Below are 72,089 nucleotides of genomic sequence, written 5' to 3' on the forward strand. Positions count from 1 at the left end.
CTATATAAAATATTTACCTTTGCTACTTGGTTGATATTTTTTTTATTAAAAACTAGAAAGCTTTAAGCTTTATCTTTGAATCATTTGAATACAATCCTTTGCTTTTGAGTAATTTGAAGACGTTTATGTTTGCATCATTCACGATTGTTAACACAACTCACTAAACACACTTAGAAAACAATAAGACCTGATTAACATGATAAAATGGCACTTTCTCCGTGATAACTAGATCTGAGTTGAGGGGTAAAGTCGCCATTGAATCAAAGGTTGAAAGTCGAGGGAGTGAAATTATCATTCAGAAATTTTATGTCTTTCAGATTGTGTAATCTGTTGCGTTATAGTATGAGTTTCGAGCCACAAAGACTTGTGAGATTGAGAAACTCAAAGCCTCGGGTTATTATGAGTGTCTGTCAGAAAAACGTCACTCTAGAAACTAGCCAGACGCAAAACATAAAGAAGGTTCACCCGAAAATAGCCCCTTAATAAACTTTGCTACAGTTAAAAATAAATTTAACCATGTAAAATAAATTTAGTGGTTTTTTAATTTTTTTTTGTTTTTCCAATTTTCCTAGGGAGTGAACAAAAAGTTAACTGCAGTGATCCCTCTCTTCCTTTCTCCCCAAGCCCTAAAAAGGTAAAAAGGTAAATTTTACTTCAAGAAAACACACGTTCTTCACTCCCCTTAACCCATTTCAAACGAATCCCTAAACCCTAACGTACTTCCCCCAAGACCCTCTCTTGACAATGCCCTAATTAAAACCCTAATCAAGATCCCAATATGGATCAATCGATCACCCAACAAACCCAAACCCAACAATCACAACCAAAACCAGAATCATTCAAACAATTTTCCTCTTCAATCTCAAAACTTTCCGGGTCTTCAAGAGGCATCCCCTGCAATAAAGATTTTCATTTCTACTTCAACTTTCAAGAATTCAACAACCCAATTCAGGAAATCGCTAAAAGATCCCAATCAGTTCTTGAAACAATTGGGTCATCAGCAGAGCAGTTATGGGGCAGTAAACAGATCAACTTTCTTGATGACGATGATGATGAAGCTTATGATTGGTTAGTTAGTTTTAACGACGAGTTGTTTGAAAGGTTTGATGCGTCTGTTGATGAGTTTAAGAGGGTTAGAAGTAAAGAAGAGGAATCTGGTGTTAGGGTTATGAGTTCAGTTGTTGATGATGATGGGTTTCAGTTGGTTAAAGGCAGGAAAAAGAAAGGGGTTGAGAAAGATTTTTTAGTTAGTGGTAGTGGTGATAATAATTTGGGTAATTCTTCATCATCTGTGAAGGTTGCTTCTAATGCAATGGGGACAACAAAGGCTAAAGTTTCGTTTCATATAGCGTCGATTCCTAGACCACAGGATGAGTATAAGATACTGGTTAACAATAGTAATCAGCCATTTGAGCATGTTTGGTTGCAGAGAAGTGAGGATGGGTCCACATTGATACACCCATTGGTGAGTTTTACTAATATTAAAATTTTTCTATTTCTGCTTAATTTATGATGAACATTAGTAGAATTTAGTGTTCTGGTTATCCAATCACTTATACTGCATTATTGTGTAACAAATATATTTATGTTAATATAGGAACTTGATTTTAGTTTTAAAAGTAACTCCATGGAAGAAAGAATATTTGAAACATATTATTGTTTGCTTTTTAGTTGTCACGTATGACCTTGAGTAGACGCATAGTGGTCGTGCTTGGGGGTTTTATGCTTATAAAGAGTCTCACTCAAATTAGCTGTTTAATTTTTTTCATTTCTTGGGTCTTGAAGATGTTATGTAAGAAACGAAAAAAAATGTTATGGCGGGTCTATAATTTTCGTATTGATTTTTAGGCTTCCAAGTGATTACATGAAAGAAAGATCGGTAGGAACACATCGTATCTAATATTAACAATTAAGCTGTTATGGCTGAGCATGAAACGAATATTAGTGAATCTTTATGGTCTTGTATTCTGTTTTCTGACAAAAATAGTTAGGCCTTATTAAGTTAACTGTATAAGCCATCTAATGTTTTACTTTACAGGTTTCATTGATTTTCTGCAAAAATATATTGTATCTAGTTCTGGTTCAACTTTGAATATAGGTAATCCATGTGAGTTGATGAAAGAATGAATGATAGAATACATCAGTACGTAGAAATGTAGTTGATTTGTTTGGTCTTGAACGTTTTATTTGTGGGTCTTATTGATATCACGTGAGGTACGAAGATGCTACCGTTTTAGTATTTTCTTTTGTGGGTCTTATTGATATCACGTGAGATACGTAGATGCTATTGTCGGTTCTGTTAGTCAACGAAGGGATAAATATAGATGGGCCCCTCAAAATAATAAGGTTTACTTATGTATTTGCAGGAGAAACTTTCAGTCACGGATTTCATTGATAAGACGGTAAGTGATGTAGAGCCTGTGAAACCACCTCCCGTTGAAAGTACTTCTTTTAAGCTCGTACAAGATGTTAAAGATTTGAAGGAATTAGCTGCTAAATTGCGTGATGCCAATGAATTTGCGGTAATCTTTTATATTACATTATTTTATTTGAAATGCACCTAGTAGTAATATTGGTCGGTACTCACTATTATGATTTTGGTGTTGTTTAGGTTGATTTAGAACACAATCATTATCGATCTTTTCAAGGTTTGACTTGCTTGATGCAAATATCTACCAGAACGGAAGATTTTATCGTAGATACGTTGAAACTACGGGTTCAAATTGGCCCGTATCTGCGAGAGGTTTTCAAAGATCCTACCAAAAGAAAGGTAATCTCTTTTGCCTGAAGGAAAAGTTCCGAACCTAATCTTTTAACATTTTAAACCATTTTGACACTACAACATTTCAGGTTATGCATGGAGCTGATCGGGATATTATATGGCTGCAACGTGACTTTGGTATATATGTCTGCAATATGTTTGATACTGGACAGGTCATCTTTAATTCATTTTGAGTATGCTTTATTCATTTTATATTTAGTGTATGATTTTGAAAATAATTATTTTTGTTTTTATTTTATTGAGTTTAATTTGAGCGTAAATTTGAAATCGTATAGGCCTCAAAGGTGTTAAAGTTGGAGAGAAACTCCCTAGAGTATCTATTGAAACACTTTTGTGACGTTGCTGCAAATAAAGAGTACGTCTCTTTTGCACACATGACACAACACATAACATGTAATTTACATTTTGTTTTTTTTATTAACAGATACCAAAATGCGGACTGGCGATTGCGACCGTTGACTAGTGAAATGCTGAGGTAGTTGTTGCTTGTTACAAATTTACTCTGGTTTTTTTTTTCCTTTTTATTACATGTTTCTTCATGCTTATGTGTGCCTTTTACTTTTATCTTCGATAGATATGCTAGAGAAGACACACATTATCTTCTGTACATATACGATCTTATGAAAAGAAAGTTGCTTTCATCATCAACAGATCCAAACTGCCCCGAAGCATCTCTTGTTGAGGTAATAAATTAATCCTTCTTTTTTTTTTCTGTATAATATTTGAAAAATATTTTTGTCTTCTAATTTCAGTTAAAACTGTTGGTTTCAGGTATACCAACGCAGTTATGATCTATGTATGCAGCTCTATCAGAAAGAGATTCTGACTGAGAACTCATATCTAAATATATATGGGTAAATTCTGTTTGTGTTTGTGATTTTGATACGTTCAGAGATTCCAATTTTGAAATTGTTTTACGACGTCACTTATTTTTGCTGATTCAGGTTGTATGATGCTGATCTCAACGGCCAGCAACTTGCGATTGTTGCAGTAAGTCACTTCCTTTTATTTTCTCTGTTAAAGATATAATAAATAATAGAGTTAAATGCCATTTTAGTCCCTGTGGTTTGGGCCATTTTGCCAGTTTAGTCCAAAGGTTTCATTTTTAACCTGTGGGTCCAAAAAGGTTTCACAGTTGCCATTTTAGTCCACTGGGTTAACTTCATCCATTTTTTCTGTTAACGAGAAGGCCAATTCGGTCATTTTATATGGCTGAATTGCCCTTTTAGTTAACAGAATTACATACAAAATGACCAAATTGGCCTTCTCGTTAACAGAAAAAATGGATGAAGTTAACCACGTGGACTAAAATGGCAACTGTGAAACCTTTTTGGACCCACAGGTTAAAAATGAAACCTTTGGACTAAACTGGCAAAATGGCCCAAACCACAGGGACTAAAATGGCATTTAATTCTAAATAATATATTCGAGGGCTTTTTCTTGTGGAATACAGGGACTTTGTGAGTGGAGAGATGTTATTGCTCGATCAGAAGATGAAAGTACCGGTTATATATTGCCAAACAAAGTTCTTATTGAAATTGGTAATGCGGTAGCTCTTTCATATTTTCATTCCTCTTTTTTTATTTTATTTTGATATTAACTCGTTATTTTTATCTGTTTTATTTCTAAAGCAAAGCAAATGCCGGTGACAACTGGAAAATTGCGACACTTATTGAAATCGAGACACCCATATATTGAGCGAAATCTTGGTTCAATCGTTGGCATCATTAAGCATTCCATGCAGAATGGCACTGCATTTGAACCTGTTGCCAAGAAACTGAAGGAGGAACACATTGAAATGGTGAAGTTTCTTGCTTTTTTTTTTCCTAAATTTGGCATTATTTGTTTTTGATCTTTTCAAGGAATTTAAGAAACCCTTATAAATAAAACCCATGATTTGTTTTGATGTTAACTTGTGCAGATGGCTGCAAGAAATGCTAAAAATGCTAATGGTGAAGAAGCAACAGAAGTTACCGGAGATGGAAGTGTTAGTAATGTCGCGGAAGACGAGACTGTTAAAAAGGAAGTTGGAAACGTTATTGCTGGAGCGAACCAAAACCGTGAATTGGATGGCTCTTCTGTATGTCACTCACTTGCATTTTTTCCATTTTTAGGTGGCAAAATGTTATTTATATAAATAGTGTTAAAGATGTTTACAAAACTAATTTTTACCTAAGAATTATCTAACTATAAGTAAATGGGTTTTTAAATTGCCACATCAACATGATATTTTTAGTAAGACAATGTTCTTTAATATGCAGGTATCCAGAGTAAGCATTGAGGTACAGAAGAAGCCAAGTCGTGCGTTCGGAGCCATGTTTGGAAATGCAGCAGGAAAGAGAAAGTCTAGTCTTGAATCAAAGGTGAAGAATGAAAATATGTGTAATTTTCTTATTGTTAGAAGGGTATTTTAGTCATTTTGCTTCTAGTTAAAACCATTTGGTAAATTTACACATGTTAACAGGCAACCGAGGCGATTAAGGTTGAACAGATCAAATCTTCTGTGTCCCTTCCGTTCCGTTCTTTCACAGATAAAACTGAGGCTTCACATCCTGCTGTGAAAGAATGCCCTAAACCTCAAGAAATTGAAATTCCGGTTCTTCCCGCGGCAACAATCTCTGAACCGGAGGATGACGTTATATTGCTGCAATCTGATTGCGAGGTTGAGGAAGAGGAAAAACCAGCAAATGCTGAGAATAGTGAGCAGAAAACAGAAGATGAAAACAATGTGAAATTGTTGGATTTTGATTCTTGTTCCGATGAAGAACAAGATGGAAACGAGGGGACCATGTCGCTTTCAGATCTTTCATTGAGCTTCCAGAAATGCGTACAGACTGCTGATGAGAAGAAAACGTTAAACCGAGTGGAAGGTGATTCGGCAGGGCTGGTGAAGGTGACACCGTTTGACTATGCAGCAGCTCGGAAAGAAGCGAGGTTTGGGGAAGACGGGTCTGGTGGGGAAGATGAGGGTAAACAGGGTAAGCGTGAAAGGAAAAAAGCAGGTGGTGGTCGTAAGAAGGAGGCTGGTGGTGGTGAAAGGAGTGGAGATTTCCAGTTGGGTAGGCGGCGGCAAGCTTTTCCTGCTACTGGTAACCGGAGTTCTACTTTCCGGTGAAAGTTTTGATTGATGATAGAGGTTGTGTTGGTTGAAATTTGTTTAGGAATTGTTTTAAGAACTTCTATTAAAGGATACTTGATTGTTTGAAGAAAAACATCCAAAATGATTTTATAGAGGATAAAGGGGATTTTTTTTTTAAATATTTTAATATTTCTTAGTCTATCATCAAATTTCATTGTTTCTATGTTACTGTTTTGCATATGTATTTGTGATATATGATCCAATGATACATAACCTCTTTTTAATTTATTATTTTTTCTTCAAACGCTTAGATTGGTATTTTCTTTGCATTCTCCAGACTAAATATTTTCTTTTAAAAAATACACAATCCTGAACACACCTCTATTTTAGTTGCCACCTCTTACTTCTTTATGGATCTTTATTTAGTTACTAGTATTAAGCCCATACGTTGTAGCGGTTGTCGTAAAACTGTGTTAAGTAGTAGCAATACCATTGTCAGTGATCACCAATACCGAAAAAGCTTGTAAAAACAAAATAAATAAAAACGGGAAAAAATAGCGCCGAGCCAAAAGTAGACGTAAAATCTTTGAATCACACACGCTCGTTGCTGAGAAATTAAACCAAAACATAAAACATAGAAAAAAATAACTAAGTCCATCTAGGACCCATGTGTTGGACGAACTTGTCAAATGCATAAAAATAAATGTGACCCGACGAGCCAGTCAAACGGGAAAAAAATATACGAAAAAATGTTGAACCCCACACGCACGGTGCGGTGCGTTAACTCACAAAATTTAGAACGAAACGAAAAATTTGGGAAAAATGAAAGGTATGGTGGACCAAAATTGAAAATAAAAAAGAATTGTGATTAAATTGCAAAAGATGAAAAACTTTGGGCTAAAAGTAAAAATACAAAGAGTCTAAATTGCAAAATTAAAGTTATTTATTAATTTTAGATAAAGATAAGAATACAAATAACTTATATCTATTTAATGGTTATTAATTAATATTAATATTAAAAGACATTTATTAAACAAATATAAATAAAATTTATGAGGTTGAAAGAGAGAATGCCATGTGGCATTATTTGTAGTCTTTTATTATAAGAGATTTAATAATATTTCATTTATAACTTAGTTTAAATTTTCTTTTAAGAACTTTTGTTAGTTTACTTTTATAAAAAAAAAACTAAAAAGATGTACCAAACCGATACCGACCAAATATATTGGTACTGGTACTTGTATTTAACTTTATGGTTTTCGGTTTCGACAGGAGTATTTAACTTTATGGTTTTCGGTTTCAACAGGAGTCAGTTTAAGTGTTTTTCGTACTTTTGCACTACCGGTACCCGATAACTTCGACTAGCCGAAGTCAATGAAAACTAAATATTTATTTTTGTAGTTTGCATTTATGTTTACTAAATACCTTTTTGTTTAGGTAATTGCTTTAAATTTGCTAACATTTTTTGTATTTAGAAAATTAAAAAGATGGTTATTGAAAACCGAGTTATATTCACAAAAAGTTACTTCTTTTTAGAATCGCAAACTCCTTGGTTTAAACGATAAATCAATATTGTTACTGGTATGCATTTCTTTGGTTTTTGTGTTTTGTATGAGTCGGTTTGATACTTTTATACCACCGGTTAATGTGCACATAGCTGGAAGAACTTTCTATTAGGCTACACGGTATGCAGACGGGATGAAGACGGGGGACGGAGCTCGACGGGGGTGGGCAGGATGGGGTGACGGAACGTCGAAGAAGGGGGCCCACCTGGAGGATCGTCCTGAACGTCGAAGAATGGACGTTGAAGACGGGGACGGGGAGGAGGACGCAGGGGGCGGCATGGTGTTGGCTCCAGCGACGGACCGGGACGGAGGGGGACGACCCCCACCCCGTCCATCCTTAGTAGTAAACCAGATTGCAAATACACATGTACAAAAACCCCTATCGCATCAACCGGACTCTAATTAAAATAATTAAGAATCAATTGTTTATATAAAATAATTTTTGAATGCATAACTTATTATGTCAAAGATCAACTCAACCACAAAGTGTGTAGAACCAAAGTGTTACTATTTGAAAGAAAAAGCTCAAAGTGTAATATTATCATCTACCTGCACCCCCTATGAGGAATCAGTTAGCTTCTTCTACTCTTTAACTATGGCTGCCGATGGCGGAGGGACTCTGTCGGAGCTGTATCAGAGATCGCGGCGGTTGTTGTTGAAGACCAGAGATGATCTCGAGAGACTCGAGCGGCTCGCCGCTGCCGTTGATTCGCCGGAACTATCTGTTGCCGTCCGAAGAGATATCTCTCAAATCCAAACCCTATGTTCCGAGATGGACGCTCTTTGGCGATCTGTTGCATCAAAACCTCAACGAGATCTATGGAAGAGGTTCGTGTTTTAGGATTGCTCGTTTTTAACGCTTTTATATACTCGCGATCTGAGTTTTTGTGACTTTTTGTGGTTTTTGATCGAGTTGAATCTTATTGTTGAAAGTCATCATGCTTCGTTCCTGATTGAGGGTTTTTTTTTTTTTTTTTTTTTTTTTTTGCCAAAATTTAAGTTCATTAGTTAGGTTTGGAGATGCTAGTGATGAAAATTCACACTCAAAACGTAGAGAAAGTTTAAATTAAGATCTCTGAAATGAAAATTTCACTGTAATGTATGGAAGAGGTTCGGTTTTTAGTATTCCGAGCTTTCAACGCTTTTATATTCTAGCTATCTGAGTTTTTGTGACTTTTGTTTGCTTTGATCGAGTTGAATCTTATTGTAGAAAGTTATGATGCTTCATTCCTGATTTAGTGCCTTACTGTTTTTGTGCCACAGTTTAAGTTCATTTGTTTGGTTAAGTGATACTAGTGATGAAAATTCACAGTTGGAAACGTCGAGAAAGTATTAATTAAGAGCTCTGAAATGAAAACTTGCATTGTAATAGAGAAGACTTTTGAAATACAGATTGATGACAACTGTCATTCGATCTTAAATGTAAGAAAGTAAAGTGAGAGGATCATGAATTCGATCTTAATTTAGGTTTTGAGGAAACATTGATACGAATATATGTTGGTGAAATGAAATCTACAGAAAAGTGGAGCAAGTAGCGGAAGAGGCTGATTCATTGAGAGAAAGTTTGGATAGGTATATGCAGCGGCAGCAGAGAAGGATGCAGGAAGCACAAGAGAGGGCGGAATTGCTTGGTAGATCTGTACGTGACTTGTTTCGGTCAATTTATTGTGTTACATTCTTAACAATGTTTACATCACGAAATGATTTCATAGAATACTGAGCATTTGTAATTGCAATAATGCGTTTGTTTGAAACTTTGGTTCAGAATGGTGAATCGTCTCATATTTTGCGAATTTTTGATGAGGAAGCACAAGCAATGCAGTCTGCCCGTAATTCTTCTAGAATGTTGGAAGAGGCGACTGCAACTGGAACAGCCATTCTTGCTAAATACTCTGAACAAAGGGAGCGCTTAAAGGTTTTTCTAGTTTAATATATTCTGTATTTGCACTTTAATGCATATACATATACTTTTCTTTCCCTCCCGTCAGTTTTAGCTTTGTGTAAACGCAAGCGTAGCACCACATACATTCTTCCTGAAACAATGGTCAACTGCATGCATTATAACATCCCAGTCATTTTAGAAGGATTCTGCTGTACATATTGTGTGACATCATAGGCAGGTCTCACATTGTTAGTTCACAATAGAGATACTGCGTAATACGGAATCCCTGACCTCATACTATCAGCACGTTTTGGTCACACTGGCTTTCACAGTTAACACTTAACTCTATTGTGAACACTTAAGTGTGCTTGGGTGGGCTAATTGCAGGATGGGTGACCTTGTGGGAAGTTGCCGCTCGGGTAACGTATGAGGGGCTGGATGTTACATAATGTGACAAAGAGAACAACAAATTTTTATATCCTGGTCAAGTTTTTACTTTGTAATTACATGGAATATAAGAAATCAAAAATCATAAATCGGAATTGAACGCTTGTGCAGGGTGCTCAACGGAAGGCATTGGATGTACTCAACACACTGGGACTATCAAATTCTGTATTGAGGATAATTGAGAGGCGAAATCGAGTTGATCAATGGATTAAATACGCAGGCATGATTCTCACATTGATCATAGTCATTGCTTTCTTGAGGTGGGCCCGATGATCTTTCTTAATATTACTATAAATAGTCTTTTGTTGTGTCTCACCCTTATCCGAGAAAGATTTTTGGTTGTTAAGAGAAATGTCTCGTAAGAATTGGACTAGCTTTATCCTTTTCAAAGAATTTCTGCTTAGTGTATGCCCTTTACTCTTTAGTCTCATGATTTAAATGACAGGGTAAAAAGGTTTTGTTTATGTAAATAGAAAAATGATCGGTATGTTCATTTTTGGATTTGATCTTTAATTTTTCAAGAAATTACAGATTTGGTTCTATCCGTGTGCTACATTGTGTAACGCTTTTGGTATCTAGCAATAACACGCGTTAAAAATACGTGTTAAGTTGATGCGAAGGTTCTATAGATGAGGAATGTTGTGTTTGGGATCTTTGATTTTCATGTCCGGGTTTGTATATATTTGAGTATGTCTTCAAGAACACCCAGTAACGCCTGCACATATAATATGTGTATGGGCTCTCGGGGCCAAGTGAAAGTGCTTTAATTTTAACGTTAGTTTTTAGTAACTTTCGTGAGAATAACGTGAGAAAGTGATGGATGGTAACCAGCTGGGGTAGCCCAGTTGGCCACCGACACCCACCTCTTACCAAGAGGTACCGGGTTCGAACCTTGGGGCGAACAAAGTACCCTCAAAGGGTCGGCTCGGCAAGGGTATTTACTGCCAGGCTCAGGCTTGTCGGGTGGCGGCCTGGGAGGGGTTATCCCCTCCGCGGTCAGGGGTACCGTGCATTACCCTTTTTTTTTTTGAAAGTGATGGATGGTTAATCATGCATCATGCAGTGGCGTTGATGGCCAAAAGACAAGGGGGTACATGCACTAATCGACTTTTGTCCCAATTGCTAAGTGTTATGTGCTTTATGTCCAACGCTTGATGCAAAACTACTATCGAGTTGGGGTCTCACTGGAAGCAACCTCTCTATTCTTACGGGTAGAGGTAAGGTTGTCTACATCTTACCCTTCTCAGACCCTACCTTAGTTTTGCTATTGTTGAGATTTACTGATATGATGATGATGATGATTCAAGAACACCCAATGGGGATGTTTGTAGAGCATTTGAGTATATCCTCACATTTAGGCATTTAAATTTGGATACACATGGGCGAAACTTTTAAGGGGCGGGAGAACGCGGCCGACCCCCCGAACTTTTCGCTCAGTAGTGGAGAGTATGTAGTTTTTGTATAGAATTTTTTTGGTATATACGTTTTCGATCCCCCAATTTTATAGAAATTTTTAGGTCCGGTGACTCCGGTCGGAAATCTCTAAGCTTCATCACTGTGGATACATGAACAAGAAAACCGTTTTAAGTTGATCAAATTTGGATGACTTGTTCATGGTTGGCCTTGACTTTAAAGGCACTTCATTTACAAAGTTGACTAAAATTAAGGATCATCATTTTGTACGTTACAAGAATTGTCCGAAAACTTGTTTAAAAAAAGCAAAATAATAATTCCAACAATAAAATTTTTAACATCATCTATATCTTATAGTTAAATAATATACGATATGTTATCGTCAAGAATCTAAATAAGAACATGTGGTGATAAATTGTTTACGTCGTACTATAAACATGTCAAATGAATATATTATAAAAAATATGATTACAAATAAAAGTTACACGTATGGAAGAACCACTTAATTGTATATTCATGATGACGACGCATGACCTTTAGGCCATTGAGAAAGCGTGATCTAGACCAAGAATCTTCCCTGGTAAATAATCTACTTCAAAACTTTGCATTTTGTCCCTTGGTTTCGTAAAGTTCTCATTTTAGTCATATGTTTTATTCGATTTAATAAAAAGAAATATTTTTCTTAGTATCATTATAATTAAACGAACAATTATATTAATGAAATAATGATTTTCCAAGACAATCTTAGGTAGTAGACTAAGGGCGCATAAGCCTTTGCACTTTTGTATAGTGACTTTATGACACGATACAAAAATATAATATCAACGTAACATGTTAAATCTTAAATTGATTAAAAAAGAAATGAGCGTCATGTTTTGTAGTTTAACACAGTTGTTATAGACATTTGTGCTTTTTCAATACAAATTTGTAATTAATATAAAAAAGTTAAACTTCAATATTTCAGATTAAATGGAAATTATCCGTGTCAACAAGTGATTTTGTTCATTGTTTTAGAATTCGTATCAACTTTTCGGAGGTTAACACTTCTGTAAATTCACAAGTGACTAACTGTTGAAAAACTAATATAAATCACTTTTTATAGCTTTTCAATTTTTCCGTCTAACTAGAATAGTCGATTTAGTCTCATAACACCATGATCCGATATCTAACTTTTTCATCGTCAACACTTACGACTATCTCATCCTCATCAAATACACCGTACATCAATTCATAACAAACATAAGAAGATGAAAATGTTATCAGCTGCTTATCAAATCTTTCTTTGACACCATTACTTTATTCATTGCAAACAAATAATCGTAACCAATATAAACAAGTTGTATCCATGCGAGGAAGATGAGTTAACCATAATCACACAAATAGCACATGCACGGACACAGTTCATCTTAAAAAACACCGCATGGTCGATTTTATCAGCTTACGCCACCTATAAATAGATAAAGTGAAGCTCGCTTAACCTTGTTCTTGCTAAGTGAATCCGCACATATATGTATGCGTGTGCGCATGTCTTTCTTTACTTTTTATTGCAAGTTATTCTATAATATATATATCTCTAATACATAACTATGGGTTCTAAATTGAGAATTTCTAAACAACACAAGACTTAGTTATAAAATCCAAAACTATGGGTGCAAAACTAAAAATTGACAACCCTAATAATTATATTTGTGAAATGGACAATAAAATAAGTATTAAATTTAACCTAACGTCATCAACAATAATAAACACAAAACAATAAAAAAAATCCAGGGCCGCCCACCAGGGGCCCCATTTACCCAATAACAACAGTGCTTTGAAACCAGAGCACTAAAGCAGACAAACTCACCCCCTGTTTGATTCCATATCGGGATCGTTCAATTCTGCCAGCTAGCTAAGGAATCTATCTTGAATCTAAGATAGACTTAGATACTACTTCGATGCTGGCAGTTGCCAAAATCTAGTAAGAAAACCCAGATAGATTCCGTTGATAATTGGGTTGTTTGTTAGATCAGATGGGTTTTGCTGGGGAGTCAGATGGAGCAAATTCAGGGTTTAGATGTCTGGTGAGAAGGAAAAGGGTTGATTCTATTCATTCCAAGTCTTCAGATACAGGGGGGCATCATCAATTGGCTAAGGAGTTATCGGTTCTTCATCTCATTGCCATAGGTAATTTGAAGTCAAACATAGGATTTTGCTACTTTATCATTCTTCAGCTTTTGAATTGTTATTGTTTTTGTTGTTTAGTGTAATACCACAGTAGGCAAATCCCACATGGTCCGTGCATAGAAGACATGTTTTGTTTTCTTAAGGAATACGAGACCTTAAATATAACCAATACGTTTCGGGAATATTGGTTGTGGATAAGAAAGAGTAGGGCTCTATAGTTTAGCGGGGTTGAGTGGAAGTAGTACTAGGGTGGGTGACCTTATAGTCTCCTCCGCTCGGGTAACCAAAAACAAACAAATTTGTGAGCTTCTGGTGGGCAAAGCGGACAATATTGGTTGGTCTGATAGGCTGGAATGGCTTTGCACCATTTAATTGGATGGTGGTCTTCCATGATGATCTTTTATAAGGATGGTGTTGTTTTTATAATAAAGATGAATTTGTAGTCTTCTCTTTGATTCTGATTGTATATATGATTATGGCACTGTCATCAAAAGAAACTAGATAACATATTTTTATAATTTTAACTTAAGCTAAATGAGCAAATGCCAACAAATGAACACTTGAGAGTGAATGAATGGTTGAGGATAAGCATCCTAGGTTTTAAATGTTAAATACTGAGTAATTTTGGGAAACATGTAATGAATTAGGTGTCGGTTCAACAATTGGAGCTGGGGTCTACATTCTTGTGGGCACTGTAGCGCGAGAACATTCTGGTCCTGCTCTAGCCTTTTCTTTCCTAATAGCTGGAATAGCAGCTGCTCTTTCTGCCTTTTGTTATGCTGAGCTGGCAAGTCGTTGTCCTTCAGCTGGAAGCGCGTATCACTATTCCTACATCTGTGTTGGCGAAGGGTATGTTCTTTACTGTAATAGTTCTTAACACGTTAAATCAGTTCCAATACTTGCTCATATTGTAAAACTTTATGATGCTGATGTAGTGATATTTTTATTTTGTAATTCTTCAGTCTTGCTTGGATAATCGGTTGGGCTTTAATTTTGGAATATACAATTGGTGGATCTGCAGTTGCCCGTGGCATTTCTCCTAATCTGGTGTGTGCATTTGACATTATACAAAGCTAATGAGTAGTGAGTTATGTGCAACGAGAATGCTAATATCCCTTTTTGATTGCTATTATTCTGATACCAAATATTGTGCTCTTCCTTCAGGCGTTGCTCTTTGGAGGGCCAGATAGCCTTCCAGCCTTTTTGGCTCGACATTATGTTCCTGGGCTTGGTATAGTGGTCGACCCGTGTGCAGCCATGTTGGTGTTTGTTGTTACAGGGCTGTTATGTGCCGGAATCAAGGAGGTAGAACTAGTCATTATATTGTTGTGTTTAATTATTTATTCGTTCTTTTTTAAACAAGTTCTTAAGATTGTTAGTTTTATGTGGCAGAGCACTTTTGTGCAATCGATTGTGACAACTGCAAACATATGTGCCATGATTTTTGTGATCATAGCCGGTGGATATCTAGGGTTTAAGAGTGGATGGGTTGGCTATAAACTCTCTTCTGGGTAATTCGCATCAAATATTTACACTTAAATGTTCATCAATATAATCATTTTTCTTATTATTATTTATTTATTTATTGTGTGATAGATACTTCCCATTTGGAGTAGATGGGATGCTTGCAGGTGCTTCTACTGTCTTTTTCTCATACATCGGGTTTGATTCAGTTGCCAGTACAGCAGAAGAGGTACCAAATGTTGTCAAATATCTAAAATACTATTCATTATTGAAAATTAGTGAATTTTACAGGTGAAAAATCCTCAAAGAGATTTACCTTTAGGAATCGGGTCTGCATTATCCATTTGCTGTACGTTATATATGTTGGTCTCTGCTGTTATCGTTGGTTTAGTACCTTATTATGAAATGGATCCTGACACCCCTATCTCTTCTGCATTTGCAAGCCATGGTATTCAATGGGCCGCGTAAGTAAATAAATCTATTTCATTCAATGATCATTCTCGTCTCTTATTTATTTTCTACAAATCTTTTGTTTATCCCATAAAGATTAACGTCATTTGATTACTTCACAGGTATGTTATAACTATAGGAGCTGTAACTGCTCTCTGCTCGACATTGATGGGTTCAATTTTGCCTCAGCCACGAATCCTGATGGCAATGGCTAGAGACGGTTTGCTCCCATCGTTCTTTTCAGAAGTAAATACGCGTACCCAAGTTCCCGTTAAGAGCACAATTCTTACGGGTTTGGTTGCTGCCACCCTGGCGTTTTGCATGGATGTTGAGCAGTTGGCAGGGATGGTACGTGCCGTCTATTATTTTCGCTTATCTTTTCACCGTTAATAATTTCTAATATGTATAAATGTTGCTTCTTTGTGTTGCAGGTTAGTGTAGGTACCCTTCTTGCATTCACAATGGTGGCAATTTCAGTCCTGATACTTCGGTATGTCCCACCAGATGAGGTCCCACTTCCATCTTCACTTCAGGCAGCCATAGATTCGGTTTCGTTACGTTACAGCAATATTATTAGAACCGACGAAACTGACGTTGAGGTCAGCTATGGTCGAACCGGTGTTTCTGGGGAGAAAAATAACATTCGACCCCAAAAGGGAGAGATATCAGCTGAATATCCTCTAATTGCTAAAGTAGCAGCCGAAGGTTTATAATCCAGATTTCTTTGCATTCATATATACTATCTTCTATATAATTTGAAGACTAATGGGCTTTTGTGAAATTTGCAGCTTTATTTAATGAAAAAAAGAGAAGAAAAATAGCAGGGTGGACAATAATGTTTACTTGCGTTGGAGCGTTGACTCTTACATATTCAGCCTCAAATCTTGGTATTCCTAGTTATCTTCGGTTGACCGTATGTGGAATTGGTGGACTCCTGTTGTTATTCGGTTTAAGTGTGCTCACTTTTATCGAGCAGGATGATGCAAGGCACAACTTTGGGCACACAGGCGGTAATATATCCGTTATTGATCATTTTCTTGTTGGAGATATAAGATATTCATTGTTTTCATCTAATTGACTTTACATGGAAGATTCTAAAACATACTAATTGTTGTGTTCAGGTTTCATATGCCCATTTGTTCCTCTCCTGCCCATACTTTCAATTCTTATCAATATGTATTTGCTTCTGAATCTCGGGTGAGTATTGTCGTTGAGCATGCATCAAGTCAACTGTCAACGTTTGACTTTTGAAAATATTCTAAACCATTTTAGTGAAAAAGGTTAAAAAGATTGTGTATGAAAACTGTAGGGCGGATACTTGGATGCGAGTATCAATATGGCTGTTGATCGGAGTATTTGTGTATGTGATCTATGGGCGGACCCACAGCTCGTTACAACATGCGGTTTATGTGCCTGCATCACATGTCGATGAAATTTACCAAAGCAGTGTAGAATAATTGCCTTCAGATTAAGAGGATAAGAGATCAAACTTAGGTTGTTTGACATGCAACGGTGTTGGCTACCTTGTGGTTTAAGCAATGTGTATTTATTCGATGTAAATATATTTATGTGTGCTTATCAATATTGTTAAGGTTTGTGGAATCCTGACGTATCGACTGCTATTTATTGTATTATCAGGGTCTCTGGACGGAGTCACGTAAAGAAATATATGATATCGTATTTAAATGTTTCATTGTTGATGTATTTCTAACAAAGACAACTAAAAGTCAAAATTCAGAAGCAAATACTGTTAGGTTTGAAACACACAACTTCATACAGCATCTTAACCAAATGTTGCAATCAGGAAGCCTTTGTAAATGCTCATGAACTTGGCCACAAATGCTGCAAATAACATGTCAGAAAAACAAATATATCAACCACCTTGCTTTACTGACTTAACGGTACAAAAAAAACTCTTGAAATCTCCCTTAGTCTTGATGAAAACCGCAAGATTTCATTTTTTTTGGCTAAAGGTTGACTAATGATTGACTTCAATACATTTATTTTAAATACTTGAGAAAGAGAACTACTTTAAAATATGTAAATGCATCAATCGTTGCAATTTGAGTCCGATGCATGAAGTATTATTTTTTTCTTGGTATCGATGGTGGGTCTAAAAGCTCTACATTTTTATTATGTCACATATTATCATGAAAATGTACCTTCAATGTGAAAAATAGCTTTCTGTCCAAGACGCATCCTATGTTCCTGAGAAAGAAAATAAAATAAGAAATCGACATTAGATCAATTCTTTAATTCTAACTTTTACGGATAGAAAAACCACATATATAAAAATAATGAAAGAAAAATAAGTAATTTATCATAGAACTTCCAAGAACAGGGTATTACAGTCTTATGAGTCTTTGATGAGACATTATCATGAACTTACATAATATGCAGCCCAATGACAGACCTCATGCTTCAATTCAGAATCCAGTTTCTTGAGCAATTCAAAAAGCAACCTCTGAATTAAAAAAAAAATCAGCTTCAATTAACACTTGCTCAAAAAAAAGAGCAACTATGTGACATGAGATTATAACCTTTAATATGATTTCAGGAGGGATACAATTGACAAGTAACTCATACAACTTTCCTCGAACTTGGAACAACCTATATCCATAAGATACATGAAAATAAGTGAATGGTACATGCATATAATTATAAAATGACAACATATATATACTGTAGAAAGTTCATAAGGAAAATCACGAATCACGATTGATATATAAACCTTTTAGGGCTCTGTTCTTTCATAATGTCGGATGCTATCTCAGTTACATATTCTTCCCAGTCCATTGGGGGGATTACTTGATTATTGGTAAAAGGGTACCTGTGTTAAAAGAATTTCATGTTAACATTGCTTTCAAATACAGGAAAGAAGGAATATTTCAAACTGATCTCAACTGTTGGACTCGACAAGTCTCAAATGACAGTATTGCCCTCCTTAAGCTCCGAGCTGATTTTTCTGCTATACGAGCAGCAAATCCAGGAGGAAGTTGTAGCCCCTCTTTCTTGCCAATGAATTCCAGAACCTTCACAATCTGAAATACAAATTCAAGCATGTTAAGTAAATTTCAAACTAATGCAAATTCACACTCTAGTTTTTCTTATTACATTTGTTATAATTAAATATTTTATATGCATACACTCGATTATAAATCCCTTCGAACTCAAATTTAAATACTGACCTCATCTTCTTTTGGTGCATTTACTCTGATATTAAGACAACGAGACCGCACTGCTTCCGTAACCTTTGACGAGCTGTCACAACACAAAATCAGACGGCACGAGGCACTGTATTTCTCCATCGTTCTTCTTAATGAATGTTGTGCCTCTCTTGAAAGTTTATCAACCTCATTAAGCACCAATACTAACAAGACAACAAGAAACAAAAAGAACAAACTAAGGCCTGTTACCGGCACAAATCGATTAAAGTAGATTTTAAAAAAACCAACCTTTGAAACCCTTCTTTCCTTTGGTGTCAATCGGTCTATTTTTTGCCATTTCTTTGATAATTTCTTGAACAACGTACCGATCTTGAAACCCGGCATCACTAGGGTTCAGCTCCACATGGTGGGTGCTTGATAATGTTGTAAGTTCCAAATCAATAGTTCTACTTCCAGCCTGCAAAAAACAGAACCATATTGTATTTCATAAGTCACAACATGTATAACATTTAAACACATGAAGTAAAATCTAGTATCAAATAATGAATATCGGTATTTCTAGCATCAGAAGTAGTTCAAATACATGTTTTTCATGCAAGAAACATGTTTCAATCTTATATTTAAGAATTAAGAAATTTTGAATAATTAACAGATTAAGTATAAGAATTAATTAAAAAAGGGGACACTTACATCAACTTTCCAGTTTTTGTTCTCTACTTTCACCTGCAGATTAATCAAATTCAGAAAGATAATATAGAATCATTGTGAATATAAAGAAAGAAGGAAATTGGAGATAAAAAGAAAGACCTCAGCACCGGCCCCAAACATCTGCCTGAGAAGGGCCATAATTAGGGTTTTCTTGCCGGAACCTGGTGGCCCATAGAACAATAAATGTGGGCAATCTTGCTCGGTGACCTTGTGCATACATGATGAAAATTGTTAATAAAAAACCCCTAACTTTGTGATGTAAAAAAATTGAAATTTGAGAAAATAATACAAGTAGTAGAGAAGAGAGTACCAATTTCTTGAGATTTAGAGCGATATCTTGATGAACAAGAACCTTGTCTAGGGTTTTTGGTCTGTACTTGTCTACCCAAAGCATGATTCAAGACGGTGGGTGTGAATTGAATTGGTATGGTGAACAGAACTGGCGGGAAGGGATCCCAAGAAGCGAGCATCTACTGCATTGGGGATGTTCTTGGAGTCGTTTTAGACTATGGGGTATGGTGGGGTTTGGGTTGGGTATTTGATGACACGTGGAACTTGAATATTCTCAACCCAAAGCCAAGTTTTCAAGGGGTATGGTTGGGGTTTGGGTTGGGCGTGGCCGGGCGGGTGGCATAGCCACATCAACAACTTTTTTTAATATATATTTATATTTATAACTACATAAAAAATAAACATTCATATTTAAAAATATATATATATATATATATATATATATAAACATACATAATAATTATCAAAATAAAAAACAGTCATCCTTCGTCGTCTTCGTCGGTTTCGAACCCAGGAATCGTTGAAACATGTTCCACCAAATCAGCTCGAAGGTTCTGATGTATATCCCTTGACTTTATTAAAAATTCATTTGCCGCTTTATCTTCGTCTGTTACATTACCTGGTTGGGTGTCATCGTCATCATAGTAGGTAACGACCGCTCTACCTTCATCCTCCAAAATCATGTTTTGAAGAATGATACATGTGTACATCACGTTTCCAATCTGATCCTTGTCCCATAGTCGACAAGGCATTGGCAATATTCGCCACCTTTTCTTCAAAACACCGAATTCATCATCATCTTGTAAAACCCACAACCCACCTTCAAGGTGTTCATGGAGTTTTCTGAATTTGGTCATGATTTCACATGTAATTGGTTGAGTCTAACCTCTAAACACCAAATAGATTCTAAACTAACCAAATAACACTCATGCAACATCAATTTTCCAGATTTCACAACATCATGAGAAATTCAAGCAAAGAATTAACACAAGTTTTTACATGCCTTGGAATCCTCTCGTGATGAGGATCACTAATCTATGTTTAGATTTCGTTTTTGATCAGATTTGAGCTTTCAATTTGATGTTTTTATGAGTTTAGGGTTTTGGAATGGGGGTGTCGCCCCCTTCTGCTTTCTGATCGACCAACACTCCAAATTTTGGAGTGTTTGGTTACTAATTGTGATTTAGTTTTAACTTTTGACAATTCCAGCCCCTCAACTTTGTTCTACACATTATTTAGTAGGCTTTAACCTTTCATGAGTTATTTCTAGTCTATCAACTAACTAGGTTAAAAGTTTCTAGTTAGTAAACTCCCGTTTATTAATAATTTATAATTTTAACATAAAGTTTTATATTTTCGGGGTGTTACATGCCGTTCACGAGCGATGTACCTCCTCCTCCGTTTAGGTTGTTGAGTCTCTTCCTCATCGTCTTCGTCTTCCACGATAGCTTTCACCACCGCCACGATCGTTTATAGAAATATTTCCGCACCATCGTCAGATGATGATGACGATTCACTATAACTTGAAGAACTCATGGTAATATTGTGTTTTATGTGTTTGATATTGTGTGAGAAAAATGTTAAATGTTGTAAGTATATACAAAGGAAATTTTTTTTTTTAAACTAGCCCCCAATGGCTAGCCCAACGGCTAGCCAACGGCTACTTTGAATGGGCCACTCAGCAATCGCCATGTCACATTGCTCCCCCGCCCGGCTTGAAACCCAAGCCCCAAGGGCTACGCCCCAGACCCAAGCCCACCCAGGGTGGTGCCTTGGGCGTTTTCCCCCAACCCACGCCCAAACCCCCGCCCCATACCCCACGGCCTTAACTAACGGGCGAGTTAAGTGTCATTTTCGTGATGATGCTTTAAGTACAGGTCAAATAGGAATGGCGATGGGCCGGGTATTGGTAATCTCAGATCCGTACCCGGTTGTAATTCTTTCTCCCATATCCGGCCCGTTACCCGTTGTGTATTTGTCGAATAATTACCCGTCAAGTATTGGGTATACCCGTTAATTTCATAAAAAATACATGTTGGGACAAATATTCAATTTTTACTTTGATGTTTATATAATTTACTATTTGACGCGTTGAATTTTATCCATTTCTATATGGTGGGTTGTACTCTAGTGTTGAGGTTGAGGAGTTGTACGTTGATGGAATAAAAAAACAGGTTGTGAGTGATGATCATTTCCACTAAAAAAGGTTGTGAGTGATTGAATAATGGTTGATGACATTGCGGAACTTAATTGGATGTTGTGAGTGATGGAATTTTTGCAAGTAATAACCACCCCTACCCCCTAACAAATGAAAATATGATTAATTGGTTACTTAAAAAATCAAACCATCAGTTATTAAAAATTGCATAAAGCACATCTAGGTATGAACACAACGCAGGAAAATGAAGGTTGGGGTTACTATTCACAAGCTTTGTTTTTTAATATATAGATATATATAACTAGTTTTTGCCCCATCCGTGTTGCGGGGCAATAAGCCGAATATTTATCTCTCGTAACATGTATGTATGTACAGAGGGCAAAATCGGAATTATATTTTGAACAGGAAGAGAAATCATGATTTTAAATTGAGAGCAAAATCATAATTTTGAGCTAGGGGAAAACATAATTTTATTTTGAACTGTGGGCAAAAACGTATTTTTGAGCTAAGGGCAGAATTGTAATTTTGAGCTAGAGGGAAAAACAACATTTTATTTTTAATTGGGGGCAAAAACGTAATTTTAAACGGAGGCCGAAACCGTTATTTTAAACTGGGAACAAAATTAAAAAAGAGTTTTTGAACCGAAGGCAAAAGCGTATTTTCAGCTAGGGCAAAATTATAATTTTATTTTAAGCTAGGGGCAAAAACGTAATTTTAAACGAATGACGAAAACGTAATTTTAAACTGGGAATAAAATTAAATAAAAAATGAGTTGGTCCAATAGGGAAGTGACATGCAGCTCATTTGCCTTTGAACTTAATGGTCCAGACCTCTTACTGCTTCAGCACTTAATGGTTCAGACCTCTTGTTTTTCCCTCTAGCTCAAAATTACAATTCTGCCCTTAGCTCAAAAACGTATTTTTGAGCTAAGGGCAGAATTGTAATTTTGAGCTAGAGGGAAAACAACATTTTATTTTTAATTGGGGGCAAAAACGTAATTTTAAACGGAGGCCGAACCCGTTATTTTAAACTGGGAGCAAAATTAAAAAAAAGTTTTTGAACCGAGGGCAAAAGCGTATTTTCAGCTAGGCAAAAGTATAATTTTATTTTGAGCTGGGGGCAAAAACGTAATTTTAAACGAATGACGAAAACATAATTTTAAACTGGGAATAAAATTAAATAAAAAATGAGTTGGTCCAATAGGGAAGTGACATCAAGCTAATAATTTTGAGCTAGGGGGGAAACATAATTTTATTTTGAACTGGAGTCAAAAACGTAATTTTGAGCTGAGGGCGTAATCGTAATTTTGAGCTAGAGTGAAAAACAACATTTTATTTTGAACTGGGGGCAAAAACGTAATTTTAAACGGAGGGCGAAACCGTAATTTTAAACTGGGAACAAAATTAAAAAGGATTTTTTGAATGGAGGGCAAAAGCGTAATTTTGAGCTGAGGACAAAATTATACTTTTATTTTGAGCTGGGGGCAAAAACGTATTTTTAAACGAAGGACGAAAACGTAATTTTAAGCTAGGAATAAAATTAAGTTAAAAATAGTTTGGTCCAATAGGGGAGTGCCAGGCAACGCACTATTACCCCCAAGCTTCTAAATGTATATGTATAAAATTTGGTTTTTGGAGCAAAATATTATTGGTATTGTAAATTGTGCATCTTTCCACTCTTTCAATGAAAAGGTATTATCCCATAACCTATATCAACAATTAATTTTCTATCCTCCTTGTGAAGATTGGTCGAATAAAATGTTAAAGATCAAATATGTTATTATTCAACTTTAAAAAGTATTATTATTTTTATTGTAGTTGTGACATAGAAGAAAAAAAGGATGAAGAAGAAAGCACATTAAACGAAGGGGAAGCTGACAGTAGAAGACAAACTTCATCAATACGAGTCAAAAACATCATGATTTGATTATTTTATCATCCACAGAAGAAGACAAACTTCATCAATTCACTCGAACAATCGACTAGCATAACTTGATTACATGAATATCCTAACATGGTATTCATGATAGCTAACAGTAGAAATGAACATGCATACCTTTGCTGCGATCGACCTTTCTTCAATATGGGATGATGAGGATCGTAGGTTATTTAAGTAATTTAAACCCTAAAAGCTTATAGTTTTTTTAAACGCTACTATAACCCGCGTTTGAAAAAGAGCTTATCAACTAATCTAAAAGTCTTAAGCCTGTTTCAACCAAACAAGGCTTTTATTGGGCCTGGAGCTTTTTCTTAAAAGCTTGAAGCTTAAAGCTCCTAAAAGCTTCTAAAAGCTTGTTGCCAAACATACCCTATATGTCATATTCAGACCACATATACCAAACAAAATCAAAACGATTACTTAATTAAGTAATTGTATCAAGACCACCTAATTACATAAACATCTACATAATAAAGGGTGTTATCTTCCATATCTAATATACATGCATTACTATGAAGTTATCTGTTCACTAAGCACCTGCCAAATACATATCTACATATGACTATAGAGAAGGTAATAAGTAGATGTACTAAGTTTATATATATGGAAATCTATAATATGATACTTTCGGGTATTATTTGGGTAAATGGGCCGGGTATCGAGCGGGTATCACTAAATCCCATACCCGTACCCAATTTTTTCCTTTTTTTAAGCCCGTACCTGGCCCATACCCATTGGGCTTCGGGTATACCCGACCCGTATGTTTCGGGTATACCCGTCGGGCTTGAGCTTTTTTGCCATCCCTAATTTCAAATTTGTATCATTTTCGTCTCTGACGTTCTTGAAACATACCAATTCCGTTCAAAAGCTAAGATTAAATCGAATAATTTGACAACCCACAAGGACGAAAATGGCAGTTACTCATATTTTTTTTTATAATGAAACTAGCATGTTTTAAGAATGTCAGAGACGGAAATGACACAAATTTGAAATTTGGTCTGAACTGGCATGATTGGACAAACTACATGACGAAAAATCGCAATTAACTCTTAATGAGCCCTGCCCGTGGACCCACTCAACAAATTAAACATATATTGTTTTAACGCTTTATTTGTGCATTTTGTAATTCAAAATGAGTAGATTTACTTGGTTTCAAAACTTTTTAACACTCAAACATAATACTTTAACGAACCATGAATTTCGAGTACAAAAGTGAACATAGAATGCGAGACCAGTAAGTGTCAAGTCCCAGTCGATAATCAAACCGAATAGAAAAGTTGAAGAAAAGAATTTAGATCGAATAACTCTCAATCTTATTAATCAGAAAATAACTCAAAACTGATTACAGGCTTTCAAACCATAACTCGGTTTCTCTCTAGTCTCTTCTCTCTTGTCTCTTAATAATGTCTAACCCTACCTTGGTTTATATAGGCTAACCCTAACTTGGTGACCAAGACATTACCAAATATAATCCTAACTTGGTGACCAAGACATTACTCGGTTTCTCTCTAGTCTCTTCTCTCTTGTCTATGTCTTGGTCACCAAGTTAGGATTATATTTGGTAATGTCTTGGTCACCAAGTTAGGGTTAGCCTATATAAACCAAGGTAGGGTTAGACATTATTAAGAGACAAGAGAGAAGAGACTAGAGAGAAACCGAGTTATGGTTTGAAAGCCTGTAATCAGTTTTGAGTTATTTTCTGATTAATAAGATTGAGAGTTATTCGATCTAAATTTTTTTCTTCAACTTTTCTATTCGATTTGATTATCGACTGGGACTTGACACTTACTGGTCTCGCATTCTATGTTCACTTTTGTACTCGAAATTCATGGTTCGTTAAAGTATTATGTTTGAGTGTTAAAAAGTTTTGAAACCAAGGCTTGGTGATGGAACGGAACAAGCAGGGATGTTTATCACGATGCATTACATCATTCGGGACGTGTTCGGGTCGAGTGATAGCTTGAATGTGAAAGAAACGCGAAACCATGAAGTCTAGGGGTATGTTGGTCAATTATTTATAGTTGAAATGCATGCAAAATGAAAGACCGAAAACATCCAGCCAAGCTGGAACGTAACCTACGGTGGACCTTGGGTAGCATATGGTTGAAGAGAAAAAAAGAAACAGAAAGTTGAAACCGTAACCTACGGTAATAACCGTAGGCTACGGTTGGAATTACTCTCAATCTTATTAATCAGAAAATAACTCAAAACTGATTACAGGCTTTCAAACCATAACTCGGTTTCTCTCTAGTCTCTTCTCTCTTGTCTCTTAATAATGTCTAACCCTACCTTGGTTTATATAGGCTAACCCTAACTTGGTGACCAAGACATTACCAAATATAATCCTAACTTGGTGACCAAGACATTACCAAATATAATTATAATGTAATTAGGAAACTTAACCAATTATGACCAACTTGTCAACATTGATCCCTTAAGTTCACCGACTTGTGACTTGAACTCCTTTGTCACCCTTTTGCCATCACCGGCTTGTGATGAGTCGGGAATTACCGCCAACAATCACCCCCTTAATTTCCGACTCGAAATAGGTAGGCTCCAACATGTCTTCTTTGTCTTGATTCTCATAGAACACATCATGATCTTTAGCTGTGTTTTTCGGCTCCTTCCTAGCTCGAACATTCTTGCGACCTTGTACTCGACTAGTCCTTCCACGACTCGTCCTTTGATCATAAGAACTCGCATCACCATTGACTCGGCTGCGACCTTGAGCAAACATCCGCTTTCTTGGATCATTAAATGTACCTCCTTGGGTTTGAATCTCTTGCTTAACCTTTTCTTTGAATTCTTGAACATTTTTCTTTGGACTTTGAATTTTGGGTTTCTTCATTAAACTTGGATCTTTGAGAAGATTCTGACTCGTACTTGCTGTATCATCTTTCAGTTCAACTCTCTGTAGATCCCTACCCGCAAAATTCTTTATTCCAATCATGTTAGCTTGTGTACCGGGACTTGCTATCTTGAGGTTGATCTTGTACAAACGGTTCTTGGTCCTTGTCACCTTCATCATAAGCTTTCCTGTATCATCATGAATGGTTAGCAAATCACGTTTCATGTGAATGTCGCATCCACCTTCCGTTGCTTGACCAAGACTTATGATATTGCTTTGCAAACTCGGTATGTAGTAAACATCGGTTAACAGACGCTTCTCCCCCGTTTTCCCTTCAAGTAATACCGATCCCTTTCCCCGTATATCAATACAAGATCCATCTCCAAACTTCACCTTTCCCGTAACTCGTTCATTAAGTTCAAAGAAATAAGCTCGATTACCCGTCATGTGATTCGATGCTCCGTTGTCGAGATACCAAGTGTCTTTCTCCATTGGCTCAGTCTCGAAACGCTTTGGATTCACCCATTCTTCATTTAGAAAAACCGTTTCTTGATCACATCTCATCATGAATAATGATGGATCAAAATCATCGTTTTTAGCTAAGTTAGCTTCATCTTGTTTCTTCATACGATCCGGACATCCTGACGCGAAGTGACCAAATTTATCACAACGGTAACACTGAACCTGTGATCTATCTTTCCTTCCTTTTTGACGATCATTGGTTCTTCTTTGACCCGTTTGCTTTGACCCATGATCTTGACCATCTCGGCTTTGACTTCCATCTTGGTCCTCATCATCCCGGTCTTGACGTCTGCCTCGATAACTTGAACCACCTCGCCCACGCCCCCGTGTATTTTCATAGGATTTGGATTTCGAGGATGACTCGCCATTGGCAAACATTAGATTACCTTGATTTTCTGCTAAAGACTCGATACCCTTAATCTTGTCTTCGAACGTCTTCAGTCTACCGATCGCTTCCTGAAACGTCATGGCCTTCAAATCTGCAAATTGTTCAATTGAAGCTACAACTGGAACATACTTTGATGGAACAGAGCCTAATAACTTTCTGGTAAGCTTTCTGTTTTCATAGGTGGTTCCCAAACTGGCCGCCTTGGTAACCAACTGACTTATCCTGCCCGCGAAAGAATCAACTGTCTCTGTTTCTTTCATCTTCAAGGATTCGAACTCATGTTCCAGTTGCTCAAGCTTTTCCTCTCGAACCCGTTCAACCCCAACATAACGTGTCTTCAATGATTCCCATATTTCCTTTGCAGTCTGAAACTGAGCTACCTGAAACACGAGCTCTTCGGGTATTGCCTGAAGTAGAAGTGCAACTGCCATGTCATCCTTCTTGGCATCTACCTCCTTTTCGCCTGGTTCTAAAGCTTGCTGTATTCCATGAACCTTGAATACTGCCTTGATACGAATCGCCTAGATGTTGTAATTTGTTTCGGTTAACATTGGACACTGTAAAGTTGTGGTACTTTGATCCTTAATCACAACCGGTGGTGGTCTGTTCCCGTCCGTCATTGATTTCTGAACAACTTTTCAGAAACGAATGCGTTTTGCTCACAGAAACCCGGTCACGAATACCTCTCGAAAAACCCGGATAAAAAAATCTTGAATTAAACCCACTTGTTCAATTCAAATCAACAGTGAACCTAAACTTGTTCAACTGAAATTAACACAACTTTGTATTCTCTCTTTATTGAGTTTCGATACAACCCAAATAAAATCACAAACTTATATTTTGTTTATTCTTGTTCTTAGTTCACCAGCAACAAAATAAAATTAAACTCCTTTTTTCTTCTTCTTGAATATCTTGTTAGATCCCAAAAAGAATTAAGGTACTTTTTTGACTTATTGTTTATTATTATAAAGAGACTGTTACAAAAGACACTAACCCGTAAAACGATTTTCGCCAGTGAATTTCGTGACCAATTTCCGGACCAATGATACACCAAAAGAAATTAAATCAAACTTGTAACACAAGAACCAATCTGTATTATTCCTTGTTCAATCATGAAAGAACCGGCAACGATAACGCGAATGGCTACGGTGATAACGATTGAACCCGGCTTAGTTCAATCCGAAAACACAACGGCAACGGCGATGTCTTCTTCCGGTGACGACGTCTTCTTCCGACGACAACGACTTCGATTATGGTTCTTGAACTCGGCTCTAATACCAATTCAAGTCCCAATCGAATAATCAAACACAAGAACAAGAACGAATGGAATAACTCTCCAAGAACTTTTATTATAACCAAGAAAATATAACTCAAAAAACTTGATTACAATAACTTATAAAACCATAACTCGGTTTATTTTCTCTTGACTCTTATCTTAATAATGTCTAACCCTACCTTGGTTTATATAGGCTAACCCTAACTTGGTGACCAAGACATTACCAAATATAATCCTAACTTGGTGACCAAGACATTACCAAATATAATTATAATGTAATTAGGAAACTTAACCAATTATGACCAACTTGTCAACATTGATCCCTCAAGTTCACCGACTTGTGACTTGAACTCCTTTGTCACCCTTTTGCCATCACCGGCTTGTGATGAGTCGGGAATTACCGCCAACAAAGTGAAAATCCCATTAACATTTTTCTAACATAAGATATACTTGCTAGACAATTTACCTGCAATCTAGAAACTATTATCTCATCTTTGTCTGACAACTTTTGTGCTTATATCTTATCTAATATTATTTTGCCTAATATTATATTTCCCAACACTCGGTATTTTAGATAAAAATAACTTGTAAGGGTGGACGGAGCGATTTTCCCAACATCGGGGACTCACGGGCAGGTGAGGGAACACCGCCCTATGTGTTGCGAGGGTGTGCCATAACTTTCTTGAGCGCAATGTTTTCAGAACCGGACTGGAGGTCGACCCGGTCGCCTTACGGGGACCGGTCCGACCGGATTTAAGACCCGGATTAAATGTTAAGATATATATTTATAATATTATTTTAATTTAGAATTAATAACATTTAGTTAATGTAAATGTATAATATTAATTTTAGTTTTATTTTAATAAAGTAAAATGTCAAGTTCAAATGAAGACCTATTTTTACTTTTTCAGACTTGTTCACCAAACCCTATTCAAACAATAGTTCTTTCTCTTTCTCCTTCATTTACACAACGAACCAACAGCTGCAACTCCAATTTTATTCTCTCAAATTTCATTTTCTTCTCTCAAGCTTCATTGGAACAACTACATCCCACATCTCATTTTTATCCACCGACAAGGACGAACGGCGCATACCAGTCGCTGGAGTTAAAGACCGTCGCCGCACCACCTCACTGGTCGGAATACTCTACAGTCTACACATTCTACTTTCTTTTCTTTTAACCTTATATACTACTGAAGTGATTTATTCCATTATTTTATTTAAAAAAATAACCTGATCGGCCCGACCCTACGCGACCCGCCGGCCCGACCGCCGGCCCGATCTCCGGCCTGATGTTGGAACGGTTTTATGGCCTGAACTGGCCCGGATGAAGCCCCGGATCCCGGCCGGACTGGTCCGACTGGCCGACCCGGTCCGGTTTTCAAAACATTGCTTGAGCGGTTGGCTTTCCCTAAGATCTCCCTTTCACATTTCAACAAAATTAACGATTTTTGAACAATCCGGTTTCCATCTCGGTTCGGTAAAAATATGGAGACGGGTGAAATCGAGCGATAAAGAAAACAATAACAAACAAGAAAGATATATGAATAATGGGTCGAAAAATAGAATATTTCATTGATTGGACAAGAACAAATACAAGATAATCATCCACCCCGGGTGAGCTCCCCCGGGCTGGTAGCTACAAATGCACGCCTTACAAGTGAAGTCTAGTATTCTATTTATAGTCCCTGAGCCTTGTCCTCCAAGCAAGTCGCCCCTTGCTTGGAGAACCACTAAAGTCGCTAAAACGCACGACTAAAATCACCACGCTATACAAACAATAATGCCGCTGAACTAATGACGTCGTAATTGATAACATCATTCTCCATATCCATTTTGACCCAACAAATAACTGTCCATCTTTAATTTAACCAATCAAAACTTGAAAACAAAGCAAAATCTATTTTTGTTACAATTGTTAGACCATGGGGTATGGTGGGGCGGGAGTTTGGGGCATGGGTTGACACGTAGAGTTCGAGCCTCCCCGCTGGTGAGTGACGTGTCCGTGGGGTATGGCGGGGCGTAGCTAGCCCGGCATGGCTTGGCCAGATGTATTAAAATAAAAAAAAAATCTAAACATGGCCCGCTATGCCCTAGCCAACAAGCCAATAAGAGCCGGTCACATGGGATCGCTAGCATACCCCACGCCCGGCCTTAAACTCGTGCCCAAGGGGCCACGCCCAAACCCAAGCCCACCCGGGGTGGTGACTTGGGCGTTTCTCTCCAACCCACGCCCCATACCCCATAGTCTTATACAAAGAACAGGCAATGAGAAGCGGGAACTCAAATCTAGAGGAAAATTGAGGTGGCATGCATTGATTGGTGCTTTAAAACTTCTAAAACTACGTGTAGATATAAAATATTAGAGCATCACCAATAGGTGATTTTTCAGTGTTTTTCAATGCCTATGTGGCATATTTGCATGTTTTTTCTATTGTGATGTTTGTTTTTCATACCCATTTTTTGGGTGATGTATGTCTACAAAAACAAGAAAAAACGGATGGATGGTGGGTCCATTGGCAGGCAAGTGGGGTTGGGTATTAATTTAAAAAAAGTGGTGATGATTTGTTAATGGTTTTAGGTTTTCTTATTGGGTGGGTTTAGGTGTTTTTAAAGAATTGGTGTTTTTATGAAGTGGCGGCTGACGTGGCACATTTTTATGTGTTTTTAGGCTTCCTTATTGGTGATGCTCTTATTAGTTTATATTTATACTACTAGGATTAAGTGAACAAGACACTTAAGTTTAATACTTGGACCAGCGTTTTAAAGGAAAAAACCACCGATTAGAGGAGGTAGTAACTAATAAGGTTATCTGTGAATCAGACAGACGGTTCAGCTGGTTTGGAAACCCGACAACAAACACAAAGATTTCATTCCAGCTGTTCATGGCCGTAGCAATTGATCGCAAATTGTATAAAGAGTAAACTGCCAAAATGGTCTACGAGGTTTGGTTACTTTTGTCACTTTAGTCCAAATCTCAAACCTTTTAAATCTGGGTCTCTGTGGTTTCAATTTTGTTGTCATTTTCATATAAAAACAAAATTTGGTCAGATTTTTCAGTTAACATCCGGTTCTTTTATCTTTTTCCTCCCTTTTAATGAAAGACAAAATGGTACTTTAACGTTTTATTATAACAAATAAAAAAAAATTAAAACTGATGTTCATTAATAAAACGTTAAAAGACCATGTTGCCCTTCATTAAAAGGGAGGAAAATGACAACAAAATTGAAACCATAGGGACCCAGATTCAAAAGGTTTGAGTTTTAGACTAAAGTGGCAAAAGTGACCAAACCTCAAGGATCATTTTGGCAGTTTACTCTTGTATAAAATTAACTGAAAACAGATCTGGGTCCTTGTTTTTAGTCAAATGCATGAAACTAAAAAAGCAATAACAACATTTCACGTAGCAGTTTGATTCAATCTAGCAGCAAACACCCTTAAATCACTACTATTAACTAGTCAAAAACGTGCTCCTGTAACTATATTTTTCTGTACAGAAAGCGCCAAAAGTTGATGCAAGTTCATCCTCATCTTTCAAATTTACAATGCAGCGTCAGCTGGTCTTTATAACTACTATATTTTTCTTTGACTGGCCTCCAGAAGAGTAATCAAATTACTTACATTGTAGAATCATAAGGAACTGAATAAAAGTTAGTTTGGCAGTCCCAGTTGCTGTTTCCAAATTCCAACTGCTGATGAAACATACTGAACTCCTGCCAATAATTAAGTTTTATCGACATGTTATTATTTAACTGGAGAGTGCTTTTGCTCTTTCTGAAATCGATGATTTATATACCTCGTATCCTTTTGGAGCAGAGCAGGTCATCATCCCCTATTCCACCATACACTTTATGTCAAAACAGATCATATTTACTTTTTTACCCCCATGTTCCTTCAACCAACTTGAGCCTCTCCATTAACTAGTGCACCTCCACTGTCACTAGATGCATAGGTATCAGGTTTGCTGCTGCTCGTTTTTGACTCATTTTTTCGGGGGCCTACATATCTCTTGGTAAACGTACCTTCAGGGCTTATATCCACATCACCCTTTGGTGTGCTTGATCTTTGTCTAGATTTACTTTTGTCTTTGGACACACCAGCTGTACGCTGATTTTCATTAGGTTTATCAGTACCCTGATCTGGAAGCAGTGCTTTTCGGCTTAATCGAAGTTGTCCTTTCTCATTGATCTGTAAATTACAATGAAAACAAAACTCTGAATAACTACCAAAAAACTGAAACAAGTCCCTTTTTGTTAAAGATAATGAAAAGTTAGGCATACAAGGAAAGAACTTCAAACCTCAATTAGTTTAACATCAACAAGGTCTCCAACCTTGAAAGCCTGAAACAAATCAACAAAAATAACCATGAACTGATTGAAAGAATACAAGACGATAAGTTCGATAACAAATGTGTTAACACTTGCATCTTCTGGTTTTGACAACCGATCTGGACAACTCACTGATGTGACAGAGCCCCTGAAATGGAGCTCAAATTGTAAGTTCCCACGTATAAGAAAACATGTTCATAATACATATATTAAACTAATGGCACACAAAAATGCGGTTTAAACATAAGGTAATGATTGGTACGTGGGATAGAAGCTATACCTCTCGGCCTGGAACTATCTCAACAAAAACTCCATACGGAACAATAGATGTAATTTTACAATTCCTATCACAAAACATCACAGAATCCAATGAGAATTAATATTGTATATATATAAACCACACTATAAAATAAATTATTTGACAAAAAATCAGAAGGAAGTAGTACTTTCACATAAAAAGAATATTACCTGTATATATCACCAACAATTGGAACCATTGTCAAGTTACTAATAATCGCTTTAGTCTTTTCTAAGCTTGCCAAATCTCTTGACGTTATTTTGACCTGAAATAGTCAATGCCACATGTGAGACTACAAGAACAACAGCATAAAAAAGATGGCATATTTAGCTTACCGTTCCATTATCTTGAGTTTCAATAGATTCCACACCACACCAGTCTCTTCAATAATACTCTTGACCTTTTTACCCCCAGAACCAATAATTTTGTTAACTTTATCAGATTTAACCTACAACAGTTGTTTAAGAAAATATGAATAATACAGATATTTATATCCCATGTCATGTTGGAACAAACGGGATGAGAGATGACAACTAACCTTCATAACAACAATAAGTGGAGCGTACTTAGAAAGCTGCTTTGATGGGGGAGGTGAGCATTTTAACATCTCAGCTGGAAATACAAAACGTGTAATTATACGTGAAAAATGGTAATAATAATTCAAATATATTGATATTATGAGTTAGAAATTTACCAAGAATACATTTTCGCCCTTCCTTTGCTTGCAATAAAGCATGCTTCATTGTTGACAATGTAATTCCTGCTACCTACAATGTAGAAAGGAATATAATTCAGATATAAAACCATCCATATCCACCATACTTGTTGACAATAAAGAAAACACAGAAAGATAGCATACATAACCTTTATATCCATCTGGAATGCCGTTACCCCATCATCATTCCCAGCAACCTGTATATTTAAAAGTCAGTAATGTTTTATATATTGTTGATAAAACCAGCGTTCCAAAACATGATGGATGAACCCCTCAAAAACGTGTTTAGAAGGACCTAAGTAGCTTCTTTTAAATACTTACCTTAAAGTCCATATCTCCAGAAGCATCCTCGGAGCCAGTGATGTCAGATAAAATAAGTGCGGTCCCGTCTCCCCCAAATTCCTTTGTGTCGAGAACCATGCCCATTGCTATACCCGCAATAGAGTTCTTTAGTGGTACTCCAGCGTCTTCTAACGCAAGGCATCCCCCGCAAACTGATGCCATACTATCACATCCCATAGAATAGAAAATGAAAAAAAAAAGACTTGAAAACAGTTTTCTTAATTAAACCTAAATAACTGACACACCTTGAAGATCCATTACTTTCGGTTATGGTGCTCTCAACACGTATAGTATACAGAAATTCATCTTCAGAAGGCAAAATCGGTTCTAGGGCTCTTTCTGCAAGTGTACCATGACCGATTTCTCTTCTACTTGGTGCTCCAATTCGCCCTACTTCCCCAACACATGATGGTGGGAATGAATACTGTATAATCAACAAAAGATTTCTAGTCAGCAAAGTAATTGGAAAATAACTGAAAATTTCATAAACGGGCCTTAAACTCAAACACGGTCACGCCTGAAGATAGAACCTTTTCACATCTTCTACACCAGCAAGGTTATCTATTCTTTGCGCCATCTGTTTATCACCAAGGGTAACTACTGCCAACGACTGTAACACTTAGAACATCATACTATTATTTTAAGTTCATTCGCATCTGCAAAATACTTTAACTAAAATATTTATTCTATGATATCTAAAGTCATATAAAGCTAATTGTAATATTTGAAATACAAACCTGTGTTTCCCCACGTGTGAAAAAGAGCACTTCCATGTGCTCTAGGAAGTAACCCACATTCTGCATCAATAACACGTATCTCGTCCAAAGTTCTTCCATCACTTCTTTTCCCTCCCTTAATAAAATTTTCCATAAAAATAGAAAAAAAAAAAAAAGAAACTTCCATGAAGGCATTATTAAGTATCGAAAGATGAAAGTGGTGTCTATCCCATCTATGTTTTAGGCGGTTTCTTAATAGCAGGTGTTCGTAGGCATACCTCAACTATTCGTTACCGCAGGTATTTGGAAGTAACACTTTTGAACACCAATTTCACATCTACATCAGAGTAAAACTGCATGGTAAAGAAGAAAAATCATTAACAGACATTCCCAACCACGTGTAATTATGAATTTCGTGAAAGTGATACACTAGCAAAAGAAAAAGGAATAAATCAAGATGATAAACATACACCTATACGGCTTGACTAACAACTGTAAGAATATGAACAGATTTATCACATTGAACCATTCAGCAACCTCAGATGTTGGGTCTTTTATCTCAAACCAATTACTTAGGGAATGGGTTGTTTATCGTAAAAAGATGTCACATGGATTAAATAATTAAAAAACACAAAGAAGAGGGCAATAATGATACCGTGGGAACTGTTTTTTTTAAAACTGGCTTTATGTGAACATCGCCTTCATCAACTAGACCATCAACAACAAATTCTTCCTCCTCATCTTCGTCCTCCAACATATCTGGAGTTATTGCAGCATTAACGCAAGTTTCACCTTTGTTTACATAACCCTCCTCAGTAAGTATACTCAAAACTTTTTCCTCTAATAAAGACAGTGCTTTTCTTCAGGAAGAAAGTCACAGTAACCCTAAAATACATAAACACAAAATACTAGTGTCAACACTGAGTATCAGCTTCAAACATAATAGTGTACTAACAACTAAAGAAGCATGGTTACAACCTCTATCATTAATATCCCGGTTTCTGAGCCTGCTAACAATAGATCTAGTTTTGAATTTTCCATCTCCACGGTTGTTGGATTCACAACAAACTTATCACTGATCAAACCGATTCGAACTCCTGCTATTGTGTTTGTAGTTGGTACTTCTGATAGAGCTCTGTTAGGTACATAATGTAGCAGCGATAACTGTAATTAGGTAGCTGAAATCAAAATAACCTATGATGCCATCTAATAGCAAAAATGCGTAAGTTGTTGATGGATCTTACACCGCAATTCCAGCTGCTGTTACAGCCAGAGAATCTGGGGAGTGCAATCCATCATAGCTCATAACCTGCACATGAATTATTGAGTTCCAACAAGAATTAACAGAAGGTTTGAATAAACTTGTACAGCGTCAAATAATCAGCTACAAGCTTTGGAAGCAGCTTAAGCTAGCTGCATGACATATGAAAAAGAAGCATGCTACGAAAACTGATACTTGAATGTATGCAAAGTACATACCCATGATAGTATTTGAGTTTCATGGTAGAAGCCCTTGAGCATGGTTGGCCGCAATGGCCTATCAATTAATCTACAAATAAGCACCTGTATTACAATAATAAATATCCCTCAGAACTCTGATATTCATCAACGTGTGAGCGTGATGTGGTATTGAAGAAGCTAATACCATAATGAAGATTGTAATGTAGATTACACAATTAACTACACTTACATACAATTTCAGTAGGTTCAACACAAAAAAATAGAAAATAACGACCTCGATATATCAGTTGCTTTACCACGAAATACATTTTATTCAGAAAGTAGACTCACGAAAAACACTAACCCCAAACAGGGTAGCAACTACTGAAAGAAGCCAAGTCAGATACCATTCTTGGTACGAAAAATAAAAGAATAACACTTTCTGTTTTTTGTTTACATTTCGATGCAACTTTAAACAGAAATGCATATTTTTGTTTAACAAGAAACCCGAAATGCATTTAGCCACACTTTATATATCCTTCATAACAATACCTCATGGTCCTTTGTCCTTTCCTCCAGCTTAAAAAAACCTCCACTGTAAAATAAGAATCAAGAATCAAAATGCATGCATAGTATTACAACCATAAACACTACCTTTTATGCAACACTAAAAAAGCAAACAAGCATGACACTTGCCTAGTTCTACCAGCTGCCGAAAAGTGCTCTTGATAATTTACAGACATAGGGAAAAAGTCAGAAGGCTCACTTGGAACTTCAGATAAACAAACAGATGTGTAGACAATCTGCATAAATAAAACAATCCACTCTTCAACACATTATTCTAATCAATCACATAAATTAGGATAAAAATATCATAAATTTGCTTTTGTATAAATATTCATGACTTACAGTTTCTCCATCTCTTACAACAACAGATCCACTAGCTTGTCTTCCTATTTGACCAGTCTCCACTATAATCTGTTAAACACATATATTGTTATAGAATTATAAAATGATTTATTGATTTTGAAACCCTATGCATATAATAACTAACTTAAAATTATAACTGAAATGGCTGACTTACGTGTCTGTCTCCAACGGGGATTTTAACCGTGTGGAGGTTAGGAAAAAACGGTCTAGGATCCTTTTCCGAGGCTGTGGCACCGTCAGAATCGCCATTTAGGGCCCTAATTTTGAAGGAATATGAGGATATTCTTTTGGATAGAAGTAAAGTAGATAGAGAAGGAAGAAAATGAGGTTTTGCAACGGGCAGGTAGGGTTTATTGTTGTGTCTACTGGTTGTTACTTGTTGAATGTGCGAAGTGAGAAGAAGGACCGCCATGGAAGCTGCTGCTGCTGCTGCTGTTTGGTAGCATTTCGATAACGGAGGAGAGTGGGGTGGTGGTGGTGGTGGTGGTGATGGTGATGGTTATGGAGTCGGAGATTCTATCCGTTAGTTTTGCTGACTGGCTGGCGCGCGATATTTGCAGTGGGCTTCTAAGCCCGGCCCAATCAAGAAATCAATAGAATGGTTGTTGACCCTTTTGATTTGGGCCTCATGGTAATGGCTTTCATATTGGGCTTAAACCAGTTATTTACAGTTAGTCGTATAACGTATTTATACACTTTTCTTGCACCCTCTCAATTTCTCATGACTTTTATCTTGGGCTTCAAATCTTCAACCAGTTGTACCTATAAGTTGCAACTTTATGATAGCTAGTTTTAGGACTTGTGCAACTAACCTTATGATAACTAGTATTTAGGAACCGTGTTTTGCGGCAGAACGTTAAACCACGCATGCCCAACGTATATCGAATATTTGGTGACTAGTTTGTAAAAGATGAAAAGTGTAGGGCTAAAAGTAAACAAATAATAATAAAAATCGTTGAATCACGCACACGGGTTGCAACGTGTTAACTCGCAAAAATTTGCCTGATACGTAAAACATAAAAAAATAACTAAGTCGACGTAGGACTCACACGTTGCGACTGAGCCGTTAAACAATAAAAAAATTGTGACCATAAACTCTTTTGACAACCGTGTAAAGGTTTAAAAGGATAAGGGTTAAAATGTAAAAAAATCAATGAAAAGTATAAGGGTTAAACATGGAAGGTTTAAAAGTATAAGGGTTAAAAAGAAAAAAAAAGGGGTTAAACATGGAAGGTTGAAAAGTTAAAGGGTTAAAAACAAAAGAAGATTGAATAGTGCTTTTGTGAGAGAAAATATATTTGTAAATTAATATATAGTTAATAATTAATTAATAATAGCTAAAATAAATTACTTGTCACAGGAATGATTTTTTTACGTGTCTATCATAACAGTAAGATACTAGAGGCTCATACTTGAAACGAAAACTAATTGTTAAAAGCATAGGTGTCTATTTTTTTTTTTTTTTTTTTGTAAAGTTGTAATAGATAGTGGATCGATGTTGTAACTCGTGTAATAGATAGTTGATAGTTGTTAATTGAACAGTTGAGCTAGGTCATAATGACCTTAGAGCATTCACATCCAAGGCATCATATTCTTAGTGTGGTGTTTTTAAAATATAAAAAGTATAAAAAGTGGTTGTGAGTGGAGGAGAGAGAAAATGTTACTGTTCATCTGTATATTTAGGGGGACACTGTTCACCCACTATAATTTTTTAATATATATCGAAAGTGGTTGTCAGTGAAGGAGAGAGAAAAATGTAATGATAAATGTATAAAATATCATTTAATTGAAAAGGAGAGAGAAAAAGTATTTATTTTTAGTAGAAATATATTGATATAGGAGTTGTTTTTTAGTGGAATGTATATATAATTTTAGGGGGTTGGATATGAATGCTCTTAGCTTGGTTTTGGCATTATTCTCTGTCTCTTGATTCTCTCTCTAAATTTAAGCTATCATTGGTATCGCTATCATAGACTTGAGCGTCTGGAGGTTACCATACGGTTCCCGGAATCGGGACATATTATAACGAGTTTTTTTACATGTTGCAACATCAAAAAGACTGGAAAAAAGTTGAAACTTGTACAAGTCTTTAATCGGGCAACAGCCGGAAATGTAGCAACGAAAGTGTTTTAATCAGAGTTGGTAAATAAAACATTTAATGTGTATAGGTAAAATGAGTAATAAAGTTCTACTACCCAAACTTTACAACATGAATTAAAGACCTCCTGATGAGTATCGTCACTCATGCAAGTACAAATGACCTTTCTCATGAAAGAAAATATTCAATGTGAAATGGTTTTCAGGTAACCTTTCCAAAATGGAAAAAAGGTTCAAGGGAAGAAACTTCTCAGAAATTTCACACGATTTAAATTTGCAAATGCATTAGACTAGAAGGTATGGGGGCCGGCTTGGCCCGGCTTGGCCCGGCGCCGGACCCCCACACCGCCCCCCTCTTCCGGCTTCCGTCACAAACGGCGACCCACAGCCGGGTCCGCCGTGCCTCCTTCTTCCTTTTCCTCTCACATATACCTATACATATATACATATATATACATAAAGGGGTTCATCCCCCACCCCCCTAGGTCCATCCCCTCCAAGCCACTCCTACGTGGCGCCTATGTGGCGGCTCATCCCCTCCAAGCCCATCCAAACCATACCTTCTAGTCTTAGTTACTATTGTTTTTACAGGGCCTATGTTTTCTTTTTCTTTGTTTTTTTTTTAAAGTAACACACAAAAGTTACTTTTTTTACAAATGCTGGTGTAGGTTATAAATTTAGTGATGTTTCTGTAAGAAAAGACATTAGCTAGCTATTTTATTTTTATGAAAGCAAGGTTTAATATTTTACTTTTACTATATATTTCCTTTTGTTTTACGTTGTCATACTTCCTAAATCAATTAATTTTGCTTAACTGTGTTTGTTACGGACTTTGCATGTGCTTCAAAGTCTTAATTTGTGATATAAGAAAAATATATATAACAGTGTTCGCCTCATCACAATAGACAAAAATAGAGTATTCCAGTATTATGTGCCCGATATTAAATCTTAACTTTCCTTTTGAAAATGAGTATTCACATGTAAAAAGTTGAGTCATTCTGTTAGGGGCATGACAACTTTTGAATTATTAAGTGCTGAACCAGTAAAAGGTCTAAATCATTAAGTACTGAACCAATAAAAGATTTAAACCATTAAGAATCAGTGTAATGCTTAATCGTTCAGAGACAAATGTCTGACCAATTGAGATTAGAGGTCTTAACCATTCAGACTCAGTATAATGGTTAACCATTCAGAGACAAATGTCTGAATCATTCAGACATTTGCTCGCGAAACAAACAGTCTGAACCATTAAGTGCTGAACCGGTAAAAAGTTTGAACCATTAAGAGCCTCATTAAGAGGTAAACAAACAGCCGCTTAATGTGATTGTTGTAGTGACAAGAAAACATATTGTCGCATGTCATGCTCTGTTTATAGACCATGGTATGATCTTTGGGATAATGTGTGGTTAAGATACACCTTTTGTTTGGACATGTCATCATCTTAGTAGACTATAGTGTCAAAATACATTAATGTTTGTTATGACTAATGATCATCTTAACTATCAAAACTTCACTATTTACACATAACATCTTCTTCTAGCCATGGACCATATAGTCTCTTTCACAAAACATAATGACACAAAACTAAACTTTGCTTTTCAATAATATCCCAAACAAAACGTTTGGTATATACACATTTTTAAAATACCGTTTTGAGGTGCCTATTTTTATGGACATTTCGGTATAAGTTTTAATTAAGAATGTGTTTTACTTTAAATCATTCGATATAGGGCTGTTTATTTTTATCCAAAATCCGAAACCTAACTCGAATTCAAAGCCATCTGAACCTGAATTAGCGAACACCCGAAAAACCCGAACCCGAGAAACCTTGAACCCGGCCAACCCGAACTTTAAATGGTTCGTTATCGCGTCACTTTTTCCCGGCCAAAAACCCGAACAACCCGACCCGAAAAACCCGAAACCCGAAAACCCCTGAAATTTTATTGTTTTTTTTTTTATAGAAGTGTTTTGGTTTTGAGTCTTTAATATATGGAACATTAAGTTTTTGGACTTTTAAATATTATATTAGCATATTGTCAAATAATGTTTGAACTATGAAGATATTTTTAAAGTAGTAATATGAATTTTAATGCTATTTTTGTAAAAAAAAATTATATTATTATCATTTTACTTCTAGGGTTGAGTTATAATACAAAGTATTTAAAAATAAAAAGGGTAAGAAGCCACCAGATAGTGACAAGTGTCATAGAAGGAATTAAATGAAAATGGTAATTTTGTCTACAATAGGAAAGAGAATATGCACATGCAAGTCACATGTTATTCCCCCCCCCCCCCCCAATTTTTAAACGTTCGTAACTTTTTTATACATCATTTGTTTTTAAAAAAAAAATTATACCATAAAATCGAGCGTTTTTTATCTTTAATATGAGTACCATATTGTTATATTTTTCAAAAAAAAAATTAAAAAAACTCAGTTGCATATTACACAATGGACATGATGTAAAACACAATGTAAAGTAGATCAAAAACACAATCAATGGCAACAAATAAAGACACAATGGACAACATAGTAAAACACAATGACCATAACGTATAACACAATGGCGATAACATATAATACAATAAGTATCAGACTAAATAAAAACACAATTGATAACAACAGACAAAAGACACAATTAATGACAGCAGATAAAAGACACAATGGAGAGCAGATGAAGACACAATGGAAAACAAACTAAAAACACAATACACAACAAACTAAAACACAATGAACAAAGATAATAAAAAAATTGAACAAATTATTAAAACACAATGGACAACATATTAAAACACAATAAATAACATATTAAACACAATGACCTGAACTAATAACACAATTTATAGAAAACCCAGATATAACACCATCTTCATTGTGTCATATATTGTGTTATAGGTTCTTATAAAACCGCAATGGATAGAACCCAAATTAACATTGTGTTACAGGTTTTGATACTAACACAATGGACATGATGTAAAACACAATGTAAAGTAGATAAAAAACACAATCAATGACAACAAATAAAGATACAACGGACAACATACTAAAACACAATGACCATAACGTATAACACAATGACGATAACATATAACACAATAAGTATCAGACTAAATAAAAACACAATTGATGACAACAGATAAAAGACACAATTAATGACAATAGATAAAAGACACAATGGAGAGCAGATGAAGACACAATGGAAAACAAACTAAAAACACAATACACAATACACAACAAACTAAAACACAATGAACAAAGATAATAAAAAATTGAACAAATTATTAAAACAAAATGGACAGCATATTATAACACAATGAATAACATATTAAACACAATGATCTGAACTAATAACACAATTTATAGAAAACACAGATATAACACCATCTAACCAACTGGGGTGTCCCAGTTGGCCAGTCCCACCTCTACTCTTCACAGAGACCCGGGTTCGAGTCCAGGCAGGGGGTATTCTGCCACCTTCTTCCCAGAGGGAAACGGACTCAGCTCGGGATGGGGTATTCACCGCCAGGCAGCATTGGGACGTTGCTAGCTTGTGGAGTGGGATCACTCCAGCGGCCGGGAGGTCCGTGCAATAACCCCCCCCCCCCCCAGATATAACACCATCTTCATTGTGTCATTTATTGTGTTATAGGTTCTTATAAAAACCACAATGGATAGAACCCAAATTAATATTGTGTTATAGGTTTTGATAATAACACAATGTATAGAAACTCTACTGACCAAAACCCAGCTAAAAGACACAATGACCTGGACCTTTAACATTGTGTTATAGGTTTTGATAAAACGCTCGTTATTATTGTGAATTTTTTTTTAAAAATATGTCATATGAAAAAGTTATGGACATTTTAAATCGATAGGGGAATTGGCATGTGCCTTGCATGTGGAAAGAGAAAATCCATAAATATAGGATTCCCTTTATGCCCTTCTATTATCTTCTTTTCCCTACAACTAATCTCAACCCTTCAAATCTAAGATCAATGGACTAGAATTCTTCTTACCCTTCTTATTTATTTTATCCTTTGTATTTGATCCTAACCCATACTGCTAAACTCGAAAACCAAACAATCCGACTCGAACTAACCTGAACCCGAATAACCTAAACCCGACTAACCCGAACTTTAAATGGGTTGGTTATCGGGTCGATTTTTTTCCAGATAAAAAACTGAACAGCCTCACCCGAAAAACCTGAAACTCGAAGAAAAAACCCGATGGACACCCTTAGTTCTATATAGAGTATTTTTCCGGTATCATAGGTTGGAGCGAATGTCCGTGTCGAACCAATACTGTAACTAACCTAAACGTTTCCAACCAAACAACATCAGCACCACTATCAGAATTATCGAAACTGGTATCGATTTTATGGGTTTTGATCGACGTCAAACACGTGCCAATATCTTTGTAGGCAATCGGTGTAAAAGACGTGTAATTAATTTTTTCGTATATAGTTACTTTATTTTATGGGTTTCCTCTTTCAGTCTTTGTAGCGAGTATAGGCAGCGTAACAAACATAACAGAATAAATACCAACCGAATTCCTATAAATATTTGTCATCAACCCTTCATCGTCCCCATAAATACACACAACCCTCTGCTCCAACACCTTCAAATCTCTCCACTCTCCAATGGCAGTTACCATTACCACCTGCAACCTCACCATCTTCCTCATCACATCCTTCTTCCTCACACCCTCCGCAACTCCCACAACCACCACCACTTGCACCACCTGCACATACATCAAAACTCACTCAAATTGCCACCCAAAAGGCTACATAAACTACCTCCAAATCTTCTACTGCAACTTACACAAACATCCCAAATTAGGCTTCCTTCTTCTCCTCGTATGGCTAGCAATCCTCTTCTACATATTAACCAACACCGCCTCCGATTACTTCTGCCCCGCCGTTGACCACCTCTCTAAAACATTAAACCTCTCCCCTGCTATCGCCGGAACTACTCTTCTTCCGTTAGGTAACGGCGCACCGGACGTTTTCGCCACCATTATCTCCTTCACCGCCGCCGGAGATGGCGGCGACATCGGCCTCAACACAATTCTCGGTGGGGCAATTTTTGTTTCAACTATTGTTGTCGGAATTCTCAGCTTGTTAATCTCGTACCGTCGCAAAACTGTCATTGTTGATAAACCTAATTTCATCAGAGACGTTGTGTTTCTTATATTTTCTCTCTCGAATCTTCTTGTGGTCGTTATTATTGGTAGAATTAACTTGTGGGCATCAATTGTTTTCGCTTCTGCTTACGTTGTTTACATATGTTTGGTTTCGTATATGCATTTTGTCAGCATGAAGAAACAGAGTGTTGTTTCAACTGATGTTCATGATCATGGTTCCATGCTGCCGTTACTTGTACGTTCTGCAGATAAAGTTGTACCCAAGAAACAAAGTGTTGTCATGTGGGTTTTGTTTGTTATTGGGTTGCCACTTTATTTGCCAAGAAGGGTTACAATACCAATGGTTACTAAAGAAAAATGGTGCAAGCCATTTGGTGTGGTTTCAATGGGCTTAAGCCCAATTATGCTAGCTCTTATTTTGAACTCACAAAACAAAATGGGTTCAAAAGCTGGTGTGGTGGTGTGGTTTATTGCATTAGTGATTGGGATTGCTTTAGGGAGTTGTACATTTGCTTTTACAAGTAGTACGATTGCACCACAAAAGTGTTTGTTGCTTTGGTATGCAAGTGGGTTTTTGATGAGTGTCACATGGACATACATCACTGCTGAGGAGTTGGTCTCTTTGTTGCAGTCACTAGGGACTATTGTTGGGATCAGCCCTTCAGTTTTAGGGCTTACTGTACTAGCTTGGGGCAACTCACTTGGTGACTTGGCGACGAATGTTGCTATGGCAATGCAAGACGGGCCCAATGGAGCCCGGATTGCTATAGCAGGTTGTTATGCTGGACCTGTGTTTAATATTTTTGTTGGGCTAGGGTTTTCGTTTGTAATTGCGTGTTGGTTGGATTATCCGGCATCATATGTGGTGCCGGAGAACCCTTATTTGTGTGAAACCATTGGTTTCTTGATTGGGGGTTTATTATGGGCTCTTGTGGTGTTGCCCAACAGGGAAATGCGGCTCGACCGAACATTGGGAGGTGGTCTTTTAGCTATCTATTTTTGTTTCCTGTTCGTTAAGATTGCTAGGGTTATTGGATTGATCGACGTTTCTAAGTCCAACTCAATTGAATCCTTACAAGCAGTAATGTGATGTTTTTTTTTCATTTGGCAACAATCTTGGAAACCATCACCCTTGTATGTTTGTATCTTTATTGTAAAAGCTCCATTTAACATAATTTATTCTTAAAAAAATGTGATTAATGATGTATATGTAAAAATAGATTGTTTTAGACTAAAAGGAGTCATGAGGGCAAGGGCAAAGCCCCCACCCTGCTACGCAGGCGTCACGTGAACCATGTGGGCTTAGTCCTCCACATCAAAAAATGCAAGGGGTGCCCCCAAAAATCAAGTTGGTCAAAGAAATAAATGGAGGCAAAGCAAGGGGAGATCTTGACATTAAAATGGGCAACGCCCTCTCCAAACTTAAGGTGGGCGTGGAGGGGCACCCACCTGCCCCTCACAACGCTTCACTCCGTGTAGTCTTTTACGTTGGTGTTACAAAGATTGGGTCTTTGTTATCTCAAATAGTAAATTCAGGGGACTCAATTGAACAAAGTTGAATTGTTATTTAATCTTTCACATTAGATTTTCTAGGTTGTTTATTTCTACAAGTAAAAAGACATAATAAAAAGGACACACATCACACGTTCTATTGATTTGGTGACATGATATCCATTACTCTTTATACATCAAGTTTCACTATTAAAACAACAAAATTAACCAAACATTTAGTTAGGCTCTTTTGTTTTGTTAAATGAGATGTCTGTGAAGCCTACTATGTGTGACAAGAAAACTGTTTGATGTCAAATTGTACACCTCTAGTCACCTGTTTGGCTAAACTCCACGTCTCTATTTGTCACTCATTAATTTGAGGTGGCCTTATATCACTGTCAAAGATTTTGTCATCTCCAACATATATGTGAAGATGATATTGATAGATGAGGGTATTTCGATTCCGGATGCAAATATTCCATGTGTTAGGCATATATGTCAATCTCATTCCCTTTTTATATTGTTACTATTACAACTTGTTACCTTTTTTGTGTTAGTATATTAAAAACGGGTTAAGTACATAACTACAAAAGGGTTGTGTTGCAACTTGTAACAACAATCTAGCAAGTGAGTCTTGAGAAATAACAACTATATGAGTGGGCACTTGCAATCTGATGTCCAAATTTTGAAAAAAAAAAAAAATTGATACAAACATAGAATGTTCAAATAAAAATAAAAATGCGGGAAGGGCATACATTGGCAGTGTGGTCTCCCCCTAAGACTGGGATTTCTAAGATGAAAAGTGTTAAACTTGTTAGAAGGGGGGTGTGAGTTTCGGGACTACGGTCAAGTCGAAATAATATCGATTGGGAGACGAAATGATAAGCCAAGCTAGGCCAGGTGTTATACCCATCTTGCAGCTTGAGATATGCCTTGTTGGCGTGCGAGTTGCGACCCCGAGCTACTCGTGATTGGCTCGGTTAAAAGCTCGAACGAGCCCCAGCCCGAGAGCTCATTTCGTTATCGAGTCCGAGCTCGAGCCTGAAATACAAAGCTCACTTAGGCTCGCGAGCCTAAACGAGCCCAAACAAAATTTTAGTTTTTTTTTATATATAATGATAATGGTAATGATGATACATTGGCAAGCCAAGCTCGAGCCGAGCTTTGACACATTTAAGCGAGCTTGAGCCGAGTTTTAGCTCATTTGAGTTTTGTTCTTCAAATAGCTCGAACCGAGTCGAGCTCGAGCTCAAATAAGTAGGCTCGAACTGAGTCGGGCTCAGGCTCAGCCTGGCTCGTTTACACTCATAGCCACGAAGTAGGTTGGATTTAAATAAAATATTACTTTTCTAGAAATATCAATAACTTGACCCTTTTTGGAAAACGCAACGTTAACACATGACAAACATATTAGAGAGAATAAAAAGTTTCAAAAGGAAAAAAATACAAAAGAAAGGCCTAACAAAATCAAAACATTGAAAGGCCTAACAAGTGGGCTTCTAAAACCCGACCCAATGATTATACAATGGGCTATTGGGCTTTATACATGTTGGATCTAAAGTTAGGCTCATGTCGTAGACACTTTTTGAACCATAACTGATCAAAAAATGTAAACTCACCCAAGCCATAACAAACTTAAAATACAAACATTCATACCCTTTATCGTACAACACTCGCGAATCAATCATAGTATGCTTACTACGCTTATTCTTCAGCAATCAAGGTCTTAATTTTGATACATAAGATGGTTAGGTAAGTGCCTCGATTTTCCCATCATTACTTGTGATTAATTTTATGTACTATGTACAATTATACAAGTGAATTATATTATTAACTAGATTATTAGACCCGTGTACTACACGGGTTTAACGATATAAATTTTTAAATTTTTTAATTTTATATTCTCTTCATAAATTTACATAAGTTATTTTTTTACCAAAGATAATGCAATAGTTGGTCATGTGTAAAAACTCATTCTTTTAGAAACAAACCAACTTTACATAGAAATTGTCATATACTTTTATTTATCGTCATGGCAAAACATAGGGCGAGAGCAAACTGCCTCTTTTCAATATAAACGGAATCCTTCTATCTGGCGGTATTAAACTAAATCTAGGGATAAACGTTCACGTGCTAGTATTACTTCCGCGTAATATGAGTGCCTCAATAAACTGATCACCCAATGATAGGACCTGTAGTCGAGTTCCATTACATAAACCATTCTTTCAATCAATATTTCTTGATAACGCCACTGGAACACTGACCTTTGTTAATTATCAATAGTTTGGCAAGCCTAAAAAAATAACGCCATTTAGGACACCTGGTGAGTATAAACTTGCAGCAAAATTATTATGAATATATTCTATCCTTAAACCCGTTTATTATACGGGTCTAATAACATTAAAAGTGTTTTCAAAGCGTGGCAGTAAACTAGTTTTCAAATTCAACATGGAAGTAAACCGGTTTTCAAATATCAGATTAACCTATTCTTTACCTTTTTTTTATTATTATAATATAAAACAATAATTTATTTAATAGATGTTTTAAACATATAGTAAAAAAATCCTTTTAAAGAATAAGAAGGTGTTGTCACATTGACATTATTTGAAATTGTTTATTATAAGTAGAATTTTTACCAATAACTAACTATATATTTTAGACAAGTCAAAGTAAATAATCAATATCTAAGTAAACAATAAAATATTTATTAGTATTAAGTTGTTAAGGAATTTTTTATTGTTTTGTATTAATTATTAATTAATTAATAATAATAATTATGGTTAATTGAAGAAGAGAATGTCATTTGGCATTAAGTAGGCTCTTGTTTTAGTATGAGAATGCCATGTGACATTATCTATACCTTTTTATTAGTATTAGATTATGAAATGAATTTGCAATCATATACATACATATACTTGGTAATTCGATTTCTTTTTTCCACAAAAAAAGATATGTGCATATAAGGCAAAAGGCAGGTAGTGAATGCAGGGTTGATCCAATATTTTTGGAGGCATTAAGCAATCTGTAAAGGCGGGACCTTTTGAATTGGTATAAGAAACACGTCGGTTCTACTTTCTACCTTCCAAGTCTCAATCGCAAACACAATATCAAAATTCAAATATTCAAAGTATTAATTAGGGATTTAGGCAAACGATAATTGAATGAGTCGGAATATATAGAGATTCTTATAAAAATAATTTTTAACCAACCTGCATTATCCTTGTGACACCACTATTTTCTCCTAATTTCGCCTCTAATTGCTCCCCGATCGGCAACGCCATTGAGCGGAATGAGCATGTGTGACGTTACAGTTAGCGAGAATGACGAGGTCGGCCTAAATTAAATACGAATTGCATATAATTGTTCCCCGATCGGCAACGCCATTGAGCGGAATGAGCATGTGTGACGTTACAGTTAGCGAGAATGACGAGGTCGGCCTAAATTAAATACGAATTGCATATTGTTTTGAGTTTAACTTGGGCCTCTTTTATTTTAAAATTGGTTTTGTAGTTGGGCTTTCCTATAAATATAGTTTTTATTTTGTTTATTTGGGCTTGATACTCTAATACATATATAAGCTATATAAAGATTTTTAAAATTTTGATGCCTCTATTTTTTGGATGCCCTAGGCCGTTGCCTAGATTTAAAAACCTTTAGGTACGGTCCTGCGTGCAAGCGTTGATATATATATATATATATATATATATAGCCCGGTTAACGTACAAGAGCCCTTATCCTACATTACATACGTGATCATCCCAGCCGTACGATCTGGTGCGAATTCAATCTTCAACATGCGTTTTTGTCAGACAAAACATGCGAATTTGAATTTCATACCATGCGATTTCATCAAACTTTCCAACATGCGATTTCATCAACTCTTTTTTATAACATGCGATTTCACAAGCATGTACGCTCGTACGAAAGCCCTATTGTACATTACACTTTTCTCTCTCTCTCTCTCTATATATATATATATATATATATGTATATATATAGCATGTAATATGGGTATTAATCAAAATTTTCATTCATTCTTCACCTTTTTATCAAATAACATGTATCGTGTCTAATGGTGAGATGGGTGTTCCTCTCATATACCTTAGATTCTACCAATCCTACACTGTCACTTCATTTATACCATCAACTACACTAAAATCACTTAATTACTAGCAACATTTCAATCTAGTACCCTTTTTAACTTTTTTTAGAATATAAATGTAAAACCCCAGTGTTTCGAAAGTGAAAGTCAAAGTCAAGATTGAAGTCAAAGGAAGAAAAGATCGCTAATGGTGATCTGTCACTCCTTGCTCAATCCCCGTTTTGACTTCTTTGACTGTATTAGTCTACTTTATGTTTTTACGTTAGTTGTATTATGTGGAGTAATTAGCTAAAATGGAAGTAATCGAAGTACATTTCTCAATACGAATCGCTTTACGACTGTGAATAATAGGAAGTAACAATGCGATAAAGTCAATTAAACGCTAATCGAACTAATCTAATCATCATCGAACTCGAAACTCGAATTACGCAATGTTGGTTGTTACTATACGTGTTATGTGTTGCTTGTGCATGTTTACTTTATGTTTTGTGTGGTAATCAATCGAATCGAAATCGAAACTCAATCGAACTCAACCGAAATCGAATTACGATAATTGGTGGCGAAAAGACAGCGCGAAATATAGATGCTTGTATGTTAGATATAGTAGTTGGGGTTAAAAGTAATTTGAATAGGAAACTCTATTGTATTCTCATCAATCGCAATCAAAATCGAAATATCAAAAAAAAAATCGTCGCACCGAACACTCAAATCAGGCAGCTGAACGATCAGGCTACCAGCCGATCGAACAGCCAGCCGATCGGACTGCTGTCCGATCGGATAGGCTGTCCGATCGTGCTGACCGACCGATCGGCCAGCCTTTACCTCTTTTGGCATCCTATAAATACCCCTGTCATTGTTAAACTTTCTACTTTTGGAAACCTCTGTCCGACCAGTACACTCAGCTCACTTTTTCTCAGATTTCTCTCGATTCCGGTAAGATTTCGTCCTAAATCTTATACTTTCTTGATCTACACGCACTCCTACACCTTTCTATCTTTCAAATCTTAACTTTTAACCGTGAAATCATCAAGATTCAAGTGTTCTAGGATGATGTCATCATGGGTTCTTGAAGAACTTCATGTTTTGGCCTCAATCCACCAAGAATAACTTGGATCTAGCCGATTTCCACATAAACAAACAAAGATCTTTCATAGATCTAAACATATACACGGTGAAAAGGATTGAAAAATGGTTTTCCAACTTTCTTTCAACTCTTTTACACTCAATGCCTTCAAACCGATAGAGACAGAGCTTGTGCCGACTTACTAATCATCCTAGTAGTTGTGCGGTTTAAGAACCGGATTCTATCCACGAGGTTCACCGATTTCGGGTTAAACGTTAAACAACCGTCCCGAACAGTTCACTGACCGGGTTTGGGTGATTCCTGTCTGATCTGGGGAACCAAGTAAGAAAGAGGGTTCTATGGTTCGACTCGTCCTCACAATACCTCGATAAAATGACAAACAATCAGAACAACCAAGTGTTAGACGAATAGGCTGATCAGGTCAGGGTGCTGACCGATCGGACTGCTGTCCGAACGGACAGCCAGCCGATCGGACAGTCAGCCGATCGACTGGCCAGCCGATCGGCTAACACATGTTCCCACACTTAATCAAATTATTCTTTTGAAGTTGAGTATTGAACGAACTGTTGTTCGATCGGACTACCGTTCGATTGAATTACTTTTCGGATCATGAGATACTACACTTCAACACTTAATCGATTTTTCAACATGTTCGACGCACTAGGAGTGCCACCCGATCGAACGGCCGTCCGATCAGGTGACACCCTGCTGAGAACTTGTTTTTGCTGAGGTACCTAGCCGATCGGGTTGCCGACCGATCGAACGACCGTCCGATCGACCGACCTGAAAGGTAAGGATACTTCATTGTTTTCAAATGCTACAACAAAAACTTCAAAAGGTCAAACTATCATACACAAACACATCCTTCTCAAAGGAGGAAACAATCCACTCGAACAACCATCCGATCGGCCTACCGACCGACCGGACAGCTGTCCGAACGGACTACCAACCGAACGGTCAGCCGTCCGATCGACCAGTTGTCCGACCCTCCAACAATTGTTTCCGTTTTACGCGTTGCTTATCGTTATGCTATCAAACTATTCAGGCTAACCCTACTCTTAAGCGCTCCCTTCAATCCATCAACCGCTGTGAGTATACTCGAACCCTTTTTGCTTTCGCACTTTTGGGTGTTACATACGTTACTTATTCTAAATCACAATCGAACACACTACACAACATTTTAAACGCTAACCGTTACCGCATGTATTACGTGACTAAATGAATGCTTGTTGTTATGTTTACACGTGGAATGCTGTCTACCTGCCTTAACGACGATAGTACTATAGTTTGGACTCAGCACCCATTCACACGGGGGTTGTTAAGGACAATTACTTGCATGGATTACGGTGGTAATCATGTATTGCGAACTGCCTCGGGCAGTCAACCCACAGTCATTGGTATCGATAGATCCATGTCGATAATTAACACGCTTCGTTTTCCTCTGTGTACGTGCTGGTTATGCATAAACTATTTCGAACTCTATTATGCTATTATCAAACTTGTATGCTCACCTTTACATTTTATGTATTGACTTTATTTTAACATATGTGACAGGTGTTTAAGATGTTTATCTGCTAGGAAAGTGAGGCTAGAATAAAGCTCTAGAGCCCAACAAATAGTTGTCTGTAGTGGTCAAATTATGGGTCTCTAGAAGCAGATAAACAATTGCTGTATTTAAAAATCTGAGTTATCGGAACGGAAATATTTGCCTGGATTTTATCTGTAATAATTTATTTATTGTTTAAGATACGGTATGGAACGTATTATTTTAAATTGAATGGTAATCATAATTGTTATGGAAATTTCTGGACAATCTGTTTCGCTCAGTGCCATGCCCCGATGATTCCGCTATCGGTTGGGGTGTGACAGATTGGTATCAGAGCCATAACTATAGGGAATTAGGCAAGACTCGACCTAGTCCGGGCCGACGTCTTAGAGACCTAGACTATAGTTAGGACCCAATAGGCCAACTCGTGCATGTCTATTAGGGACTATGTATGAGCTTATTACTATTCTTCGCTATTTTCGCCTACGCTACACTATCACTGCACTCGAGTTTTCAATAAAGACAAGCGATTGAGTCAAGACTAGGTGTGAAACAGCAAATTCTCGACTAAATTGCTTGATCAACCCGTATTTTCACTATTCACCTTGCTCATATCATTGTTGTTTTTGAGAATCATGACATAGTATGACCAGTCGTCTACACTTGGAACATATTCTATCAACTTATCAATGATCTCTTCATTATTCCTTTTCAATAACGAACGCTTGTTTAGCGGGGAAAATTATACCAAACCAGGAGTGAAATCCATATTTTGATGAATAATCTCCTCTATTTTACAAAAATCAAGGGGAAGTTGTCAAGCTAGGGGTGAAACCCTAACCTTGATGGCTTGTCCATGGATTTTACCAAAACTCTCACCAAAGCCTCGACGGACTCCAACGACCTGAACTAACGACATGACTAGAGGAATGCGTGCTGAATGCCCAAGAATCGAGGCCGAGGCCGATCCCGAAAGTCGGAATGTGATGACAAGTCTTTGAGAATAGTCGAATCGCTTTGGGTAGTCAATGTCTAATAGCCGCAGACAATCTATTTCTCGATTCTTACATGTTTCGACTCTGAGCCCGCAACTGCTGACTCTGATGACTCATTAATTTTATGTGTTTATATGTGTTTAACTGTTTATGTGTTTAAAATTTTGGGATTTATTCGATTTTTTGCTCTCACTTCGATCGACATACACAACCCGCATTGCTTTTCTATCTCAATACTCTAACAGGTCGCTACAATCAGGACGACATTATGCTATACTATACGCTTATACTACACTACTCGATATATTATACGCGATCGCTATATTCAAACAACTCGCGAGCTTTGAATGATAGGTTTCTGTATTCTGACTGCTTCTGTGTGCTGATAAGAGGATTACGTGATATTATGTGCTTCTGTGATTCTGTGCCCTACGTGCTTATGTGCTTCTGTGACTACGTGAATCTGTGGTTATGTGCCTATATGTTTATGTGATACATCGTGTTCCTACGCTTTAGTAAGTAGTAGACGTGTGAGGTGAGATTCGAATATGATGTGTCTGAGACCTACGACGATGTCTGTTGCAGACAATGTCGTCATCTGGACACCGAACCCCACTTACTCGCCAAGAAAAGAGGGACAAACGTCTTGCTGCTATCATCGCCAAACAAGTAGCAAAAGATGTGAGTGAGGTTTATGAGAACGTCAGTAAGTCATCTGAGGAGTCGAGAACTGAAGCTCCCAAAGATGCTGCCAAAACTGTTTTTAGCTTCAAACAGTTCAAGGCATGCAGACCAAAGGAATTCACCGGAGAAGATGGCCCAACAGCTATGTTTCAATGGTTTGATTCCGCCGAAGTTACTCTGCGCCAAAGCGGCTGTCCAGAAAATCTCCGCACCCTAAACGCAACCGGCGTCTTCCAGTCCCGAGCTCTAGACTGGTAGACGGCCGAACGAAACAAACGCGGGAATGATGCAGCTTATGAGCTGACTTGGGAAGAGCTGAAAGCCATTATGATGGACGAATTATGCCCTCCCCATGAACGCCAAAAGCTGGAGGACGAGTTTTGGAACATTAAGCAGAAGGATGGAGACAACACTGCCCTGACTGCTCGCTTTAAGCAGCTCAGCATTATCTGTCCCGACCAAGTCAAGACGCCAGAGATAGCAATCAAGAAGTACATTCGAGCTCTACCCGACTGTGTTGCCGATTTTGTTCACGCCGCAAAGACCTCATCAATTGAAGAGACTTACTTGCTTGCCACCGAAATCAACGACAAGCGAGTAAAGGCTGGTTTCTGGGATAAGCCCTCCAAGTCTCTGCATCAAGCCACCACTGCACCGACCGCTGAAACCGCCACTGCTCACTCGTCCAAGTCATCATGCCGCAAGAAGAAGCACAACAACAGCAGCTCCAGCAACAAGAACTGTGCTGTCACTACCACTGCTGCTCCTCTGTAAGCCGTACCGGCTCAGCAGCAGTCTCATCATCGACCAGCACCAATTACTCATGCGCCGCCAGCAAAGCGTGTATACACAGGTGCCCACCCGTTCTGCCCGACATGCTCATATCATCATCCGGTGGGTCTCGCCTGTCGTTTCTGCGCTCATTGCAATTTGTACGGTCATTTCACTGCCAACTGTCGCTATGGTCCCCGTAACACCGCAGCTCCTACCACTGCTCATAAAGCTCTACTCCCAGCCCCGCAAGGCCAACAAGCAGCTCAGGCACCCACAATCAATGCTCGAGTCTGCTTTGCATGTGGTGATCCTAACCACTTTGCAAACATGTGCCCAAACAGGGTTGTGAAGCAAGAGCCCCAACAACCGCAACAACAGCCTCCGCAGCAGCAACAAGCAGTACGCGCCAGAACCTTCAACATCAATGCTCGTCAAGCCCAGGCTGACAACAACGTGGTTAATGGTACGTTCCTTGTGAATGGTATTTATGCGTCATGTTTGTTTGATACTGGAGCCGATAACTGCTTTGTGTCGTTTGAATTCGAGAAGCTCCTTAGTCGTAAGCGCTTTTATCTACCCTCGTCATTCAATGTTGAAGTCGCTACCGGAAGAACTGTCGCCGTTAATTCTGTTCTTCGTGATTGTACCCTCGAGCTCAACAATCACATCTTTCCAATCGACCTCATTCCGATGCAACTCGGAAGTTTTGACGTCATAGTAGGCATGGACTTTCTTCGTGAAAACCATGCTGAAGTTGTGTGCTTCGACAAGATGATTCGATTCTCGCTCGCGAATGGTGATTTATTATGTGTGTACGGCGAAACTGCTTCGAAGGGTCTCAAGCTCATGTCATGCATCCAAGCTAGCAAGTATCTCCGCAAGGAATACAGAGCTTTCTTGGCCAATATTGTAGTAGCGGAGAAGGAAAAGAAAAGGAAGATAAAAGTCAAAGACGTCCAAGTGGTCCGTGAATTTCCTCAGGTGTTCTCTGACGATCTTCCTGGACTACCGCCTAGTCGTGATATCGACTTTCGTATCGACCTCATTCCTGGAGCTAACCCCGTTGCCAAAGCCCCTTATCGACTCGCGCCATCCGAAATGCGGGAACTCTCGAACCAACTCCAGGAATTACTTGAAAAAGGTTTTATTCGCCCGAGCACCTCTCCTTGGGGCGCGCCAGTCCTCTTCGTTAAAAAGAAGGATGGGTCGTTCAGGATTTGTATCGATTATCGGGAGTTGAATAAGTTAACCATCAAGAACCGCTATCCCATACCTCGCATCGACGATTTATTCGACCAACTGCAAGGTGCTACGTGTTTCTCGAAGATCGATCTCCTCTCAGGCTATCATCAGCTACGTATTCAAGAAGAGGATATACCTAAAACCGCCTTTCACACTCGCTACGGCCACTACGAGTTCGTTGTTATGCCTTTTGGTTTAACCAACGCACCCGCGGTTTTCATGGATCTGATGAATCGCGTGTGCAAGCCATACCTTGACCGTTTCGTCATCGTGTTTATCGACGATGTCTTGATTTATTCCAAATCGAAAGCCGAACACGCGCAACATCTACGTTTGGTTCTCGAGCTACTCCAGGGGAATCAACTCTATGCCAAGTTCTCCAAGTGTGAATTCTGGCTGGAGGAGGTTCAGTTTCTGGGTCACATTGTTAATAGTCAAGGTATTCACGTCGATCCTGCGAAGATTGAAGCAGTTAAGAGTTGGATTACGCCAATGAACCCGTCTGAAGTCCGTTCTTTTCTCGGACTAGCGGGCTATTATCGACGAGCTGTCCGACCCTCCAACACTTGTTTCCGTTTTACGCGTTGCTTATCGTTATGCTATCAAACTATTCAGGCTAACCCTACTTTCAAGCGCTCCCTTCAATCCATCAACCGCTGTGAGTATACTCGAACCCTTTTTGCTTTCGCACTTTTGGGTGTTACATACGTTACTTGTTCTAAATCACAATCGAACACACTACGCAACATTTTAAACGCTAACCGTCCGCATGTATTACGTGACTAAATGAATGCTTGTTGTTATATTTACACGTGGAATGCTGTCTACCTGCCTTAACGACGATAGTACTATAGTTTGGACTCAGCACCCATTCACACGGGGGTTGTTAAGGACAATTACTTGCATGGATTACGGTGGTAATCATGTATTGTGAACTGCCTCGGGCAGTCAACCCGCAGTCATTGGTATCGATAGATCCATGTCGATAATTAACATGCTTCGTTTTCCTATGTGTACGTGTTGGTTATGCGTAAACTATTTCGAACTCTATTATGCTATTATCAAACTTGTATGCTCACCTTTACATTTTATGTATTGACTTTATTTTAACGTATGTGACAGGTGTTTAAGATGCTTATCTGCTAGGAAAGCGAGGCTAGAATAAAGCTCTAGAGCCCAACAAATAGTTGTCTGTAGTGGTCAAATTATGGGTCTCTAGAAGCAGATAAACAATTGCTGTATTTAAAAATATGAGTTATCGGAACGGAAATATTTGCCTGGATTTTATCTGTAATAATTTGTTTACTGTTTAAAATACGGTATGGGACGTATTATTTTAAATTGAATGGTAATGATAATTGTTATGGAAATTTCTGGACAACCTGTTTCGCTCAGTGCCATGCCCCGATGATTCCGACATCAGTTGTGATGTAATAATAAAGGCGGTACATGAGTGGGTAAGGTAATGAATGAGGACCCACCATCTCTATGTCTCTACTATACCCTCATAGCACTACCACAAAACACTACCCTCTAAAGTCTAAGGGTAACCCTTTACCGGCGGCGGTCTACCCACGAAGGTACCGTTACCCGCTTTGCACTACCCTTGAATGCCCCTACCATCCTAAAAAGGAAAAACATAATACTAAAACAATATTAATGGCTTTAAATGAATATTTAGGAGTCATAAATGATAAATGATGAGTCTTCTCACACGAGACCCCCACCCTTATAGGGTTTTTTGAAAATACATCGCACTTTGATTTTGATTTGTACTCTACTTTATCACGTGGCAGAGCCAGAAAGTTTTTGCTATGGTGCCATTTTTTGGAACTTGGATTTATAACAACCCGGTAAGAAAATTTTCGGGACGGGCGAATAAAATAATAAAAACCAATATCATAATAAAAGTACAATATCCTTGTAGAAAACTCATACTTAACCGTCCCAGTTTCCCTCTTTGATAATAAATTCAGAATTGATCACTCATGTCTCTTCAATTCAAACAAAATCATTCCTAAGTAACCCCGGTTATGATCTTCTCAACTTATGTTCGTCACGTGCCTCTTCTGACGGTTTTTTATTTATTTATATATTTATTTAGGTTAATCAATTTGAATTAGCTAATTGGGCCTTCAATTAGTTATTAGGTTAAAAGCTTAAAATCAAGTCATGAACTTTTGAAGGTTTAAAATGATATATATATATATAGTGGAGGGTTCAAATGAGAAGAAATTCTTTGTAAGAAGAAAAAAGAAGAAATTTCAACCAATAGAAATGCTTCATTAGACTTCATTTAATATTTGTACTTAATGTAACTATAAGGGTATATTAGTAAACTTACATACATCATTAATTGGTAGTTTCATCTTTAATAACTAACTATATTAAATTTGTAACTTATTTTTAAGATATATATTTTTCACAAAAAATAAAAATAAAATTTCATTTATAGTGTAGGATAAATACGAGGCGTGTAGGATAAGTTACGAGTTGTGTAGGATAAATTTCAATATGTGTAGGATAAATTTCGAAATGTGAAGGATAACTTTTGATGTGTGTAGGCAAAAATATTGTGTGGAGGATTATAGTCTTAATGACTAAATTAGTCAAATATAATAATAAATGAGATGAGAAAAAAACTATTTAATGTTTTACAATTATACCCTTTTATTCTTTTTCTTCTCAATAAAATTTTCTTCTCAAATGAACCTTCCCCTATATATATATATATATATATATATATATATATAGGGCAAGGATAAATTGAAAACCCACTTGAGTTGAATAAACCCTGGAAACCCAATAACAACCATTGATCATACTTGATGGATGGCTAGGATTCAGTTTTGCCCCATCAGTTGCTTTTGTGTACTTTTGTCTCAATTTTTAATATATTTCATGTACTGAAGGGTAATATTGGAACATTAAGAAAGTGTAGTAAAGTTATGTCACCCATCAATTTTCTAGAAACTCAAATATACTTTTCTTTATTTTTTTATGTTTTCTCTCTCTCTGATGGTTTTTAGATTGTTTTAATTTCATTTTTTATGTTTCTATCTCATACTTTTGAATTTATGATACGTTTTAAATGCTACGAATGATGGTGCATTGTGTTATATAATTTGCAGGTCCAATGTACTTTGTAAAACATGAAGGAAAATGGACCAAAGGAAAGTTACACATTAATTATAAAAACTTTGAAATCAATCCAGGAGTACAAACAAACATTGTGGAAGTTACAACAACGAAAATCATAAATCAAGTAATGGTTTTCTTCTTTCTAATTTCATCTTCACGAACTCTAACCTTAACTTGTAGCCTGTTAATAGTTCTCAATAGTCCCGGAATAATCATAGCAAATCGAGGGCACATGGGTTGGTCGACCCACCTTATAAACGGGCATCCACTGAAGTGTAAAAAAAAGACAAAAATGGAAGATTAATCAAAACATTAAAACATGTTACACATGTATGACTTTTTAACTCTGAAACTGATTATCATATTGTAACATAAAAAAAAGGATGTTGTAGAATGTATACAATTAATCTGTAACAGGCATTTTATTTTTACAATAACCTGAAAAAAAATAACAACACACTTTATTTTTACAATAATCTAAAATATGTAACAATACACTTTATTTTCTGTAAAGGGCATTATTTCTGTAACAAAAAAAAAAATGTAACAGGCATTTTTGCTTTGATTGTTACATTTCTAACACCAAAAAATATAACAACATACTTTGTTTCTGTAACAGTCACTTTATTTTTACAATAATCTGGAAAAAATGTAATAACACACTTTATTTTTACAATAATCTAAAAAAGTGTAACAATCCACTTTATTTTATGTAACAGACATTATTTCTGTAACACAAAAAATGTAACATGCATTTTTGCTTTGATTGTTACATTTCTAACAAAACAAAAATGTAACAACACACTATGTTTTTGTAACAGTCACTTTATTTTTACAATAATCTGGAAAAAATGTAACAACACACTTTATTTTTACAATAATCTAAAAAAGTGTAACAATGCACTTTCTTTTATGTAAACGTACATTATTTATGTGACACGGAAAAATGTAACATGCATTTTTTCTTGAATAAATTTTACACAAAAAATTGATAAATCAAGAAATTAAAAACATTCATCTTCTTGAACAAAAAAAGAACAACATATCCAGAAAAAAGTTGCATGTAACAACACACTTTATTTTTACAATAATCTAAAAAAGTGTAACAATGCACTTTATTTTATGTAAACGTACATTATTTATGTGACACGGAAAAATGTAACATGCATTTTTTCTTGAACAAATTTTACACAAAAAATTGATAAATCAAGAAATTAAAAACATTCATCTTCTTCAACAAAAAAAAAAAAAAAACAACATATCCAGAAAAAGTTGCAGATCTACAAAATACAAAAAAATGAAGAACTACAAAACACAAAAAAATTGCAAATCTGAAAAAAAAAAAACTGAAAACAAACATACTTATGGACCTGGAGGATCTTCTAGATCTGGAACATCATGTTTAAACATCGAACATCTTTTGGGTCATCTTCAACATCGAACCGCCATCACATCATCTTCAACATCGATCATCTTCAACCGGATCTGGAGGAGGATCTTCTAGATTTGGAATATCATGTTCAAACATCGAACATCTGGATGATGATCCTCTAGATCTGGAGCATCTGGATGATGATCTTTTGAACTGGATCATCTTTTGGATTCAGATCACTTTTAGATCTGGATGAAGATCTTCAAGATCTAGAAATGAATTAGAAGATAAAGATATAAAGAGAGAGGGGGGGGGGAGTGTGCTAGAGAAGAGAGATGAAGAAGAATATGAGATCTTTCAATTGAAGAGAGATGCACGTCACTTTATGTTAAAAAGGATGAGAGAGAGTGCTGACTAACTGTTACATTTTCTGCCATCATGCAAAATGACGTATACACCCCTCGCTTATCAATGTGGGAGATGTAATGTGGCTGAATCCTTGCCACATATGTGGGTTTCTTGGGTTTTCTCAACTCAAGAGAGTTTTCTCATTATAATTAGCATATATATATATATATATACATATATATAAATGATAATGCTTACTCCTACTCTATTACACAAATAATTCTACATTATTCACTCTTGCCCAGGATTAAAACTACCTGAGACATCTCCTCTAAGAGACATATGTCTCTACCAAGTGGGCTAGACCTAGAGTAATTGGACAAAACTAATAAGCAATAATAAATTGGGTAAAATTAGAGGTGCGCAAACCGGGTTTTTTTAATACTCGGGTTCGGGTATATACCCGGGCATGGGTATGATCGAGTTTTGGCTTTTTGGGTAGTGACCATACCTGGGTCGAGTCTGGGCTCGGGTATTGGCCATAAATTCTATACCTTGTGTACCCGGGTTCGGGTACGGGTTTTTAATACTCGGGTATTAGAATACCCTATTTTCGGGTCCGGGTAGGGTTCGGGTATTCGGGTAGGGTTCGGGTATGGTTCGGGTTCGGGTATAGATCGGGTTTTTGGAATCATTTTTTTGGCATAAAATATAGAAATATAATAGAAACCCTTATTTATACATATTGTATGCCTTGAAATCTGTCCAAAAAAGCCCCGCACAAGTTCTAAACGTTCAAAAAACATCGTTGTACACAACGGGTCCAGGTATTATGAAAACTCTGGTCCAAGTATTACGAAAACCGGGTATGAAAAACTCCGGGTTCGGGTTCGGGTATTGAACATAATATGCATACCCGGTCCCTGCCCTACGCGTCGGGTTCGGGTTTAAAAAACCCGGTTTTTCTAATACATGGGTTTGGGTTTTTTTTTTTTTCCGGGATCGGGTTTTTTGTGCACCTCTAGGTAAAACGTTTATGTAATATTTTTTTCTTTAGAAACAAAATATATGTAGTTTTTTTTTCATGTCAATTGGGTCAATGATTCTTTTTAATAATATCAATGGTGTCAATCATAAAAAAAACATTGGTGTCGTCCGAAATTTTTTTATTACATATTTTATGTAGTACACAAAATAGATTGGTGTCGGATGACACCGTTCCTCTCTATGTAGCTCCACCATTATTGTTTATTCCCTAATGATAATTTAATAATTAATTACTCGTATCGGGTATGACGTAATAGAGTAAATTCAACATAGCAAAAAACCCCTTATATATTTGAATTTATAAATTTTCACAAAATTATATAAAAAAATTAAAAAGAACAAGGTTGGGTCCCAATCAAAATTACTTAACTTATATATGAAGCTGGAAGCTATTATGTTATTAAGTTTTAGAAAATAAACTCAAGCAATGGTCAAGAAAAAAATGAAAGCTAACAACTCCTTTGAACATTAAATAAAGTTGACTTAGCGCCCAACCCAACATCTGATCGTTTGTTAATATCCACCGTTTCTACGATATCTCGTCCATGACGAAGCCACGCTTTATGGTATGGGTCATGTGATCTCATAGATTTTTTTTTATAGCAGTAGATTATAGACTGATGTATTTTAATGTTTGATAATAAAAAGGACCCATGTATAATATATGTTTGATAAAAAAAGATGAAAGGCTTTTAGATAATTACGGAGTTAATCGGGCTTTTTTGTAAAAAAATGTGTTTTCTATTTATATAAATTCGAATATTTTTTTTAAATAAATAGTCGAGGTTGGTTGCGTTTGAAGGATAGAATGATTCTAAATTTTGAATTATTTTTTATATTCCACGTTTCCTATTATTTATTGTATCACACATAATAAATATAAATTTTGATATGAATACATATAACCTTTTCCTATTATTTATTGTATCACACATAATAAATATAAATTTTGATATGAATACATATAACCTTAACATGAACTATACATATAAAATAAAAGAAAATGTAACATTATTCGTTTTAAATGATGCGTTTTGAAGAAAGAATTTTGTTTTTTATTACAAAAGAATTAGTATATTTTATTTCAAATTAATATTTTCTTATTTTAAAAAGTGTTATCAAAGTAGGAGATGGAATGAAATTAGTTCACGATCTAAGAGCATTTACATTTTAAATATATATATATATATAGTGTTTACATGTTTACCATTTGTGAAAACGATAATTAAAAATTATAAACACGATGAGGTTTTAAATTTTTTGTTACGTCAAATAAGTCAAATAATGATGGGTGTATAATTTTTTGGTTATCTCATCTTCTTTCGATAATTTTTTTTTTATTTATAATTGTATAAGTAAGTTGATAACTAATATTAATTATTAATAATTAAGAATATCGAAAAGATATAATCATGAATATAAGAATATTTTATAATATATATTAAATCCAACCATTTAATATATATATTTATTATTCTTAAGAGTTGAGGAGATATTGTCAAATAACATTCTTTGAAATGCTTTATTAGAATTAGATACATACAGCCAATGATCTTGTGGTGGAGTGGTAAGGGAGATATTTGGGTCTCCATGAGACCCAAGTTTAATTCCTGCTTCTCCCCATTAGTTTTTAGCAGCACCTGATGATGATGGGAGACTAGGCGAGTAGGCGGCGATCGCTAGTTCGATCCTTGAACTAAATGGGTTTTCCCCAGTTCGGAGACGAGTGTATCCCGATGTGGTGAATTTCGCCAGTAACCCATTTAAAGGATTCGTTGGCCGTTCAAAAAAAAAAGAATTAGATACATACAAAAAGCGATCTCCTAAATTATTTCGGCATTGCTCATTAGATAAAGATTGTTATATAATATAATCTAGTTTTCTTTATTTGACATTAACGCCAATTACTCGAGTTTACTAAAGGAAAGAAAATAAGAGAAGAAGAATTTAGGAGAGAAAAGAGAGAGAGAATGAAGGGGAAATATATAATTCCATTTCGTATTTTCGAGTTCGAAAGAAAGGAGATGAAAGTAAAAAATTTATGTGTTCTCAAGTTGAAAGGAAGAGAAATAAAATGTATAATTTTACAATTATAAAGTGGAATGGTAACATAGCAAATGGTAACCTTATATTTGACTTTTTTTTTTCTTTTCCTTTCATTTTGAAATAAAAGTTATAAGGGAAGATCTTTCTTCCACCTCCATTCACTTTTTTCCTCTTCTTTCAAAGATACCCTGAAAAACAAATATCTTTCATTTCTTTCATTAGTATTTGTTTGTAACATTCCTTAATCTAATTGGAATTAGGATTTATCTCATTGAACAATCATGGGTATGGATTAACGGCCCAATCATAAGAGAAAGGATGGAATAGGCCATGAGGAGAATGATGGTAATTTTACACCTATTAACCCTAGAGATGAAAGGTTGGGAGCCTCCATGCCCATTCTCACCATTTCATTTGAAGTCTAGATAGAGATAGAGATAGAGAAAGAGAAAGAGAGGTTCATAGAGAGAGAATGCCAGGTTTTTTGTTGCGTTTCAAGTCAAATTTGAGTGGGCATTAAAGGGAACATTAAGGGATCATTCACTATCCTGTTTCGAACAAGAAAAAAGTGATTCAGAGGGAACCTTGGAGGTTCAAGCTCCGGATTAGTTTCAAGGGGCTTCAAAGTGAGTTTCACGTTAAAGATTGGAAGTTTTCATGTGTTTATGCTTGTAAAAGTTATGATTAGTGATATTGATGATTTTTTATATCATTCAGTCAGGACCTTAATGAAAAAACCGAGAAAGAAAGTTACGTCCGCCACTGTTAAAGTTTTAGGGTTTCTGCTACCAGGTTAATTCTGTTTCAGGCAAAACTTGTTTTGTCCAACGAAACTTTTGTTGACCAAACTGAGACCTTAGTTAGAGAAATCTTGTGATTCCTGGAACCTAAAAAGGAAGCGAGCCCTGGTTTTGCTGAAAAGATTCTCGCAAAACCTTGCTTCGCCACACTGTATAGGTGAAACCTATAATGATCATGAAAAAAGTAAGTATGTTGTACACAAAAGTTGGCTTGTTCCTCTTATGGACCATTACCAAGTTAACTAGAGGATGGAAAGACTCAGGATAGTACAATTAACGGTAAAGTTCAATCATTAGATCATAATTAAGTTCCTACATCCCCTCTCAATATTGGGTGGGGGGGGGGTATGCATACTCATAATAGTTTTAGTATAGAACGAAAATCTATGGAAATAATTGGTTCTAAAGAAATGGATTGTTTTGGCTTCTAGCCGTGATGTTAATCAGAATGTTACAAGTGTTTTAATGTAATGTTTGAGAAATATGAGAATTTTGATAATGACGTGATACAAGTAATGAAAGGTAAAGTTTAATGGACTGTGATAGTTTTTATGATAGACAAAGTAAAGGAAATGTAATGTTAAAGCAATGTGCAGCCGATACAGCAGTTAGTTGCAGGGTTGCAAGTCTTGTCACGTGGTCTATGAAAGCCTAGACATCACGACATCAGACAGATGGCCTAGACGAGAGTGCCATACATCCCGGGAAACAAAAGAAGCAACAACAAGTGAGTATAGCTGATGAGGAATACCACACGTGTGGTGGAAGAGCTGTCCAGTCAGAGTCTGAATAGACAAACCAAAATGTGAGAAGATAACAACTATAAGGTGCTCAATAACTAATTGTGTAATGGATAACAAGTTCTTGGCTAAGCCAGGAACAACCAAAACACAACACAACAAAAGGGTATGATCAGATAAACGAAGATGGGCACGACCAGTATGAGAATTAGATAGGGACATACCATTGCCAACTATGACTCACTTAGAACCAAAATATGGTGTAGCATCAAAGACAAGCGACGTATCAACAATCATATGAGCGGTGGCACCTGAATCAGGTATCCACGAATCATCTGATCGCATATGCTGGATAGGTCGGCTGGAAGACCAAAATGAGTAGTAGACTATCCAGCCCATTGAGCAAAGTGTGTGGGCCCATTGAGTAGTAAATATCCTTTTGAGGTGTGTTGATCACCTTTCTTTATGTTTTACGATCTTGAGAAGCTTTTGAATGGAAATAGATCTATTAACATGAAGTGTACTTGCTGAGTTCGAGTGGTTAATCAACATTATATACTACAATACGCCTGTGGCCTTGTGGGTTCCCTTATTGGTTTTTCATAACTGTTTCAAAATTTTTGCGTGGTTAATTTGGACCCTTAAATTCTAAGTAACTTAATTTGAGTTGTGTTTTATCTTACACATATTAAAATAGTCATTTAAAAAAATGTTAAAAAATGTTCGTTAAGTAGAACGTGTCATAATTTGAGTGTTCTCTATCAGGGACTTCTATGAGAATTCATGTATTCTGTTCAAACTCGAAAAAATGTGTCCTTCCGTAATGTTTTATTATTATTATTATTATTATTATTATTATTATTATTATTACTATTATTTAATTTTAAAATCAAATGGGTATTGGACTCACTAAAACTAATGCCAATGGGCTAACTTTCAAACCATAAAAATTGTTTTGTAAATGAGCCTACCTTGAGTTGGTATATGTATATTATTTAAAAAAACAATTAACATATATATCGTATTTTTTTAAACACGAGCCCCTCAAAATCACGGGCCTTGTGCGGTGGTCCTCCTCGTACACCCCAGGGCCATTCCTAGGTTTTTGGAGACCCTAAGCGAACTTCGAAGTGGAGGCCTTTTTTTGCAAAATTACTCTTTCAACGTATTTAGTAACAAAACCCTCCTCCTTTACCCGGGCTTGGGACCGGTAATTATAAACTAAAACGTTTATAGTTGGCGAAGTTAATTTTTTTTTTGAAAGTTGTATGCTTTGTATAAATTAAGTATACGTTTAAATAAAATTGATTTTTCTAGCTTTAACCGAGGCAAATTGTTTGATGAAAGAATCGTAATCAAGTTCTTCTAAAAAATCTCTTTCAATTGACATAATAGCTAAACTGTTTAATCTTTCTTGTGACATTGTAGATCTTAAATAATTTTTTATTAGTTTTAATTTGGAAAAACTACGTTCTGCTGAAGCAACAGTTACAGGAATGGTTAACATAATTCTATACGCAATATATGCATTTGGAAAAGAATTAAAGTTTTTAATATAAGTTAATATATTAATAAGTGTGTCAGACTCTACATGTATTATATCTCTTAGACCATGCGTAGTGGTTAGCTCAATAATGCCCCAACCATGGGTCGTTTTCTGCCATGTGGCAGTCCAGTCGGCATGGGGGCATTATTGGGCGTTATTGCAAAAGTGCCGTAGTGGGAATAATGCCCAATAACGCCCATTCCAATCATTACATAGTTATTTTTTTAATTAAAAACTTAAAATACTTTATTAAATTAAAAAAAAATATAATACAAGAAATAAAAAAACCTATTCAAAAGTAAAAAAAAATTACATTTCCAAAAACTAATTAAAACTATAGGGACTGAAATGCAAAATCATTTTTTAAAGACTTTTGAAGTTTACATTTTTTTAAATATAATCAAAATGCAGGGACTAAAATGAAAAAGCTTCTTCTTCTTCCTTTCACCCACAAGAACAATAACCTGCAACTTTTCTTTTTAAATCAGATTCTAATTAAAACTAACTAAAACTAATTTCTTTTGTTTTTTTAATTAAAACTAAGTATACACACATGGCAAGGTTCAATTGGGCAAAGAAATAGAGTTCCAACGTTTTTCAAATCACGCCACATACAATTTTCTCAAAAATCACGCCCGAAAACGCCAGGGTGTAGTGGAGTCGGGGCGTGATTGGGCGTTTTTGTGCAAATTTTTTTATAAAACACGCCCCATTACGGGCGGTCTTAGCATTTTTAGTTCTTCCGATAAATCTAAACCATTAACATCAACATGATTATCATGTTTCCAAAACTTTTCAAGATCAATGCACTTCTTTTCTAAAGTTTTTTCATTAAAGGATTTTAACTTTTTTATACTAAATAAAAAGCCAAAAATATTATCAAACTCTTTAAATTGCTCAAATCTACTTTCGAGTGAAACACAAGCTTGATCTACTATGTATAAAAAGTAATCCGTTCTAAAAGAGTCTATAGGAGTTTTCAAAGTTTCATTATCAGCATTTTCATCAAATCTTCTATTTCTTTGAATAATACGTTTTTTCACGAAAAATTGGTTCAATGCCCATCTTTAAAACAAGTTGCTTAGCCGTAATCATAGCTTTTTCAATGCCCTCACGGGCCTTGTGCGGTGATCCTCCTCGTACATCACTACACCCTCATCACCGCCCATGTTTTCTATTGAAGATGTATTGTATTATCAATTATGTGTCATGGCCCGCTTAGTTAATTGGTTAGTTAATGTGTAGGTTCGGAACGTTCGATACCAATCCAGATTTATAAGATACATTTTGTCTTCTTCTATCTTTTAAATCCTACTTACAAATTAAAAAAAAATTAATTAAAATTAAATACACGTCGCTTAAATATGATTTTATTAGCTCATTAATGATCTTAACGACCTCATGACAAGCAATCAAATCAATATAAATAATATTTTAATAAGATAAATTAAAGAAAAATAACGCATGTGCATTATTCATATCGTAGACATTGATCTCTCCTCTTAACACCATACCGAGTGGAGGGATATGAAAAGAGGATATAAAATGTTTTGTGGCAATCACGTCAGTATAGGGCGTAATAAAAATACGGAGTGGAAAAGGCATGAAAGTGATGTTATTAAAAATAAAAATATAAAACATAAATATTAACCAATCAAAACCAACCCAAACTACATCTACCAATCAGTGGCGGACCTATAAATTATTTGCTGGAGGTGTAGATGAGGTGTTCAACCGTATTTTCAAGGGGTGCAATCGGGTTTTTTTGTCTAAAATATACGCTATTTTTTTTTCAAGGGGTGCGGCCGCCCACCCTGGCCAAAGGGTAGGTCCGCCCCTGCCACCAATCAAGAGTCTCCAAATCACCAAACAAAAGCCCTCCACGCCGGTGGAAAACCCCTGCCCACACCACCATGTCGCCCTCCATGCCAGTCCGATTGTTTGGGGTGGTGTGCTTGGCGTGGACCGACTTTCACGCCCACACCGTATAGTATAAGAGACGATGCCTCTATCAAGTGTGCTAACCCCACATTCGCATAATGTTATTTTTATTAATTGCTTGTAACTATAAAAATCACAACTTAATTATGAGTCTACTGTTAAACTTTTTCATCAATGTTATTTTCGTTTAATTATATATGAAGCTTAATTAGTTACTTTTTTTTTTATTTAGTTACTTTTTAATTAATGGGTCTATTTTTCAGCATGTATACTTACTATTTAATGGGTATATTTGTTCAGCATATTTCAGAAAAAAAAAAAGGTTGAAACGTAATTATTATTTGGTAAAAAAATTCTCTTCGCTGTTAGTCATACTTTAGGTTAAATATGAAAAAGAAAATATAGTAAATTAGTAACAAAGATTTATTCATGTTTCTTTAAAGTCACACAATTTAAAAAGTTAAAATTTATATAAAAAAAGATCACAAATAATATAAGTGACATTGATAGAATAGAAATCCGATAAGCTAGATTCGTATTTGAGTGTGTAATATCAACGCGATAAAAAAAGTCACTCATTGTAACTGATTATGTGTTGTACCTAGTGAGTGTAAATGATTTTCTATTGTAACTGATTATGTGTTGTACCTAGTGAGTGTAAATGATTTTCTTTTAGATATTTTAATACAATTACTTATAAGAAAAAAAAATAAAACATAAACAATACATATTAATGTTCAACCAAATATGTGAAAATCGTTTACTTGATAAAAAAATACTATATTTTGAGAACGACTCGATTTTTCGTTTACTTGACAAAAAAATACTATATTTTGAGAACGACTCTGGTTTTCGGAAGTTAACGAAATGTTTTTCATTTTTTATATCGAAATGTTTTCGGAAAAAAAAAAAAGAATTTCATTTTTATTTATGAAGTTAACGAGTAAAACTTATTTGATAAATGTCAACTAAAATTCAAAATGAAACATTTCCAAACTATAAATTACCAAAGTTTTGTTGCTTTAATAGTTGTAAGATGTGTATTGGGTGTTTTTCAAAAAAATTTTGCATTTTTAACTTTTAACCAAAAAGTTTTTGTGTTTCTCATTTTAAACCCTTTGACATTTTTAGTTTTAACCCAAAGTTTTTCAACTTTTCAATATAACCCCAACACTTTCGTATTTTCAACTTTGGTCTCTTATACTTTTTATCTTTCGCAAGTTTTTCGTTTTACATTTCGTTCTAAATTTTGCGAGTCAACACGCAAAAACATGCGTGTAGGGTGTAATGTTTTGTCGTCTGTTTTCCCTGTTTGACAGTTCAGTCGCAGCGCGTCTATTTTTCCCACGTTTAAAAGTTCATCGCAACACGCGAATCCTAGATCGGCTTAGTTATTTTTTTTACGTTTTACGTTTCTATATAATTTCTTCGCATTAACACGCCGCGACTGAGGTGCGTGGTTCAACGATTTTACGTATGTTTTTTGTTCGGTGTTATTTTTACTTTTTTATTTATTTTATTTACAAGCTCTTCTGATGTTGGTGTTCGTTGGCAGTGGTTTGGCATTAGTGCTGCTTGGCACAATTTTACTAACGTATTTAACCTATTAAGTTTTTTTACTAATAATTTGTTTCGAGTTTACCGTTATACCTCCTTTACTTAAGAAAAACTAATTTTTTCACGTGCATAGTTTGATGTACGTGCCTATATAAATTCGATTTTCTCTACGTGTTGACGTAAACTTTTTCTGGAAACGAGTTAGGTCAAATATAATATGTTTTCGTTTAAAAAAACATTTTTACGTGCATATTTTTATAGGTAGCGTTGAGTTCAATCAAATACGTCGAAACATGTGTTTTCATATGTTTAACACATCACATAACGTTTGTACTAATCTATTCGATGTTTACGATGTATCGCGCCGCAGCGCGCATGTCTTACTGCTAGTTATAAAAAAATTTAATAAAAAGAGAACACCATGTGTATGCATTTCATTGGCTCTCCCCATTTCATCTAAGTTAAGTTGTTGCTTTCACTAGCGTAACCATGCCCATAATTTCACGAATTCGATCTCACCCCTCTCACGCTCATGATGGCTATGCGCCGCGTGAAGTGACATCCACATCCCGTCCTCTCCTCTCACGCTCACATTGTATAACATAAGTCTTTAGATTAGGTATTTCTATTGGACCATTCAATTGACAGAGGGCGTTTTAGTAAACACGTCTGAGACAAAAAAAAATAAAGATCATGTCCCTAGGGGCGCTATATAGGGCATTATAGGGCAACTTTACGCCCACTTCACATTTCCATTACATGTTCTAACAAAACAAACACATCCACGTCATTAAATTCAATTAGGACATGCATGGTAATTTTTCTGAGGTATGGATAGCCATACTTTTCAGTTGCATGTGCCATCATCCCATTTAAATGGGCCTTCATGTTTTAAAATGGCAATACCTTTCAGGAGTCTTCTATTACGTTTGAATGTTTGATAAATGTGTTGTGAATATTTCTTTGGGTTTGATAAATGTACCACTCTTACACCTTGTTATACACTCTAAAACGTCATTACTTCATGTCTTCAATCAATTATTAATACAATGTCTTTTTTTAATTAATACAATGTCTTTTAGT

General features: G+C 36.2%; 5 protein-coding genes and 1 pseudogene across 5 annotated transcripts; 4 read left to right on the forward strand and 2 right to left on the reverse strand.

Moving 5' to 3' along the window:
• The first annotated feature begins 657 nt into the window (after positions 1–657).
• Positions 658–6,060, forward strand: LOC110904377 (protein RRP6-like 2). Its single transcript, XM_022150234.2, has 14 exons — positions 658–1,465; positions 2,367–2,522; positions 2,612–2,770; positions 2,851–2,934; positions 3,058–3,137; positions 3,207–3,257; positions 3,357–3,465; positions 3,554–3,636; positions 3,727–3,772; positions 4,236–4,323; positions 4,414–4,583; positions 4,704–4,862; positions 5,044–5,145; positions 5,247–6,060. The coding sequence occupies exons 1-14, from the start codon at positions 779–781 to the stop codon at positions 5,895–5,897; spliced, it is 2,625 nt and encodes an 874-aa protein (XP_022005926.1). The 5' UTR covers positions 658–778; the 3' UTR covers positions 5,898–6,060.
• A 1,838-nt stretch (positions 6,061–7,898) lies between these two features.
• LOC110904378 (membrin-11) lies at positions 7,899–10,299 on the forward strand. Its single transcript, XM_022150235.2, has 4 exons — positions 7,899–8,254; positions 8,945–9,065; positions 9,192–9,341; positions 9,867–10,299. The coding sequence occupies exons 1-4, from the start codon at positions 8,022–8,024 to the stop codon at positions 10,026–10,028; spliced, it is 666 nt and encodes a 221-aa protein (XP_022005927.2). The 5' UTR covers positions 7,899–8,021; the 3' UTR covers positions 10,029–10,299.
• A 2,600-nt stretch (positions 10,300–12,899) lies between these two features.
• On the forward strand, positions 12,900–16,941 carry LOC110904379 (cationic amino acid transporter 2, vacuolar). Its single transcript, XM_022150237.2, has 12 exons — positions 12,900–13,334; positions 13,982–14,183; positions 14,297–14,381; positions 14,499–14,639; positions 14,727–14,845; positions 14,931–15,027; positions 15,090–15,262; positions 15,371–15,596; positions 15,680–15,953; positions 16,037–16,258; positions 16,370–16,445; positions 16,558–16,941. Exons 1-12 carry the CDS (start codon positions 13,181–13,183, stop codon positions 16,703–16,705), a joined length of 1,917 nt encoding a protein of 638 aa, XP_022005929.1. The 5' UTR covers positions 12,900–13,180; the 3' UTR covers positions 16,706–16,941.
• LOC110904380 (replication factor C subunit 3) lies at positions 16,907–19,642 on the reverse strand. Its single transcript, XM_022150238.2, has 11 exons — positions 19,434–19,642; positions 19,223–19,330; positions 19,106–19,138; positions 18,704–18,872; positions 18,437–18,618; positions 18,153–18,289; positions 17,980–18,078; positions 17,789–17,858; positions 17,638–17,712; positions 17,411–17,456; positions 16,907–17,090 (listed from the first exon to the last, which is right to left on the reverse strand). Exons 1-11 carry the CDS (start codon positions 19,515–19,517, stop codon positions 17,032–17,034), a joined length of 1,062 nt encoding a protein of 353 aa, XP_022005930.1. The 5' UTR covers positions 19,518–19,642; the 3' UTR covers positions 16,907–17,031.
• A 12,276-nt stretch (positions 19,643–31,918) lies between these two features.
• On the reverse strand, positions 31,919–37,822 carry LOC110904382 (annotated as a pseudogene).
• A 6,127-nt stretch (positions 37,823–43,949) lies between these two features.
• LOC110904383 (cation/calcium exchanger 1) lies at positions 43,950–45,725 on the forward strand. The gene has a single exon (XM_022150239.2). It carries the CDS (start codon positions 44,048–44,050, stop codon positions 45,638–45,640), a length of 1,593 nt encoding a protein of 530 aa, XP_022005931.1. The 5' UTR covers positions 43,950–44,047; the 3' UTR covers positions 45,641–45,725.
• The last annotated feature ends 26,364 nt before the right edge of the window (positions 45,726–72,089 follow it).

The sequence above is a fragment of the Helianthus annuus genome, chromosome 14, assembly GCF_002127325.2.
Source record: "Helianthus annuus cultivar XRQ/B chromosome 14, HanXRQr2.0-SUNRISE, whole genome shotgun sequence".
In the NCBI taxonomy this organism is placed as follows: Eukaryota; Viridiplantae; Streptophyta; class Magnoliopsida; order Asterales; family Asteraceae; genus Helianthus; species Helianthus annuus.

Bases quoted from the DNA above. Each gene is read 5' to 3' on its own strand.
- LOC110904377 (XM_022150234.2), top strand. From the start codon at position 779: ATGGATCAATCGATCACCCAACAAACCCAAACCCAACAATCACAACCA. The intron at 2,523-2,611 runs GTAATCTTTTAT...GGTGTTGTTTAG, and splicing joins GTGATGCCAATGAATTTGCG to GTTGATTTAGAACACAATCA. The intron at 3,637-3,726 runs GTAAATTCTGTT...TTGCTGATTCAG, and splicing joins TCATATCTAAATATATATGG to GTTGTATGATGCTGATCTCA.
- LOC110904378 (XM_022150235.2), top strand. From the start codon at position 8,022: ATGGCTGCCGATGGCGGAGGGACTCTGTCGGAGCTGTATCAGAGATCG. The intron at 8,255-8,944 runs GTTCGTGTTTTA...TGAAATCTACAG, and splicing joins CAACGAGATCTATGGAAGAG to AAAAGTGGAGCAAGTAGCGG. The intron at 9,066-9,191 runs GTACGTGACTTG...ACTTTGGTTCAG, and splicing joins CGGAATTGCTTGGTAGATCT to AATGGTGAATCGTCTCATAT.
- LOC110904379 (XM_022150237.2), top strand. From the start codon at position 13,181: ATGGGTTTTGCTGGGGAGTCAGATGGAGCAAATTCAGGGTTTAGATGT. The intron at 14,640-14,726 runs GTAGAACTAGTC...TTTATGTGGCAG, and splicing joins TATGTGCCGGAATCAAGGAG to AGCACTTTTGTGCAATCGAT. The intron at 16,446-16,557 runs GTGAGTATTGTC...TGAAAACTGTAG, and splicing joins TATTTGCTTCTGAATCTCGG to GGCGGATACTTGGATGCGAG.
- LOC110904380 (XM_022150238.2), bottom strand. From the start codon at position 19,517: ATGCTTTGGGTAGACAAGTACAGACCAAAAACCCTAGACAAGGTTCTT. The intron at 18,619-18,703 runs GTTGGTTTTTTT...TTGTCTTGTTAG, and splicing joins AGGAAAGAAGGGTTTCAAAG to TATTGGTGCTTAATGAGGTT. The intron at 18,079-18,152 runs GTTGAGATCAGT...CTTTTAACACAG, and splicing joins GAGACTTGTCGAGTCCAACA to GTACCCTTTTACCAATAATC.
- LOC110904383 (XM_022150239.2), top strand. From the start codon at position 44,048: ATGGCAGTTACCATTACCACCTGCAACCTCACCATCTTCCTCATCACA.